We start from the raw sequence: 72,089 nt of genomic DNA, 5'->3' as shown, positions 1-72,089 counted from the left end.
AGAAACACACACAGCTTGGAGAAGACGAAGTAAGCTCAAGGCACACAATAGAGAGTGTGTTACTTAGTGTGTAATGGAAAGATAGATAGCCCTAGAGTGATGGGCGTATATACAATGCACGGGGGGAAAAACCTCCTAAAGAGGGGAAAAATGACCTGGCCGTCCTAGTGTGTTCACACACATCACTACCACATGTATATGGTAACAAATTCCCCCTGGAGTGATGCGGTGAACGAGAGCTGGCACATGAGTAAAGGGAAGTGCCATGCCCTAACGACATGATCAATCCACAAAGGGGAGTCAGCCCAAAGCTTTGCGGAAAGCTTCAAGCTTCTCACAAGACAATGCCTTTGTGAAAAGATCTACAAGGTTGTCCTGTGTTGGCACATAAGCCAAGCTGATCTCTCCTGCTGAGAGCCTCTCCCTGACATAGTGGTAATGCACCTCAATGTGCTTTTTCCGAGCATGAAAAACTGGGTTCCTCGCAACTGCCAATGCACTCTGACTTTCAGTGTAGATAGTGTTGGCAGTGTCCTGTCCAACACCCAAATCAGCCATAAGGCGTCTGAGCCATACACACTCAACCGTAGCTGTGAAGACTGCCCTGTACTCAGCCTCACAACTCGAAGTGGCCACAGTAGGTTGCTTCTTGCTCAACCATGATATACATGAACTGCCAAGCATGAAACAAAAACCACTTGTGGACACTCGCATGTCAAAACACCCAGCCCAATCTAAGTTTGAAATAGCATGTAAGTCTGGCGGCAATGATCCCCCCTTGGGATAAAACAAGCCAAGATGTAACGTGCCACTAAGGTAGCGGAAAATCCTCTTGACAGCCTGCCAATGCTTAGAGCCTGGGCTATGCATAAATCTGCTGACCTGCGAGACTGCAAACTGAATATCTGGCCTCGTGTTGCATACATAAATGAGGCAGCCAACAGTAGTTTGGTAAAGAGTGACATCAGAAGGATCGCCAGCATCATGTAGACTCAACTTCAAACCTGTTTCCATGGGAGTGGCAATAGGTTTGCAATCCTCAAGTCCAAACTTACATAGCAATGTTTCTATGTAACTTTTCTGACACAAGGAAATACCACCATCACACTACTTAAACTGTATACCCAAGTAATGATGCAACAGCCCCAAATCTTTCATCTTGAAAGTATCATTCAAATCAGCCTTAAATTCAGCAATATGTCTCTCATTTGGTCCAGTGATCAGCAAATCATCAGCATAAAGAACCACAATGAGAAGTACATCACCCTCACGCTTTACATACAATGTGCTTTCTGTTGGACTGTTATGAAAGCCTCGTTTAACCAAATGAGTGTCAGCTTTCTCATACCAACCACGAGGAGATTGCTTCAACCCATACAAAGCCTTCTTACATCTGCACACTTTGTCCTCTTGTCCTTTTATGACAAAACCGCGAGGCTGCGTTACATAAACTTCCTCAAATATGTCACCATTCAAGAAAGCTGTAACAATGTCTGATTGATGTACATCCCAACCAAAATGAGCTGCCAATGCACATAGAAAATGCACAGTAGTCATACGACAAGTGGGAGCAAAAGTCTCTTCATAATCTATGCCTTTTTGTTGTGCATAACCCTTTGCAACAAGTCGAGCCTTATGGCGATCGATCTCACCATCCAGTTTACGTTTCAACTTGTAAACCCACTTCGTACCAATGGACTTTTTGCGAGGAGGCAAATCACATAAAGTCCATGTGTCATTCTCTATAAGTGCATCATATTCTGATTGCATGGCAACCATCCAATTTTTTGAATTTTGTGCTTCATCAAAAGATAGAGGCTCCTCAACATCATGTAAGCTAGACACAGCCAAAGCATAACAATCTGATGCATAAGATGCATGGCAAGAGCCCGAACGACTACGACTAGACAAAGGTGCATCCAATTTACTGTCACGCAAAGTGTGCACCAGCCATTTTGGCATACCTCTAGCCTGCTCATTTTCAGCCCTTTCCTCATCAAGTGCATCATGTACATTTGCATCAGTAATAGGCTGATCTAAAACATTTTCAGAAACCCCCATAGGCTGTACATTTGCCTCATTGGAACTTACATTCGTATTTCCACCACTGAAAAGAGGCAACAAAGTGTCATAAATGTCATGTGAGCTTACATTATTGTCTCTAGTACATGACAGCAAGGGCTGAACAGAATCATCAACAAACACTACATCCCGAGAAACTAGAATACGTTTTGTTTGCGGATGATACAACCTGTAACCTTTGCTTTCAGCACTATAACCAACAAAAATAAATTTGACAGCCTTATCATCCAATTTTCTGCGCTGCACTTGTGGCACCAAAGCATATGCCAAACAGCCAAAAACACGCATGTGCTCAATAGAAGGCTTTCTATCATGCCATGATTCATATGGAGTAATAGACTGCAAAGCTTTCATAGGACACCTGTTAAGTACATAAGTGGCACACATAATGGCCTCAAGCCAAAAAGAATGCGGAAAAGCTTGACTTTTGACCATACATCGTGCCATTTCCGTCAATGACCTGTTTTTCCTCTCAGCAACACCATTTTGCTGAGGTGTATAAGGCACTGTACATTGGTGTTTTATCCCAGGACTAGCCAGAAATGCATTAAATTCATGAGACATATACTCCCCCCCTTGATCGGAACGGAGGGTGCCCATTGTACATTTCGAGACATTTTCAGCCCTAGCCAGAAATTGTTTGAAGCACATAAAAACTTCAGACTTCGCTTTAAGCGGAAATACCCATGCATGCCTGGAGTAAGCATCAATGAAAGTCACAAAGTACGGGTAATTGCCCAAGGACGGAGTTTGCATGGGCCCACAAACATCACTATGCACAAGCTGCAACCTGCATGTGGCCAGAACTGAACCGTCCTTTGGAAATTTAGAACGCTGCATCTTACCCAAAATACAGTCTTCACAAACATGTTTGACAGGTGCTTCAAGAGGTGGAAAGAAGCAACCATATTATATTCTTGCAAACGCAGCAAACTGGCAAAATTCAGATGACCAAAACGTGCATGCCAAAGTTTTGCATCTGAAATAGCCCTTGAATCTGCAACAGCATTTGCAAAATTTTATCCACACTTGTCATACAAAGTGAGCTTATACAGCCCATGACACAAAAGGCCAGATGCAACAATTTCATCACGAAAACTGAGATCATGAACTGTACATCTGTCATCCACAAATTTGACTACAAGTCCAAGTCTAGCAAGTGCGAATACAGACAAGAGATTCTTCTTGATCCTTGGTACATAAAGTGCATCAACAAAGTGTGAATGAACTGCCATTTGCAGCAGTAAGCACAATCTTTCCAACTCCCTGAACCGGATAAGAGACATTGTTGGCACAAGTGACTGAATTCCCATGAGGGACAGACTCGAGAGAGGTAAACAATTCACGATGTGAGATAATGTGCTTTGTAGCACCACTGTCGAAATACCACACATGTGAATCTGCAGCAACTAACAAGCATGCATCATGGACAGCAGGATTATAAGTGCACTCTGCGCTAAAAGCCCACTCTGCATCAACATCAGCAACACAGTCTCCTTTCACAGAAGACTCAACAATGGCTGCATCTGTAGTGGAACCAGCATTTGCAGGATTGTAAGTGCACTCTGCATTAAAAGCCCATTCTGCATCAACATCAGCAACACAGTCTCCTTTCACAGAAGACTCAACAATGGTTGCATTTGTAGTGGAGCCAGCATTTGCAGTAGAACCACCCTCTTTCTTCTTAGCCTCTTTGGCCTTCAACTAAGGACACGACTTGATCAAGTGATCATTGGCTTTACAATAATGGCAACGCATCTTCTTTTTTCCCTTATCACCAGAATTTCCAGACGAAGTGGTGCCAACAGAAGCATTAGGAACAGAATTTTTGCCACTCGCAGCAGAACCATAAGAAGTGGCTGCATTGTTGTTACCACCCTTTCTTTGAGAAGCAATAAAAGCATGTTCAATTGCACGCTGCCTAGTCCTGTTTTTTCTGGAAAGTGATTATTGCAACAGCAATGTACATAATACATCAAACTTGACAACTTCTGGATTTCCTTGAGTCATAAGTCTCCAAGTACTACCAAAGGTCTGGTACGAGTCTGGTAAGGCAGCAAGAACAGTCTGCACAAGGGAACTGTCTGAAATGACTTCACCTGCAGAAATAAGCTGCTCATTGATATCCTTGACACTAGCAAGGAAAGCGTCCATATCATCTTCCTCATGCATAATCTTCGACTCCAGCTCTTTACGCAGCAAAGCAATTTTAGCCTCATCGCGGCTTGCATAAAGACCTGCTAGAATATCCCAAGCCTGTTTTGCAGATTTTGTTGAACGGATGTGAGGAACAATGGTGCGCTTCACGGACAACGCAATCAATGCATGGGCCTGCGCATCCTTAACATCCCAACGAGCTTGTTGTGCCGTAGGCAAAACAACTCTAACAGCCGCAATCCTTGCAGTAAGATCTGCAGCATCCTCAACATCGCCTACATCCTCAGAACCAGGACGTACATCAATGCCCTGCACAATGTTCCAGACACCCTTTGACACAAGAACATGTTGCATCATATAAGCCCGCATAGGGTAGTTGTCCCCATCCAACCTGTCCTCAGCAGCAAACATCTTGAACACATCTGTGTTGTTGTTGTCAGCCATGGTAAATGTTGTACCTGATGTGAAAACTGCCCGAAAATAGGAGAAACGGAGCGGGAACAACCTGTGCTATATAGCACAAACCGTAGAAGACTATAAGGCACCTGTTATGCAGTAAACGGCACTGACATAAATTCTGCACAAAATGACGAAATAGCCTGTGCAGTACTGCATGTAGTGGAAACGGAGGCCGAAATGAGCCCAAATCAAAATTTTGAGCAGACCCTGCTTTTCGAGCTTTCCCAAAAATTTTGTCGACCTGCGAACGCTCGCCAAAGCTCACTGAAATCGGAGAAAGTGAGCAGGCGTGTGCTGGAGCAGTTGGTGACTAAACTCGGGAGGACGTGACCTGCTCTGATACCAATTGTTGGAATTAGGGTTGTAGAGAAACACACACAGCTTGGAGAAGACGAAGTAAGCTCAAGGCACACAATAGAGAGTGTGTTACTTAGTGTGCAATGGAAAGATAGATAGCCCTAGAGTGATGGGCGTATATACAATGCACGGGGGGAAAAACCTCCTAAAGAGGGAAAAAATGCCCCGGCTGTCCTAGTGTGTTCACACACATCACTACCATCATTTGGGTTAGTTAGATATTAGATTTTATGACAAAATCTTTGATAAAAATGGCAAGAGAAGGAGGCATCTCTAACTTCTCTTTGGGATTTCCACGAATAACAATGTTCTTGGAGCATCACTCCCCTTCCTTCAAATCCTCCACATCCACAGTCTCAACTTTTTTTGTTTGATCCATAGCTTGCATGTGGGAGGAAGTAGGAACCACATTGCTACCACGTCCATCACCCCAAGACTTGTGTGTGCATACACTTTTCATGTCGCATACAACCTGGCTCATGGTGTCGAATTTCTCCTCTTTCAATACATGGCGATGCTTTACTTTGCTCATGCGCTCCTTCAAATCATTCAAGTCAACAAGAGATCATTTACATTCCTTGACTTCCTTATCAAGTTGCATCAAACGTGTTGTTTGCATCTCAAGTGTCCTCTTGAGATTCTCATTCTCAACCACAAGAATCCTTATCATGAAATTCTCCATTGCAAGTGCCCATAAGTCTTCATCTTGTTTGTTTACGGTCTCTTGCAACGATACCAAGTATGCCATGATCATGGTTTTTGACATCGTTGATTGAGTGGTTGTGTTCCTATATCCACACTAAGGAGATTTTGGATCATTTTTTTACAGTGGTTGTGGACTTTGCTGAAGAAGAAGAACCCTTGCGAGTGCCGGAAGACATTGTATGTAAAATAAGAGATGAGAGTCAACTTTCTTGAACCTGTTCACTTCAAAAATGTTGCTACAAAAATGCCTTACATAGCTTTGAAATTTTTTGTCTTTACATCAATGTGTAGAGGGCATTGTGCTCTTCAATTGAGACTATAGATCACCAAAATCGGAGTTTGGATGAAGAAGTTATGATCAAAAGAGTGAATTGTTGTCTACTAGGTCAAAACGGTTACACTAGGGGGAGAAAGAGTTTTTAGAGAGAGAGAGAGAGTATAGTGCCCTAAGATAGCTCCTAATGCAACAAAAGCAGGTGCATTGAGATAGCTTTGATTATAGGTCGTGTGGCACTGCCCTCATGCTCTCTACTACCTCTAAGCTACACATTAAGCTGCCATATATACTGTAGCAAATTAGGCACCTGCCATGCTAGTAACAAGAGGTGGTCAAGGGAGCTACCATTGGAATGGGGTGACACTAGTTTCTATTGGAGCTACAGTAACAAATAGAGCATGCGAGACACAACAGCTGTGACGCTCTCTACTAACGAGCCACAGAGAGGTGGCGCTCGAACTAATCGACAACACACAATGGCTGAATTAGAGTCATCTGACCTTGGTAATTGCAGATTTTGATGTTCAAGCTGTAGAGATAGGCCATCAAAAACCTTTAGAGTCCGCACCATGTTCTAATGCCACGTGTCATTGACAAGTTCGGGGCAATATCTTTGCAGCCACTTGCATGCTGGAAGGATTTTGGGGGCAACGTGACAGTATTGGTTTCCTCTGACAACTTGGTATCAAAATGTCATGCTCCTCTTACAATTCATCTCTCTCTCTCTCTCTCTCTCTCTCTCTCTCAAAAGTGTGAACTCGAGAAGGTCGATGAAGCCCAAAAACAACACAAATGGGCAGTCTATCGAGGAGGGAAGGCCATCATTCAAGAGTTCCAAACTCCCAAAGGGGATCTCCCCTTACCCAACCCTACTTAGGCTTAGGTCTTGTTTCCTTTCTTTTCTTATCTTCTACCCTGTTGACAGACCCTCAGTCCTTAACTGATATGTATCCAATGCCCTCATTCAAAAGGCTGCGCTGTAATGTTTTTTGTCTCCGGTCCCATGGGTCATATATGACCTCTATGGACGATAATGCAATCTATCTATCTATCTATCTATCTCTCACTTGGGAATCTGCACTTTTTCTAGGTTATACCTTGTGGGCACATGCCCTAGTGCCTTCGTAAAAAAACAAGTAGTAATTTTTTGCATGATCTTAAATGGTACTATGGATTTTAAAGCCCTTCTCTTCTCTCGATCGGGAGTGTTAATCACTTACCTTCCTCCTGCAGTACCACATATCCACCCCTTCATGCATCGTCCCCTCGCATATGTGGGGTGCTCTTGGCATTTGATACATTGACTCCCTTTGCTCACTATGTGTCTCGTACCTTGCATCGATTATGGTGGCTCATCTAGAAGGATTCCTGCAAATCCTCCCTCCCGAACCTGGGTGGTCTGCATGCAATAGACAAGTGTCTTCTCTCTCTAAGATATTACAGAGCTTGTAATTACTATTATATTCCCCTACTTAGCTTACTCTGCATAGCTGGTAGCCTTGGATGCTAAACCAATTTATGGGAAGCTTAACTGGTGGGATCCTCTCCTCTCTGGATTAATGATGCCGCATCCCTCAAACTCTATAAGTACAGGTGAGGGATGCTTTTCCCCTCACTTAGCCTTGGCATACATATGTGTGTTCTAGAAAGAAAGATTGAGTGTGGTGGATACTTGTTGTTGATGGCTTAGGCACTATGGAATTGGTTGAACAAAATCCTCCGTCATAGGCTGGTGCCGCACTCATTGCATAAAATGATGTCTTCCATCTCTTCTTTTATGTTCTTCCGTTCACAAATGTATATATTATTTTGAGAAAAATGTGTGTGTGTGTGTTTTTTTTTTTTGGGGGGGGGGGAGGAGGATTGATTGAGAAAATGCAGCTCCATCCCCCTGGTTTGATGGCTAACAGCTCTTTTAAGTTAAATGAGGTTTAAAAGACTTGGACCAGCTGGTATGTTCTTATTCCCATGATCGATTTGTCTCGGCCTTGACATTACGGGCTTGTGATGGTATGGTTAAACTTTGGCCCAATGCTATTTGGGTTTTTGACATGGCATTACCCGCGCGTGACATTGGTTTGGTTTTAAAAACTCTCATAAGGTTAAAATGAACTCATGTTTTTTTTTAAAAGAAAGAAATCCGCTTAACTAGTATAATGCTTACTTTATTAATGGTTGTTATTAGACATGTAGTGTTGCATTTCTTAGAGCACTCGTACTACTTTCTTACTTTATTAATGGTTGTTATTAGACATGTAGTGTTGCATTTCTTAGAGCACTCATACTATTTTCTCAAATCTTATATGGGCAAAGACTCTCATCCTATATGTAAAGTATACCACCTCTCATCCCACTAAATGATTGGTATCAACACCTACATATTACTTGTAGATAAGGCATAGAGCACTTAAACATCTTACTTGGTGTTCTTGCATTAGATACCAAAAAATTTATTTGCTTTTTGCCTTTACTTACTTGCCTAAAGTACATCTTGTAGACTACCATATTTAAGGATGAGTCATTCAGGCTTATACCATACTTTAACTAAAATCCTAAGTGATTATCTTTGACAAAGAAAAACTTTGAGTGGTTCCTTTTAGGCCATACTCTCTAAAAATTAAGACAGATTGTTTAAAACATGTTCTTGCCTTGATGGATTCAAATTAAGGCAAAAAAAACCCTATGAGACTGTGAGTTTGGTAAAACATTTTGATGAGAAAGGGTAGTGGACTTCTTATCAAAATTTACTCTATTAAATAAATACTTTTTAAAAGAAATGGGGTCCTTTATTATCTTTACTTATAACCTATGGTTTCATTTCAAATAGAAACTGAAGAAGTGATAACCTTCAGCTCATAAAACAGAATGATACCCTCTCAGAAAAGTCATGGCATAGAAAAAACAAAATTGGATGGTAGGTTTAAGGTAAAAAGATTTTAAGTAGGACATGGATGACAACTGATAAGTTCTTTGATACCTGTAATATGTATTCAAGGCTAACAAATCTGTTAACTTGTTTATATGGATGTGGTGAGGACTCTATCTTTGCTTAGGGTCTTTTTGGCCTAAAGCTATTGTCTGCCATTGGTGCACCTTAGCCCTTTCTACTATAGACATCACTACTCGTAACTATCCACCAGTGTACAAGAACATTAGAGTGATACTTCATTTTCATTGTAAAGTGCAAAGATGAATCAAAGACTGAGTTGTTTTTGTGCTTCTCTTTGTCCCTTTTCTAGAGACGGCTATCTTTTGAATTGATATGTTCTATTGTGTATAAGTATTAGTTTAAAACAGCAACACACATGTCCTAAACAAAAGGTTCTCCTAGTTATTTGGAAGATTGGGATGCTGACTTTAGAAAACTATTGGACTATAGGGTTTGGATAGACCCACTGTCTGTAATTCCTGTTTAGGTTGACTAGTATTAGGTGGTCTCTCTTTGACCATAGTTCTAGATTCCTACTCACGTCTATTGTAATCCCTGAACTTTGCCAATTTTAGGGTTCTAGGTTATCCATAATTACTTATCCTGATTTTCTATATTTTAGGCACACAATAATGACAAGATGACTGCTTGTATGAGAGTCATCTATGAGCCACTGAAGCGTGCAAGGATAATGGAACAAATTACACAATACTTAAAGGATCATCCTCCTAAAAAGGCCTTGTCAACTAGAACCACAACTTTCCTTCCTAGAAAGGCTCATCCCAAATAAACCCTATCTAATCTGTCAACTCTATTTGACAAGCTTTATCCTATCCCAAGGACTTGAAATGCCCTTTGAACCCTTCCTGTGGCTAGTTCTCTTATCCTTTGTTGTATAAGTAATCTGGAAGCTTCACGACTTATATATGGATCAGCCCTAACCGCTGACAAAAAGTTGTCTATTTTACATATGCTCTCTTTCAATGACTGGGTCAAGATTTTGGCTTCCTTGGACAAAGATTCAAAGGGTGGAGTTTCTATGATTTCTCAATATATAGGCCGACTTCCTATTTTAGCTATACAATACAGTCAAGATCTTGCTCAATTCTTTTTCTTTGGTGCTGAACTTGCTAATTTTCTTAAAATTTTGTGTGGGCTTAACCCAACTTTTATTAGTACTTTGGCTACACCTATTGTCCCACAAACAGGTGGCATGTTCTACAAGGACAATGATACTCTGGAGGCTGCTAAAGAATTCCAAAGAAATCTTTGTACTCTCAGTGAATCTACCCTCTTAGAAATGGTTCCTAAAGTCTCTAAAGTTTTTCCTTTCTTGCCAGCTAGGTAGATTGAAGTTGGGTCTTTTGGGGTAGACCATCGGTAATTGTTATGGATTCTCCCCAACAAAGCCTTTTCAATATACTAAGTGAAACATGGGTTTATCTAGCCAATCTATCAGCATCTACTGTGGAAGAATGCAAACTCAAAGTACTAAAAGGTGGACAGTTTTTGGATTAAGGGAAACTCCTCAAAGCTCCTTTTAACCTTAACTTTATTGATCATACTAAATGTGACTCTAATGTCGGCATGTACATCCGCACTAAAGGGAATATGGAGTTTGTCAAAAGCAACCGTGACTTCTACATAGAGTCAATTTGGAATGTCTTTCGACCTTACATGAAGTGCGCCTGTAAATTCCTTGATCCTAAGGCTTCCCGTGAATCCAACATTGTGTGGTTTGATCATGCGATTTGGTACATTCTCAACCATTTGGAACAATAGTTTTCGAAAAAACCAATAGATTTCTATTCATCCTTAATTTGCTCTTGGCTTGGTGGGAAAGCCAAGTCCCTTATAGTGCTTTTAATGCCTTTAGAAACTTGATGCTAGACATTCTCAAGGAGCTAAAGTCTGATGAGCCTCGCACTTATCTCACCACATATGCTAACTATGAAGGAGTCAAGATTTCCACAGTTCTGCTCAAACCTCGCATCAAATAGGATGACTCTCCTGTTAGGAAATAGGACGTAGCTAAGTAGATATTAGAGTAGTTTACTTAATGATGAGAGATAATTTTCTCACACGAGAGATTATAGAGTAGAGAGAGAGAGCACACAATATACTTGGTTCACCCAATGTGGGATACACCCACGGGAAAGCAGCCACTCAATGGATTTAGTACTTCAAACTAAAAGTAGGTTACAAAGGGATTATACCCTTAATGGAGCTCCTGCCTTGCTTCATTCTCATCATCTCACATACACCTTGTTTCATCAATTTCACAATGCATTTTGTGTGTAGAAGAGGCCTCCTTTTATAGGCCAAAAGGGTTGCCCTCTCTCATGAGAGGTAGCGGTGTGTAGCTGTTACGTCTCATGAGCCGCCCTTGTGTAGACAAGTCCAAGTTGGACTCTCCCACGTGCTCATGTGTGGTCGCCCTTGAGAAGACAAGACCGCCTAGAAATCGGCCACTGGCCATTGAATTTGGCCACCAGCCATTGACTACCGGCCACTGACCAACCAATCGGCCATTTTTCAATCAATTTTTGGCCGCCATTCGGCCATAATATTTCGGCAAAAATAAATATTCCAACGAGATTGGGTGAGAATTTTGTGTTTTCTGATAAGTGACTTTTCTTGTCCACGATGGCTTCTCCTCATAATGGCGGCCTTACAAATGTGCAATTTTAAAACTAGACGTTACAAGGGGTAAATCAGGCTCCATACTTAACGTCTCCATCTCTCAAAAGTCCTAACTCTTTGACGACCACTAGTAACTCTTTTACATCATTTTTAACACCCAAAAATTCGACTAATAGGGGTAAATCTTGTGGTTTTACAAGAGCCAGAGGGAGAAACACCCTTGTTCGTCATCTCCTTGACTTGTAGCTTATTTTGATATGCAGGTGATTGCAGGCCCTTGCAGGAGAAAGACCATTGCCAACCATACTTCTGTGGGCCGATCGAGAGTTTAGTTTACGACAATGACTTTTTGCGAGATAGTTTTTGTGAAGAGTTTGATAACTTTTGTAAAGACTTTGGAGGTCTCGGTAAACATGTGTTAACATGTGATCTTCAAATTATTAATAATTTTGTAATTCAACAAATTATTAGTAAGGGTTTGCACCATAGTTCGATGTTTCCAAAAAAACCCATATCTTGTTGTTACAGCTTTACGTGGCTGCTTGATTGACCTGGTCAATACTCTCCAACTAGAGAAGGCAATCCTACTAGACTTAACCAATCTAGTTAAGCAATGTTTTTTTCACAAGATCTATCTCCTATTGCTAAACTGGCTATCTATTGATAATACTTGGATTACTCCAAATTTAGGTTTGAAATTTCAAAAACTTTCAAAACAATGGTTCATTGTTGGTCTTGTCAAAGCCACTAATTGTCCACCAGCCTTTATGTGCAAAAATCTTGCTTGGTTGTCTGTACAAGCAAGGCTTATTGGAAATGAGTTTTCACTACTTAACCTTTCTCCTAGGGAGGCCACAAGCCATATCATTAAAGATTGTTTAGATTTTGACTAGTCTATTGACTCTGTCAAACTACATGTGCTCTTTCCAACCTATAAGCATCACAAACATAAATTCAGATGGATTTTGGATGCCTCAAACTGCATCTTTACTAATATTACTAAGGATATCACATCCTACTTGGATCTTATATTATCTGAATTTGAACTAGTATGTGCAGTAAAGCAAAAGGTATGTTTGGATTTTCTTAAAACCCATTATAACCCATAATGGATTTTAAAAACCTTTACTGAGGTTAAACTCAACCTACCCAATAAAATTTTTCATCTATTCTCTGCAAATATCACCCAATGTTATGAGAACATTCAACTCTCTAGTGATCTTCAGCTAAAACATGTCTTGAAAAAGATGCTTAAGATTGCATTTGACAATGCTATCTTAAAAAATCTCTCATTCATTTCTTTGGTTAGTTAACCTAGATAGATTAGAAAGACCAACTCAATACATAATGCTCACTACAATGATCTTAAATTATGCAACCTTGTCTCATGGCTTCTTGACAACTACTCTATACAATATGGGGACAGTTGCTACAATCAAAGCCTACTATTCCTATGGGGTTTTCTTGCTCCCCCTCATGTGTAACTTATACCTAGCTTACTTTGAATATAAATGGTTCATAATAGATCCTTTCACAATAAAATTTCATCCATTTATCCAATTTGACTCAAGATTGAACCAACATAAGGAAAAGGTTTTGATACCCCTACTGGGTTCTTTTCTACTTCTATACAATTCTCAAACTTCTCAATTTTGCTACATAACCCCTACAACAATAACTATAATCTCCGATTCATTTGGAAAAGGGATAACCTTAAGATCCGGATTGTAGAATTTGTAAAAAATAAAAGCAATCGGCCACCTAAGGCTGCTCTAAACTCACGTATATGTCTGCTTTACATGATCTTCTACTCCTCTTCTGAATACTTCACCACCTGGGAGGAAATCAAATACCTTATTGATAAATACTGCCTTAATGGTTTCATTAGAAATGATTTAATCAATACCATTACTGAAACCATTTCTCGTTATAAATGCCCTAACATAAGAATCAACCATGATAATCTCATTACACTAATTATAGGTAGTAGGCCCATACTCAATGGGCCTACTGCTAACTCATTGAGTATGGTGCCTGGGTAAGGGTGGGCACACATACACACACGCATGCACACACTTGGTCACTTCATCTGACTCCAACTACACAACAAACACTTAAGCTAATGATGTAGCAAGTAAGTATCTTGTTTTGTGAGTGGGAACCTTGCAGTCTATACCTTGCTATACTTCATCTACCTAGAAGTGATACATCTAGATATACGCAAGCCTCCACTTACTAATGTAGCTAATGGTTATTGTGTCTTAGGGGTGATTACCTTGTAATTGCCCAGTACTTACTACTGCTTACAATTTAAAGGTGTCCTACTAGAAACTTGCACTTCACAATATCCCACTTTTCTAGTTGTTGCATGCAATTCTAAATGTCTCTAGTCCATACTGAAATTCACACCTCAAAATTTCCTACCTTAAAAAAGCTCTTCTCCATTTCTCAAAACAAACCTAAATAGGTCTTTCTTTTAAAAGCCCCACCAAACCCACCCCACCCCAAACCAAACCCCTCTCTCTCTCTCTCTCTCTCTCTCTCTCTCTCTCTCTCTCTCTCGGGAATCTGCACTTTTTCTAGGTTATTGAATACCTTATGGGCACATGCCCTAGTGCCTTTGTAAAAAACAGGTAGTAATTTTTTGCATGACCTTAAATGGTACTATGGATTTTAAAGCCCTTCTCTTCTCCCAATCGGGCGTGTTAAGCACTTACCTTCCTCCTGTGGTACCACATACCCGCCCCTTTACACCTCATCCCCTTACATTATGTGGGTGCTCTTGGCATTTGATACATTGACTCCCTTTGCTCACTCTGTTTCTTGGGCCTTGCACCAATCATGGTGGCTCGTTTGGAGGTATTCTTACAATCCTCCCACCTATATCTGGGTGATCTACATGCTATATCTATATATAGTTGCCTTCTATCTCTAAGGTATTCAAAGCTTGTATTCTATTCCCCTACTTAGCTTATTGTGTGTAGCTAGTAGCCTTGGATGCTGATCCAATTTTGGGAAGCTTAATTGGTGGGGTCCTCCCCTCTCTAGATTAATACCCGCATCCCTCAAACACTTTAAGTACAGGTGAGGGATGATTTTCCCCTCACTTAGACTTGGCATACTTGTGTGTGTGTGTGTGTTTTCTGGAAAGAAGGATTGAGTGTGGTGGATACTTGTTGTGCTGCACTTTCGCTTGATTGTTTAGGCACTATGGAATTGGTTGAACAAAATTCTCCGTCACAGGTTGGTGCCGCACTCTTTGCATAAAATTATGTTTTCTGATAACAAAAACAAATACTCTCGTATGTTGTTTTTTGTTTTGGTGTTCACAAATGTATATATTATTTTGAAAAAAATGTGTATATTTGGAGGGGGGGGGGGGGGATGATTGAGCAAATGGAACTCCATCCCCCTGATTTGATGTTGGCGAGTAGCTCTTTTAAAATAAATGAGGTTTGAAAAACTTGGAGCAGTTGGTGTTTTCTCATTCCCATGATGGGTTAGTCTCAACCTTGACATTACAAGCTTGCGATGATATGGTCAAATTTTGGCCGAATGTTATTTGGGTTTTTGAAATGGCATTACCCGCGCTTGATATTGGTTTGGTTTAAAAAACTCTCATAAGGTTATCTCAGTCAAATATACAAATTAATCCTTTTGTGGAGCAGTCAAAATGAACTCATGTTTTTTTTCTAAAGAGAGAAAGCTTAACCAACATAATGATTCCTTTATTAGTAGTTGTCATTAGACATGTAGTGTTGCATTTCTTAGAGCACTCATACTACTTTCTCAAATCTTATATGGGCAAAGACTCTCCTCCTATGTAAAGTATACCACCTCTCATCAAAACTAAATGATTGGTATCAACACATGCATATAACTTGCAGATAAGGCGTAGGGCACTTAAACATCTTACTTGGTGTTCTTGCATTAAGATACAAAAAAAAGTATCTATTTTTTTTGCCTTTACTTATTTGCCTAAATTACATCTTGTAGACTACCATATTTAGGGATGAGTCCTTCTAGCTTATACCATACTTTAACGAAAATCCTAAGTGATTATCTTTGATTAAAAAAACCCTAAGTGGTTCCTTTTAGGTCGTATTCTCTACAAATTAAGACAGCTTGTTTAAAACATGTTCTTGCTCTGACAGATTCAAAATAAGGCAAAAAAAACTTGTGAGACAATGACTTTGGTAAGACATTTCGATTAGAAAGGATAGTGGCCTTCTGATCAAAATTTACACTATTTAATAAATACAAAATTTTTTATTTTTTTTAATGGGGTCACTTAATATCTTTACTTATAACCTATTATCTAATTTCAAATAGAAACTGAAGAAGTGATGACCTTCAGTTCATAAAACAGAATGATACCCTCTCAGAAAAGTCATGGCAAAGAAAAAACAATATTGGATGGTAGGTTTAAGGTAAAAAGATTTTAAGTAGGACATGGATGACAACTAATAAATTTTTTGACACTTGTAATACTTATTCATGGCTAACAAAGCTGCTAACTTGTTTATATGGATGCAGATGAGGACTCTATCTTTACTTAGGGACTTTTTGGCTTAAAGTTGATGTCTGCCATTGGTGCACATTAGCCATTTCTACTATAGACATCACTATTCATAAATATCCAGTGTACAAGAACATTAGAGTGATACTTTATTCTCATTGTAAAGTGAAAAGATGAATCAAAGACTGAGTTATTTTTGTGTTTCTCTTTGTCCCTTTTTTAGAGCCGGCTATCTTTTAAATTGATATGTTCTGTTGTGTACAAGTATTAGTTTAAAACAGCAACGCTCGCATGCGCGCGCACACACACACACATAGAATCTTTGTAGAATCCCCTCACCACAAATTTCTCAAAAAACATGGAGACATGTAGAATGGATTGAACATCCCACCGCTTGGGTGCCATAAGAACAAGGTATGAAAGAGTTTCTGGTACATGAAAGAGGATTGTGATGTCCTTCTGCATGTAAAATTGTGAATTACATAAAGGGTGACAAAATGTAGGAGAAGCCCTTCAAGAGGGTCTTGTCGCTATGGGCTATATTCTAAGAAAGTGAAGCAAGGGCTTCTCACCGAACGCTATCGGCATCTTCAAGGCAAGAAGTTGACATGGGGAACAAATGCATGATGAGGGGGTTAGTCCATTTATCTTGGGAAAAAATGTGGTACATTGCAATGCCTTGGTTGACTTATATGCTAAACTTAAAGCCCTTTCAAAAGCATAAGAAGTCATTCATGCGATTCCTATCAAGAATGTTGCCTCTTGGACTACATATATTGGTGTTATAGGAGATGCTCAAAAGGGGCAAGGTTAGGATGTTAGGTGTGTTAGTGTACATAACTTTGATTCTGTCAAGAAAAAAAGAGCAAGGTTGACCTAATTTCCAAGTTATCAATTCTCATGTGAGGAGCTCTAAAGGAGACTTCAAGATAGTGAGAAAGTTTTTTCGAGCGATAAAAGAAATGAGCAAGTTCTCTTTGGTTGAGTGGTTTTGTTCTCGATTGTGCTTTAATGCAGGAATATAGTAACTAGCACACTTGTTTGATCACTAATGTGCAACCATTTTCTCCTTTGTGCATGCAAGAGGTGGCTACATTGTTCCATATTACATTGGGTGAGAGTCTATGAAGCATTTGAGCAGTTGCGAGTCAATGCACAAGTAGGAAAGTGTAACTATTGTGTTCCAAATGAGTAGGACACGAAGTATGAATGGTAGAGCTTGCAATGCATTTTATTTGCACATCTCCAAACCAACAATGGAATAGTAAGTGTAGATAGCATATGTGCCCTAGGTAGGGTTATCTTCCCAATTAGTGTAGGGTTAGTGTGATGCTATATTATCATGGATGCACATGCATGCTGTAAAAGAGATCCTCAACTACTATTCACTAGAAATAGCAAATAAATTGTTGTCCATGTCTTTGTTGGCCACTCACCATATAGGTCGATTTAGTCATCTTGTGAGTCAATGTTTTCTTTAATTGTGAGTAGAAGTAGATTGCGTAAAACTACTTTGCAATTCAAAAAGAGGTCAAAACATTTTGAGGATAATTTTCTTTTCCTTTCTCATATGATATCATTTAGAGGGAAGGTTGGCCTTCTTTCTTCTTAAATATGTCCTATGGAAGTAATAACTATATTTGATAGTTTCAAGTTAGCTCTACAACTAGAAGAAGGATCACTTCGTAGTCCTGGCACCTATAGGTAATACATTACAACAGGGGGATATTTTTTGGTGAGTGCTTTTTTGCAATCTGACGAGCAGATTCCAAAAAGATTCTTTCCTCTCTTCTCAACTTTATTCTCTCTCCTGATCCTATGTCTCTCTCCCTCTCTCTCTCATTTTTTTCTTTGGTAAACACACCTCAATCCCACATCATTGTCATCATCGTTTTTGCTTTTTTTTTTCCTCCCTTGACCCTCTCTCTCTATCTCCCTCCCTCTCTTTCTACCCCCTAACTAGTCTTTCTACCCCCTAACTAGTCTCTCTCTCTCTCTCTCTCTCTCTCTCTCTCTCTCTCTCTCTCTCTCTCTCTCTCTCTGCGGTCAGGCGGCCGGGGGAGAGGGCCGCAGGGGGCATCAAAGGGGGGCGGGGCGACAGGGGAAGGCGACGAGGCGACAGGGGTGGAAAATACAGTGGAAGGGGTGATGACGACAGTAGAGACGAGACGGGGCGGCAAGCGGGGTGTGCAAGGTAGAAAGCACAGGGGGGACGGGGTGGTGGTGACGGTGCATAGGGAAAACAACGGGTGATAGGGACAGCGATGGGGGGCGTTGTTGCTATCCATGTGGATTGCCACGTGGACAGCAACAACCCTTGCGCCACTGCCCCCCCCCCCCCCCCCCCCCCGCATTCCCACTGCCACCGACCCATACCCCCCTCACGTCCAGTTGTCCCTGCCCCCACGTCCCCCCTCCCCTCCCCCTCTCCCTCTCGTCCTGCATCCCCACCTACGCCGTCCCTGCCTCCACGCCCATTTGTCCTCGTCCCCTCCCGCCTTGTGTCCCCACCTACGTCGGCCTTGCGTCCGCCCCATTGGCCCCCTCCCCCCTTGCGAGCGCCTACCAAAATGCCCTCCCTCTCCCCCTTTTTTTTCTTGCGCACACACACACCTCCCCCACCCCCTCTCCTTTGATCAAAAAGTCTCCTTTTTTTTCTTTTAACCCCCCCTCCCCTATCCAAATGCCTATAAGAACTTACTTTTGGACTCTTTATTTTTCCTCATAGTTCTACTCGACATACTTTCATACTTTCGTAAGTGTAAGTGATATCTATCTTTTTAGAAAAGTAGTTTTTTTTTTCATTCCTTTATACCTTTTCAAACCTTATACTCCCACTCTCTTCTATTTCATTTCTCTTAAACCTTATTCCCACACCTTCAAACCTCTCATATTATCTCATATTACTTTCACCTTTCATTAGTTCTTTGAAAATCATAAGCACCCTAATTAACAAACAAAATGCCAATTTTAACAAGAAAACAGTCCAAAGACGTGGACTACGAAGAAGAGATGACGATTCAAATCACCCAAGAAAAAATCCTCTGCATACCACTCAAAAAAGCGATTTCGTGGAAAAAAGCGGTTCCGTGGTTGGAGGGTCCGTTTTGACGACGATGCAAGTGCCTCCTTTGACCAGTGCAGTCACGTCTATGACCATCCTTGCGGAAAACACGGGTAATGATCCTCTTACAGATTTCTTTGGATCCATGGCTGATAGCCACATCTCATGCGGTTGGATTGATATACATGTTGTGCCATACAATCACTTGTTTCCTCGCATCCTACTTTGTCGTCTTTTGGACAACCCAGCCATTATAACGAATGAAGATTGTGTGGCTGAACTGATGACCTCTATAGCCGAAAGAGGTTACCAGTCCACGATGGCTCACTTCATTGTGTCCGAAGCTTTTTCCAGACAAGATTCTATACCATTCGATAGGCGTGCCACTTACGGGAGAGAGTTAGTGATGTCGGCCACATTTGATGACCAAATTAGAGATATCCTCGAGCTCTCTCAAATGGAGAAGAAAATGTTCATTGTTTGGGATGGGACCCACCAGCTCCATGTGTAGAAAGATTGGGCATTACGGGAGCGGTTGGATGAATTCTCTACACCAAAGGTTGAGTGCATGATTGTGAAGTGCGACCTTGCGGAGATTGCGAAATTTCTTTGGTGCTCGACATGATCAACAAGTAAGTTTCTTCACACTTCTATTGGTGCACTTGATATTATCAATTGTTAATATAATGTTTCATTTAAAATTAAGGTGATGTGAGTCAATGTGCCTCACACCATTATGCAGACATATTATGATGCAAAAAGTAGTGCTTGTAGACCCACAGTCCTTATTAGACAAATTCAATGAAGAAGATAGGGCAAAAGCTTACAGGGCACTTCGTGGGACGGCAATGAACCGCTCAAAATGGCTTAGACTACCTATGTCTTTATTACCTTATACATGTGGTAGTGATGTGTGTGAACACACTTAGGACCGCCGAGGTATTTTTTCCCTCTTTAGGAGGTTCTTTCCCCCGTGCATTGCATATACGCCCATTCATTCTAGGGCTATCTATCTTTCCATTGCACACTAAGTTATACACACCCTATTGTGTGCCTTAAGCTTCCTTCGTCTTCTCCAAGCTGTGTGTTTTTCTACAACCCTAATTCCAACAATTGGTATCAAAGCCGGTTGCGTCCTCCCGGGCTTAGTCGCCAGCAGCTCCAACACACACATGCTCACTTTCTCCGATATCAGTGAGCTTTAGCGAGCGTTCGCAGGTTGACAAAAATATACGGCGAATTCATAGAGCTCAGTCAGCTCAGATTTTTTGTTCAGGCTCTCTTCGGCCTTCGTTTCCACTACAGGCTACTTTGCACAGGCTCTCTTCGGCCTTCCTTTCCACTATAGGCTACTATGCGGATGGCGAACTTGCTGAAGACGAAGCTGAAGCATACAATAGTAAGTAATGTTTTTCTTGGTCAAGTAATGTGTTTAATTTGCTATAGTGTCCTCACTTTCTTGTGGACTTGTAGCATTGCACAAGAAGGTTAAGGGTAAGGGAAAAAGCGGAAGTGTCACCATCAATCAACCTCCCACTCATTTCCCCTGGCATGACCAAGGGACGTCAAAGCCCAAGTCAGGACATACCTAAAAAAGGCAAGAAAAGAGGATGCGCAATCATCAATGATTTTTTAGAGTTCGCAAAGGAGTTTGAGAGGGAAAAGAGCGAGCACGAAGGTGGCGAGTCAAATTATGAGAAAGGTGATTATGAATGTCACTTGGAGTCACGGAGATCTAGTCCTTTCCAAGCCTCAAGATCTCGAGGTCCCGAGTGAACCGTATCCATTGGTACTGTTCAAAGCGAGGGGAGCCATCTAGTTTCTATTCAGCCACCCGCACCACTTGACTCCTTTCCACTAGGTAAGAAATTCCGCCACAAAAAATGCATGTTTTGACAACAACAAAATTGTGATACCTAACATTTCATTGAATTTTGCGTTTGACATAGTTTGGCTCACTGTGACGCACAAATGGCACAAATCTTAAGTGTTGGGGTAGACCTAATACATCTCGCAGTGCTTGCTGATGTATGCCATTTACGAAAGGCTATCATGGATCTAAAGATTTCTTCTGAGTGAGTTTAGGGTTCCTAATCTAGACTTTGGCTCCCACTTTGAATTTGGCAAGCCCTCTCTCAATCTTCTTTTGCATGGTATTTATGTATTGCAGGCGCCTTTGAGTGAACATTTGATTGGATCTCTCTCACACTCCAGCAAAATGGAGCCTAATCAGTGGCTTGGAGGGGTGCAACTTGTGTGGGTAGACCTTCCCACACATTGCAAACTTTATTCCAACATTGGTGGCATACCCCGATGGTATGCATTTTTTGTCGAACTCGTTTCCAGTGTGTTCACCTTGGCTGCATAGTTTTTACTATTGGATGGTGCAGTAATCATGGCGTGTTGAACACACCACTTGGCACTCGTCATCGAGGAGGCTTGCTTGCACGATTTTTGCCATCTTCGCACTATCTTTCTTCGTATGGTGTCACGCACATACTCTGTGATAGATGACTTCATGGATCCAATAAGTCCATTTCTCCGCAAATTTCATGGTTGCTAGATATTGGTGTGTTTTTTATTTGAAACAATACTCATATTGCAGGTTGCAACCTTATTACTAGTCATGTTCACATGTAAAATTGAAGGCCTTCCAATGATTCCATTGTACGATTGTCAAGCAGGAGATGTAGCTGACACTAATGGGTTTGAGTTTGATCGTGACATGATTCGAGAGTCACTACAGGAGTGGAGAAGAGCGAGTTCTTTGCTTGATAAGTCAAGGAGGGCACCTTTATGCTCAGTTCTTGCCATTGAACTACTCTGCTAATGTGCCATTGAAATGTCTGCTAATGTTTGTGCTTTTGTAAATAGGTGGTTGTCGGGTACCTTCACAAAGGTTGGGGATGCAGTTTTAGATAGTTTAGCAGGTTATGGTGGCTAGGCAATGGAGTGTGAGCCTCTACAACGACATTGTATCAGCATTGATCGGGACAAGAAATTATTATTGGCACGTATTCAACCACAACAGCGACTTCGACAAAGCGTGTTTTGTTTACATGGGTTACTCGCATGCTTCGAGAGGAGAAGCATGGATTTTAGCCACATGAGAGGAATTTGTCATTCTTCCATGAAAGGTTGATACTCCCAGATGATTTCACTCTATTGTATCCTATGAGTCCACAATGCTCCACCTTCCATGAAAAAGGGCTCTTGGAGCTCTCTTCTCTAACAAGAACAAGAGAGCTATGGCACAAGATTTTGGTAGAATCTGTACCTGCTTACTATCACACCATGATAAGAGCAAAGGGGATCGGTATAACCAAGAAGAAACACACCAAGATATGAATTTTGGATGAGGAGAAAAGGTAATTTCAACAACTCTGGGTGATGACAGTGAGTGAATGTGAAAGTATCCTTATTACACCCTACCAAAAGATACTTTACTAGGGCAAGGCTTTTAAACTTGGCGATCATGTGAGCCAGGAGGATGAAGAGAGAGATTGGAATTCCCTCTCACATTGCCAAATCCTCATGATCTTGAGGAGCTAGCACTAGTGTCCCTCTACTTTGCCTTCAAAAAATTATCGGGGCCCAAGGGACCGTGGGAATCTGTTCATAGGTGGCCCTACCATCGGGCACCGCCCACTTCATCGTCGCGCACAGCGCCATGCAAACTCCACCATAGCCACAGGAGAGGAGAGATTCTCCCTATCTCTTCCTTGATGCAATGAAGGGGGCTCACCCTCTAGCTCTTAAACCATGCCAACCCGACCCTTGCCTTTGCAAATGGATCCATCCACCGGCCACGTGGAATCCATAGGGCGTCCTAGCCCCTCTGCTCCACAAAAACTCCCATAAAGTAGATAACAAAGGTTTTTTTCATCCCACCTTCCCCATGCTCCTATATCCTGCTCAATAGTCGGAATCCCAAGCCACCAAACCATGCCAAAAAAGTCCTTATTCTCGACTTTGATCCACCCCGTCCATGTTGCATCTTGATCTTGCCGTGCTCGCCAATCGAGGTCACAAAAAACTTAAAAAATCATCTAAGACCGCTTTGCCGACAACTGACACCGATCTCCACCTAGCATTTCTTGTTGTCCATGACTTTGATTGATGAGTCGTTGATTCCTACTGACTTCATGTGATGCCCACTACCTTCAAAAACTTGGTCGGCCTCAAAAGCTTCCAGACGGCATGTCTACCAATGCGATCAAAGTGCCCCATAATTGCCCCCCTTGAAACCTTCAACCACCATACCTTTCCCGTTTGGTCTTCGATTTGCAATTTGAGAAGATCGGCATGCTCCCAGCTTGAGCACTTCAATCCTATCCGCTCACTCTAGATTTGGCCACCTGTCCCCACTTGCCATGTCAGTCGGGGATCTGCAAAGCCTTCCATATTTAAAGAGCTTGTCTTTCACACCAAGGCTCTGTTTAAGGAGCTGTCTAGACCGACTCGTAGAGCATCTTGAATACCACATTCCAAGGCATAATCTCCACACTCCGGACACTCGGGCCTGCCACCCCAATTGGCCCTTTATGGAGCCTTTATAGCCTAAAAAACCGCATCAACCATACATTTCAACCACCCCTTGCTTGCCGAGAACCTTTGCACATGCCTTAGCACTTTGCCATGCACTTGTCTGCATCCTTAGCATTGCTTGGCACCACTTCTAGGCTTGACCAACTTTTGGTTGCACCATTGTTGCCCAACCCCCTTGTCAAACGTTCATGTTCGACCAAATGCACACTTGTTGAACTTGAAAACTGCCACAACAAACTGATAACCAAAAGCACTCACAAACCACAACATATGTACAAGATATAAACAAAGATTCATCTCCTCCGCACATGCCTCTTTCAAGTGTGTTTTCCACCCCCTAGCTACAATTTGATGCACATAGAGCACCAAACCTTTGTGAAAGTATAGCTTGAGCCACAATCATTCACCATGTGCCTAAGCAACTTACCATTAGCTATCATTAGTTGATAGGTCCCATTCGAAAAGGCCTTTTGCACCTTATATGGACCCGTCCACTTCTTGTTGAACTTCTTCTGAAAGGAAAAGTCCAAGTAGCTTTCATGCTTCATCACGCAAGTCTCCCTTCTGTATCTTCTTGTCTGACAAACTCTTATTGAACTCGGCCACTCGCTTCTCTTGATGCTTCACATAGTAGTCCGTTGTCGCTTCTCTGTCCATCTGCAATGCTTCAAGGCTGACAATCCAATCCTATGGCCTCCCAAACCCAACTTCTCAAAAGCACTTCGAGCGAAAATGGCCCCTTGCGACTCGGCTACCAGTCGTCTTTCACCCATGTTTGGCACTAGGGGGACAAGTTTTGCACCAATAGCGCACATCCCTCAATATGGAAGTCCACCAAAATCTTGTTCTTAACACTTGAAACAACACTTGGTCCTTACCCCGATGTCAGCTCTCTTCATGGCATTACTCCAACACCAAGCTAATCTCTTCTTTGTAGAGCACCCTCTTTAGAACTCCGTCCCAACCATAGGTCATCAAATCTTCACCTACTAATGTAAACTTACGAGCCTTTTGCACTATCCTTCTTCTTTGCAACTTGGATAGACCCTCTAGGAACTGACCTATACTCAGGAGATCTTTTATCTCCTCTAAAGATTCCCTACTTGTGTAAGTGGCCGGGGCCACATATATGCCTGCAACATGCACCTATACCCTCCTAATTGCTAACTGGTCCGCCTCCTGGTTTTGCTTTATCTTGACATGCTTAAATTGGACCTCTTCAAAGAACTTCAACAGCTTATTAATGGAAAAAAACCAATGTCTTAAGGAATCCCCTTTGCCTGCCATTGGCCTAACAATTGCTTAATGACTAGCAACTCATCTCCTTCCACCACCAACCTGGAAATGCCGAACTCCACGTATTACTTCAAACCTAAATGGAGGGTGAGGTACTTCGCATCATTGTTGGTGTGGACATCCTCCAAATTATAGGCCTTGGAGACGATTACCTTGCCCTGCGGGTCCTGTATCACCACACCACCTCCTGCTTTCTACATCACCCTCATATATGCACCATCAAACCAAATGGTAAATGCTTCCTCAAGGTATGGCTCCTCCTTAATTTCATCTCGCACCACCCTTGGATAAACCGGCAAATCAATGACCGCACTTACCAAAATGACTATCAGGTGAGATCGACTAGTGTGGTTGATCTTAAACTCAAACTCAAACTCCTATAGCTCTAGCAACCACTTCATGATCCGCTACATTGTCTTTAAATGCAACACCACTTCAAGCAAAAGATTGTTAGCATCAACACACATAATCTTTACGCACAATTAGATACACTTGGAACTTCTTGCAAGCATAAACTAATGCCATCACCCACTACTCTGCTTTGGTGTAGGTTGCCTCTCCAAGACTTATCACTCTGGTTTTGAAGTAAATAGGCTTATAGCTCCTCCCTGCCTTCTACAATAGTATTGTTCCAATTGTCACCGTACCTACCATCATGGAAATATAGTAATTGTCCTCATGGTTTGGAGGACACACCGTTGGCAGTTGACATAATACTTCTTTCTCTATCAAACGGCTCTTGCGCTTCCTCATTCCACTTGAAACCATGCACCTGTTGAGCCCTCTTTTGAAGAGGATACACATATTGCAACAACATTTAAAAAAACAACAACAAATATTTTAACTTATGCACAAACGAGGCCAAACCTTAAGCCTCTACCCCTTTTGCTCCTCACAAATCCTTGTACTCCGTCGCAAACAAATCAAAAAAAGAGGCACACAATTGGACACAACCTTCTTTCTCTTGTTTGGTCAAATCTTCACTCAACATATTGGCCACCCCTTCTGTTCCTATGCCATTAACTTGCGGTTGCATCTCCTCTTTTGCATGAGAGCCCTCTATAATGACACCGAAAAAATTGACATCTATCTTTAGCATATTATCCTTACTTTCCTCCTCCTCGGTATCAATGTAGCCTTCATCATAAGCTTTCTCAGTCTTGTACTCAAAGCTCGTCGTGTCATCTCTGTCATCTTGCACCGCCATAGGATGGAAACGGCTCTCTTGGTCTTCGAATCGAGTTTTACCTATCTCCCTTTCTCTTTGTCAGGCAAGGTGAACACCCTGCTCTCCCAATCCTGTTTGGCTCCTATTGCTCTAAGCCACGGCTTACCCAAGATGATAGGGTAAGCATTATCACCTGCTTTCATCACAAAAAAATTTTGATTAGGTACTCAATGCCCATCAACTTCACTCTCACATCTTGAGCCATGCATAGACACCTAGCTTTGGCACGTTGGCCATCCTCATGCGCACGTTCAACTTGGCTACTACTTTAACACCTGTCTCTCTCATAACAGCTTTTGTCAAAGCACAAACTTGTGCTCCATCGTCTATATAGCCTTGACCGTATCCACAAGAGGAAGGACATCGATTGGGACTCCCCACACTCAAGGCCATGTTTTGCACCGCATGCACATTGCCCTTAACTCTTGGCAGCCTCGTGCTTACACTTGTAGACCACTGCCTCCTTAGCTTAAGATTTAAAGCCAACAACTGACCAAAGGTAATGTTAGCTTTTTGGATTTGCACATCACTTACTAGGTCATACTCAGAGTAGCCATGTCCCAATTGGAAATCTGCTTGCTCGATCTTGCAACGTCTCCTTCTCTTGTTAGTTTTTGGCTACCCCTTGCCTTCGTGTACCTCTTTGCCCTTGCAAGCTCTAGTCTCTTGCTCGCTCTCTGTTTACCTTTCGGATCTTGCCTTCTTATTGGCCAAAGCCTCAACATCCTGGTTATCTACTCCAATGATATTCACTATACGGACTTCACCCCACCATCTGGTGGAGCTGGCTATCGTTGATGCTCGATTGCTTGCTCGCTTTGACCATTAAACTATACTTGACCTCTTCCTCTACCAAACAGAGGGTACATACCACCTCTTTCTCTTGGTGGATGAGAGAAATCCGAAGCGTAATGTCCCTCTTCTCCACAATTGTAGCACCTGCTTGACAATGGCCTCCCCGTGCCTCTTGCTCCTCTTGGATGCCCTCTATCCACCACTCTTAGCTGTAATTCTTGCATCTGCTCGGACAAATCCTGTACAGTTTGCACCTAATTCTGCGGCACAAATGCTCGATTCCCACAGTTCTCCTCATGAACAGCCTCTCTTAGACCCTGAGGTTGGGTAGGAACCACTGCTTCGTAGCCCAATCCGCCCTGCTACCATTGTGATTCTCTGGGGGTTTCAAAGTCCCCCTTTTCCCTCAATTTAGGATGCAGGCACACCATGAATTTATCTAGGTTAAAGTAGTCGTCATTAGCCAACTGCATGGCTGCCACTAATTCTGTCCAACATGCTTCAAAATGATCCAAAAACAAACTGACTTCTTCACTTACATCCTATTTGAACACCTTCAATTTCGCATCCATCTCGATTGGGGACGCCTCCTTGCAGAAATCATGTAGAAATCGCGTTCGTAGAGTCTGCCAAGCATGCCTTCCAATGCTTCGTACCACACGTTAGCCTTTTCGTGCATCACCAACGAGAATGTGTGCATCTTGCTATCCTCGTTCGGCATACGCAGTGACAACATATACAGCTTAAAGTCTGCAATCCACTCGTTTGGATTCTCTTCACCTGTGAAAATTGGTCCATAGCTTTGTGACTCCATGTCCACCAATGCAAAGACCTGCGCTTTCTAGTCGAACTGGGAGCAATCAATGCGCTCCTCTATGGAGGCACCAGAAGATGGAGAGGGGGAATTGGGAACACATAAAAAACAAATAGATTCCTCTCTATGGCTTAGGGCATTCACAACACCCATGTCTTCTCAGAAACACTTTCAAAAGATACAACACACAATAATAGACCACGGCTTGCACACCTCTCAATGCACACGCGATTAGCAAGATCACCATTCAACACAAACACATTGCCAATGCTTCTTTCATCACACCAGACACACACCACAACTCAATTTCACTCTCTTTGCACCACAAAGCGGTCCGCGGGCACACACCTTCATTGGCACCAACACACACACAAAGAGCAAGAGAAAAGAGGGGGGGGGGGGGGGGGAACGACTCCAGAAAACGGCTTGATATTGCTTAACAAAGTGCATATACAACCACAACCATCACAACACCAAAACGGTGAGCTCCAACAAAAACGAGCCCTTAAGACTCCTGGCTTGGCTTTTTTACCTCTCATAGTTCCAAAATTGAGAAAAAAAGCCCCTTAAAGGTTAAAAAATTTGGTTTAAATAGGGGGCCCACTCTTTTTTGGAAACTTTGATCTTTGGCCTCCTCGAACTTCAAATTTGGTAATTTGTACAAGCTTTGAGGCCCTTAAACCGCCTTTCCAATTCCCTCTCACATTGCCACACCCTCATGAGCTTGAGGAGGGGGGCACTGGCACCTCCTCTACTTTGCCTTCAAAAAATTATTGGGGCTCAAGGGACCGTGGGAAGCAGACGGCCCTACCATGTCACCACTAAGAATCGCCGTCTGCCTACTGTCAACCGTCTCATTGTTGTGCCAAAACCGCCACTTAGTGCCACCTGCTCTGCCAGGCACAGTGCTAGGAGAACTCTGCCATAGCCATGAGAGAGGAGAGCTTCTCCCTATGTGTGTGTGTGTGTGTGTGTGTGCGCGCGCGCGCAATGAAGGGGCCTCATGCCCTAGCTCTTAAACCCCACCAACTTGACCTTGCCTTTGCATATGGCTCCATAAGCCGGCCATGTGGCATTCGTAGGGCCTCCCAGCCCCTTTGCTCCACAAAAAAACTCCCATAAAGCATATAAAAAAGGTTTTTTTTCATCCCACCTTTCCCATGCTCCCATATCCTGCTCAATGGTCAGAATCCCAAGCTGCCAAACCATGCCAAAAGTCCTCGTTCCTGATTTTGATCCACCTGGCCCGTGTTGCAACTCGATCCCACCGTGCCCGCCATCAAGTAAAAAAAAACACAAAAAAAATTATATGAGACCGCTCTGCTGGCAACTGACACCGATCTCCACCTATCACATCTTGCTGTTCGTGACTCCGATTGATGAGCCGTTGATTTCTACTGACTTCACGTGATGCCCACTACCTTCTGAAACTTGGTCGAGCTCAAAAGCTTCCAGATGGCATGACTACCAAAGCGATCAAAGTGCCCCATAACTACCACCAACCATGCCTTTCCGGTTCGAGCTCCGATTGGCAATCCGAGAAGACCGGCATGCTCCACAACTTGAGCACTTCAACCCTATCTTCTCACTCTAGCTCTGGCCATCTGTACCCACTTGTCCTGTCCATTGGGGATCCGCAAAGCCTTCCATGTTTAAACAACTCTATCTTTCACACCAAGGCTCCGTTTGAGGAGCCGTCAAGACTCGGCTCGTAGAGCATCTCAAATACCACATTCCAAGGCATAATTTCCACACTTTGGACACTTGGACCTGCCACCCCAATTGGCCCTTCATGGAGCCTTTCTGGCCTTAAAAATCGCATCAACCTTACATTTCAACCCCCCTTGCTTGCCCAGGGCCTTAGCACTTTGCTATCACCTATCTGCACCCTTAGCATTGCTTGGCACCACTTCTAGGCTCAACCAACTTTGGTAGCACCATAGTGTCTACAAGTAGCTGAAAAGTGAAAGAGGCAATCCTCAAAGGAGCACGTGAAAAAAGCTTGGACTAATCATCCATAATTATCATGAAAAAAAACCACAATATCTTGATTAAAGGACTAGACAAGCTGAGATTAAAAGCTATGCTTCTCAACGGTATATCAATCAAAATAGATTTTTGCTGGTTCAAGTCTAAGCCAGCAGCCAAAGAGAACACTTTCAAAAATTGAATACATTTCAATAAATTGACATTCTGAGCTTCGAGTCTCATTGCGTATAGGAGTCAACACATGGATCCACTACAGTTGGTAACATGGCAATTATCTCCTTTCTTTCAAAAGATCCATCTTCTTCCTTATTCAAGGTTTGATCATAGTGTTTTGCACAATCCTATATAAGGGACTGCTTGACAATTGTACATAGCCATCATCCAAGGCCACTTTATTCATGGACTCCCCGCGTCTCTAGAACATCCCCCAACTCTACTTAACATCGTGAAATTTCGAGTTTGCTGCATTTGAAACCCCTCTCTCTCATCGACACGATTTGAACCAACGGACCTCCTGTCCAGACTCTATTACGTGTCTCATGTGAAAAAGATGCTTCCCGCCATTGCGAGCTGGCAGAGATGCTAGAAGATCCCTGCAGCGATGACGAAGCTACGCTCCCCAGCCATGGGGATGCTTCTCAGGTAACATTTTTTTCCCAATTTCTGCATTTCTGTGTCATTTCATTTTAAAGCAGATTTCTACGGCGATTGCTGACTGCCTCATTTGCTATAGGCGTGCTTCCTTTTACATACATTTTCGAGGACCTCAAGCTCTGCTGAGCTCTCTCCCAGAAATGTAACCTTTTCCGCTAAACGGAAGCGCAATACCAAGGAAGCTATCCCTCCCTTGCCTCCTTGCTTCCCAGATGAACCGCAGGAGTATGGAGTGTGGCGTATGCAGGCCTTTAAACAGACGTGGATGGACATAGAGACCAATGTTAAGGTTACCTTGTATATCTCTACTACAGCTATTGATGCTTGGAAGAGTATGTGATCTTGTACCATGCATGCGAAGGTGTCTGTGCATGTTCCTGCTGAAATCAGAATACTCGAAGGAAAGATAGATAACGATGAAAGAATGCGAATATTATTTGTAATTTCAATTTTATTGTGTGTCTATGCAGGAGGTATTCGAGGTCCTTAACACCAAGATATTCAAAGAAATTCAGAAGTTTGTGCACAACATAGTGTTCTATGATGCCCAACTTGAGCTGTATTTGTACCCAAAGACGAGTAGCTCTGGTGGATACACCAGCGGCAATGCAAGGGCAAGCAAACAGATACATGCGGCTTTTTTACGATTACGTCCGTGCCGTAAATATGTACTCGGTTTTAGGAATTGCCATTTCCATGTGTTCATACCAACTGCTGAATTGGATCCTCTCTTGCAGGGAATGTTGATTCTTCAGATCATACGAAGACCTTTGTTCAGCTGAAAATGCATTTAAAGAAAGGCAATTGCCATGTGGCCAATCTCCTTCCTTACAACTTTTCAAGTAAAGGAGGAGCTGGTGCGCCCTTGCATACCATGATGAAGCAGATAGTTGGGATAAGTCCGGATGTAAGTCATTATGTTTCCGACATCGATGCTCATCTGTCTATACACGCATTAGCAAAGACGAGAAAGGCATCAAAGCATGTTTGTTCTTTAAGCTCTCCTTATTTCTCTGTGATCATTAACTTCTTTTATGTCAAATATCACAGACAGCAGATATGGATATTTTAGCATCTTGGCATAGAGCAGAGTCTAACGCTAAATGTCCCATTGTCATCATTATCGAAGATGCCGAGCTTTGCAACTCTATTGTGCTGGCAGAGTTTATTGTTATTCTCAGGTATGATAGGTCGTACTTTATCGCTTAAGGGGTAAGCTGAGAGTCATGCCCTGTAACAAGAAAATTGCTCTGCATGACAGTGAGTGGATAGCCGAGATACCTCTCGTACTCATAATGGGGATGACAACATCAGGAGAGGCTATTCGCAAGCTACTTCCAGGGTCTGCTGCTCGGCATCTACGCGTGCACAGTTTCATGTTTCCCTCACCCGATGAATATTTGGAAGGTGTTATTGGAGTGCTATTGAAGGGGATGCCTGTGTTTACTCTAGGTTGTGATGCTCTAAGTTTTCTCTTGATCCAATATCAAAAGTATGACAGCACAGTGATTTCTTTCCTTAGAGCTCTGAAGGTGGGCTTCATTGGCTTTTTAGTTTTTTGTGTTTAATGCATTGAGTTCATGCCAATGAAACATTTAAACGAAGCTTAATGGTTTCAGATGGCTTGCACGGAACATTTCGTATCACAACCTCTTAGTTTTTTATGCAGGAGCAATCCTGTTCAGGTTTGGCCCCTCCCCTCCCATCTCGAATAGTTGTAAAGCTTCACGTATTGGTTTATTTAAATTATCTCAAAGTTTGGTGATCATATCCAGACTCTTGTGGAGCCACATCTACAGTATGCTAGCATGCTTCCATCACTTCAGAGGTGAGATTTGAATGTGACTATGCATGTGTTCCATTCCTACCCATACATTAACTACTTGAGTCATATGCAGAATATACAAATAAAAGATTTTAGTCTCTAAATGCATTTGTCAAGTATCACAGGGCCAATTATTGTTTTTGTCTTTTTGGGTGAAGCAAGCAGTCCGTAACTGATAGTGACATCCGCAATGAGATGGATGTGGCTTTAAAGGAGTTAATAGAGCAGAAGGAAAGATGGAACTCAACCGTTTCTGTAAGGACGCTTATGCTAATCATTGCTCTAAAATTTGTGCCTGGCTGACGGTTTGTTCCATTTATGTGGAATGCCTGATCTCTTTTTCTGTATGGATCTGTTAGTACCTTTCTAGAGCAGTGAACTCTTTGTACATATAAGCCTCACAGTTTCCTGACATTTATTTCAATGCCAAAAATGAAAAATACTTGTGGGGATATTGTCCTGCCGCTTGGAAGAAGCCCACTATGTGTTTATGGTTTGCAAAAGCTCAAAAGAGTCTCTATTTATTCTAGAAATCCTTTCCATCGTGGCAGAGTAACTCATCAATTACTATATGGAATCTTGAACTGGCACAAAACCAGAAATCATTGTGCAGCTCTTCAAAGTTTTCTATGCATATCATTCCCTGTACACCAATTTACAATTGAGTGTGCATTACAGTGTACAGGTGATCTCACAAACTTGAATTGGTGCAAAATCAAGTAAAAAAGTGAAATTGGCTGTTTGAATCAATGGATTATAAGATCCCATGCCACACCATCATAAAACCATCATCAAATATGAGGGAGTGTGTTTCCAGGCAAAAATTGAGCTGGTGATAACTGATTGTAAGCTTTAAACTATTGCGTTCATGACATGCATCCTAATCGAGGTCAAGAAGCACACACATGTTCTATTTATATGAGCTAGAATTCTTGTGGCAAACAGATCTTCTAAAACCGTTGGAACTAAACTTTCTCCTCTGGCTTCTTGTTTTTATTTCAAGTTCTTGTGTTTGTGTTTTTTTGTTCAAAGCTAAACCAGAGCGTTTTGACTTTTTCAGTGTCTCCTCGCTCTGAGTAGCCTGGTTGGCATGGATTATGTGAAGATTTTCTTGGAAATTTTAGAACTATCTCGCAGAGCATGGGTAAATGATGGAAATACTGCAATGGATGACAATAGATTTCATCATGAACATCACAATCAAGCAAATTTATTATCGTCTTTGATAAAGAAGTTGCGGTAAGGTTGTGCATATATGATACTTTTAATGTATACTTTGTTCTCATTTATAGATCTGTGTGCCATTTCTTATCTCAGTGATGCTTCAGAGTCTACTTTACATAAAGTCCTTACAAAATGGATAGAGCATACAGAAAGCATTCAAGAGGTGCGTCTATTCTTAAGGGTTTTGCTTGATACATTGTTTTGGGTGTTTGTGTCTTTTTGTCCTTTGAATGTTGACCATCGAAAATAAGGAGGATTATATTTTTGCTTTTGTGCTTGTGCATATTCCTCAAAATTACTGGCTAAATCTGCTGGATTCGGAAGACTACAGCTAGTAGTCATAATTAGGGTTAGGGTTTGTGTATATTGCATTGAGGAGCACCCACAGTAGTGAGCACGCCATAGTTTTCCTGCAACACTAGTAGTGCTAGTGATGGGCTCTTAGGTGCCTCCTGGGCAACATACTTGGCGTGTCACATGCTCCTAGAAAGAGTAGATCCGTCAAATCGTCTCTGATGGCACATCAAATGTCTGTAGGCATTGGAAGAGTCTGTTGCGTGGAATTGCGCTCAAAGGCTGCAAAAATCCACAAAACATCACTGTTTTCGCCTCTTCCACACCTTTGCTTGATCAATCACGCAGTGGGAAGCTGTGATTGATGGTAGAAAAATCTCGTCCAAAAGTGGCATGTTCAGTGGCTTGTACGCCCTCGCTTGTTGCGTATGATATCAACTCTACCTCAAGCATCGTTACATAGAGTTTGGGCATGTGTGGCAACGATGAGTCATTATAGTTTGGTAGTTGCCCCGATCACCTGGACTTGGGAATAGGCACAATGGTGTGCCTACTGCCTAGTCCACTGCTAGTAATTCCTCTACTAATGCTCTGTTGAAGAGCAAGGCAATGAATGGGGGCAAGGGTGCTTGTGGCACATATGAGATGCTCATGTTGCACACATGTGCGATTTGAGGAACGGCCATGCCGCATGTGGGGCATAGCCCTCTCCATCATTGTGGAAGAGAGAGAGAGAGAGAGATGATGATGATGATGATGATGATGTATTTACGTCCTCGGGGGGCCAAAATGACCCATGGGACCCAAAATCTCATATATGAGACTCCCCCCTTCCCATGTGAAGGAGGGGACGTGTCATGATTCTGTGGTGATTTTGTTTGTGAGTGTGGTGTGATGTTCTAGCACTTTGGCAAGATAGATGCCTAGTGCTACTTGAGAGGGATGTGTTCTTGAGAGAAGCTCCTCAAATGTAGTACATCCTTGAATAAGTTGGGGAAAGTCGAGCCGAATGTGTGCATATGCTGGACATTCGAGGGTTACATGTGCCTCATTTTCCAATGAGTTCAAGTTGCATTGAGTGCATCTCCTCATGTTTGCATCAATATTCAGCCATCCTCCCGTTTCACTTTTGAGCATGTGTGATCTTGTCCGCATCAAGGTGATGGCCCGTCTCGCACGGTAAGACATGGGTGTCGTGATATGTATTTGGGTTTCCCCGGTCTTGTACTCTTCCCCGCATCTCGTGTTTATGTGCTTGCAATAGTATTCAAACTTGGACCTGTGCATTGCATTCTTCCATTTGCTGTGGAGAGCCTCAAGTAATTGTAGTTCAAAATTCAGCTCGTGCTCATGCTCGGTACCTGCCTCTACATGCATGTCCACATGTGCTCCCACATTCCATTTAGAGAACCATTTCCTGATGTCCTCAACAAGGCTAGAGGTGAGAAACTTGCTTTTGTGGTTCTTTTGCGGCTTACATCCTACCTCCCATGCTATGTGAGGCAAACAGTTATGAGGCATCAGCTTCACCTTCAAGAGATATCTATGCATTCTTTGCAAGGCAAGCATTTCCAATGGTCTTTGTCTAGTCTCCAATAGCATCACTGAGTATGGTGTTGTGGTTTTTATCCCCATATGTCTATATAAGAACTTTTTCTGAATTTTCTCAATGTCATTCCATGTGCCGGCCGGAATACTTGGTCCCCATACCTCTACCCCATACAATAGCGTTTGGACCACACACGCATTGAAAGCCATGGACTTTATTTCCCACCTTCTAGTGACGCTTTGTTTGCACTTGTTTTCAAACTCGTAATACCTTGCTTGTCCTGCTTCAATTCTTGTTTTTGCACATTGTCCCCATCTATGATTCGAGGGTATAATGATGCCCAAGTATTTGAAGCTGTCCATTGCTTGAATCTCTTGCTCATCATACATAAGGGCGGGCCGATCCTTTGATTTGTGTGTACAAATCACCATACATTTTGTTTTCGTGACATTCATTGAAAGTCCAGTGGCTTTGCAGAAAGTATGTACCACATCCAAAAGTTTTTGCAAGAGAGACATGCTATGGGCTAAAAGAACCACATCATCAGCATAAATGAGGAGTACCAAAGTAATGAGACCTATGTTTGGTGCATCTCCATTATCTTGCGTCGTTTGGCAGATAAAGTCCTCAAGCTCATCTATGCATATCCCAAATAATGTTAGGGACAGAGGGCATCCTTGTTTGACCCCTATTGTGCTAAAGAACTCTTTTGGAGAAGCCTGTTTGCATTTTCAGTTTACATCGAACCTCATGGTATAGGCGTGCCACCGCAACCCTCAAGTGTATGGGAACCCCAATGGTCTCCATACGGGACCATAACCCATGACGAGGTACCGTATCAAACGCTTTCTTAAAGTCCACAAAACAGCAGTACATAGTTTCCCCTTTGAGTCGCGCCTCTTCCATCATAATCCGGATTGTAATCAAGTGATTTATGGTACTATGTTTTGCTCTAAAACCTGCTTGACCGAGAGCCCTCTTTCCACTATTTTCAGCCCATGTGCTAATATCCTTTTCTATCAGGCTCCCAAAAAGTTTTGCCATGCAAGAGCCCACCATGATGGTGCGGTAATTCGTGAGTAGGTTACGGTCTCCGCCTTTAAACAAAGCTTTGACCCAATTCTCTTGCCAATCTTCAGGCATGCCTTGGTGGATAGCTTGATTCATCATGTAGTGTATCCATTTCTTGGCTTCATTGCCCGACCATTTCAGCATTTCGGAGTTGAAGTGCAAAATGTCAGAGGCTTTCCCAGTGGCTAGTTTTTTCAAACCTCTCAAAGCCGCTGCAAAAGTTATAGGTTCCTTAGTGTCAACCTGAATTTCAGCATTCATCATTATTTGAGCATCGGTGGGAGCATAGAGTGTTTGTGCATATACATACATTTCGTCCATGCTGAAATTTCCCATTATATCCTCCTTTTTTCCTTTCATGTTGCGCCATGCTTTCTTGGGCTCTTTCTTAAATTTGATCACCTCTTGCTCCTCCTTCAAAAGTTCATGCATCCTTCTCGTTTTCCTTTTCAGCATCCTGTATTCCTTGGCTGTACTTTCCCACTCCTTCGTGGACTTATTAAAGCACTTTAACTTGCGTTTGGCTGCTTTACATTCTGCATCAAACCATGGGTTATGAGGGAGACCTTTCACTTGTTGGTGATTTCTTTTAGATCGCCCCATAGTGACCTCTGCAGCCTCTTCTATTGCTTGACGAAAGGTAGCCCAATTTTCTGAAATGTTTTGGGACATGCATTGGCTACTCAATAGGTTGTCCAGAAAAGTGGCATAATCGAATTTCTTTGTGGCTTGCATTCGATATGCCCAACTTGTCGCCTTTTGGATGCGTTGTGTAGGCATGTGTGGGAGGTCTAGATATACATGAATTGGAGTATGGTCTGAGTTCGGTGACCGAGCCCCAATTTTAAAGTGTCCAATTAAATCCAATGCATTGTGGCTAACTAACGCATGGTCATTAGTGCTTCTTCCATGGTTTGATGTATAGCATGTGTATGTTCCGGAGCTTGCAAATTTCTTGGTGCCATTCATGACTACAAGTTGCATAGAATTCATCATGGATATCAAAGCCGAACCTTGTTCATTCATGAGGTGATCGCATGAGCATCTATCCCATATTGCATCTAATACAAGATCGCCATCTTTGTCGGCGGGATGGGTTGAGTAGTCAACCAATTGAACCTGTATGTTGGCTATGCGAGCATTAAGATCCCCGAGTATCATCACTGCCCCTTGTGGTGTGTAGGTTGCAATATCTGTATATAGGTCGGCAAAAGGGTCATTCTTGGAGAGATTATGCAAATCATAGAACGGGGATTCCCGATGTGGGATGTAGCATCCCGCAATGAACATCGATCTCCCAGATGTACAAATCTCAGCCCATATGTATGGTTTGTGTTCATCTATCTTGCATATCTTAACCTGATTTTGCATTTCCTCCTTGTACATTATAGCAACACCCCCTTGCCCGCGCATCTTAGTACCACGCCACCAAACCGAGTGTGTAATATATCCTGGAATACTTGGCAGTCTACATGTGTCCTGTTCCCACGTTTCAAGTAGAAAAAGTATGTCTGCTTGTGGTAAAACCTCTGTCAATCCTTCCCCTTTGTGCCAAGGGAAACCTCGGCAATTCCAACTTGTGACGTGTATGTTTGTGGTCCCATGGGTTTCCCCCTGTCATGCTTCTGGTGGTGTTGCCCCTGTGGGGGTGGTGTTCTTTTTCATTCGTTCTTCATATGCCTGTCTTCTTTCCTTTTGTTTCGCGGGTGTCCTGTCTTCACTGATGTAAATTGGGCTGTCCTTTAGATAAATGCGAGCATTTTCGAGTATGATGGCTCTTTTACGTGCATCCAACATTGTGCATACAATTGCGCGATTGTTCTCAGGTCTCTGCTTACCCACACGGTGTGCCCCATACACCACTACATCATGCATGCCAAATGTGTTTGCAAGGAGGTCCGTGACCTCCGCATTCAACATGAGTACTTTCTCATTGTTAGATTCGGGTATGCCTTGGATCACAATATTCATATTGCGTTTCTCTCGCTCATTATACTCTGTGTCATCTACATTTGCATATGTCTCATGTGTCTGCGGAATGGCATTTGGAGTACTTCTTACTACATGTGCCCAGGAGGTCGTATTTCCTGTTGCATTATCGCTGATGTGTGCAAGCTTCTCGTCGTGTGTAGCTAGAGCGTCTTGCACATTGGAGACCTGTTTGTTTAATGCATCTTGCAGGGCCTGAATTTTCTCATCTTGATGTTGCATTTTCAGATTCTGTATATGGATTGTGTGCTCCAATTCCTGGTTCTTTAGTGCAAGATTTTTGATGTCTTCACCCTGCTTCATCACCATTTCCTGTAAGGATGAGATAAAACCCCAAATGTCTTGCATCGAGCATAGCACCGATTTCTCAGTTCCTGCACCTGTCTTTACCTGTCCCTGTATTTGTACCTGTACCTATATCCATCTTGGATGGGGGTGTTTGTTTATCCTTTGTATTTGGCATGTTTCTTGTCGGTGACGATCGCACGGAGAAACCACTTCTTGAAACCCGCAGGTTGATTGGTTCACTTCTTCATATGGGGTTCACCCTTGCTGTAGTGTTGCGCACAGGTGTCCATGACAGTTCTGCGTAGTGTAACAGGGCTGGCGGGGGCAATGGTGGCAGGTGTGCTCCACAGCAATGCTGCGCAGGGGTGTTGGGCTGTTGAGGACTGTGGTGAGAGCAGTGGCGAGCAGCAGGCAGCTCATGGAGTCCCGCGTGAGCAGCAGACTGTCATGGCGAGAGAGAGAGAGAGAGAGAGAGAGAGAGAGAGAGAGAGAGAGAGAGAGAGAGAGAGAGAGAGATGAAATGTAATATTAACGTCTTCAAAAGGCCAAACTGACGTATGAGACCAAAAGGTTACATGTGGTGAATCTAGTACGAGGTCAAAGTACAAAAAGTACAAAGAACTGAAAAGAAAATAGTGGGTAGGGGTGGGGGTGAAAGTTGATACAAAGGGAATACAAAGGGTGAGCCGATACAATGGAGCTCTCTGACAGTCTAGGCATCATGTACATATACATCAGTATCTGGGAGGGCTCCTACGTCGCGCCAATATGGTATGGATCCTTTGTCGCAATCTGCGCTGATATCGAGAGGGCCCTCTAATCCGTGGGCGACGGGACGGGAGAGAGAGAGAGAGAAATGAAATGAAATGAAATGTCATAATAACGTCTTCAAAATGCCAAAGTGACCTATGAGACCAGAAAGTTACAATGTGGTGAATCTGATACAAAATCAGAGTAACAAGATGACAAAATGACAAAATAAAATACCATGGAATCCTAAACTGCCAGGTGTGAACTAAGCAGCTAGCTGTAGATCACAAGAGATCCAGCATCGCTCGCTGGTGGATCTCATCAATCTCCTCCATGGTCAGTAGTCTGACTGGGCGTCGTGCATGTCGGGCCAAAGTGATCCGAATCCTCTGATGCAGCCTCCGTCGATGCTGTGTAGTCCTCCGCAGTCTTGGGCGTCTGGATCTCCCCAACTCGGTCGCTCGGTTGATCAGTGTGCCTCTGGTGTGAGGTGACGAGCTCTGCTGTGGTAGTAGCTCCTCCGGGTGTCTAGTTGCAGCTCTAAAGAAGTATGTGATCAGTCTCTGAGATTGGCTAGCCTCTCCTCTCATCAAGCTCTCTCCGTGTCTGCGCAGCTTGAGCAAAAACAAACAAGGCATCTCTGATCCTCGTACCGCATGACTCTGGAGAGTGGTCCAAAGCCCTCTCTGAACAAGCAATGGAAGCGGCCTCGTATCTCGTAGTAGATGGGGCAGTGGCATGTGTAGTGCAACTCTGTCTCAGGCTCGATGTCACACAGGGGGCATGTCTTGGCCTCTGGTGGTACTCCGCTGTATCTCCTAGTCTCGATCCACAGTTGGTGTGAAGATGTGCGTATCTGGCCAATAGCACATCGTATCCCATGAAACAAGTGGGCGTCCATGTATTTGGGCCTTGTCACAAAACCATCCTCCGTAAGCTGGAGAAGATGCTCTCTGTAGAAAGCCATCTTCGTGCCCAGCTCCTGTGCTGGCTGTATCCATGTCCTCCTTGTGTCTAGCTGAGTCAGGTCCTGGCGGATGAGCTTGGTGATCTCGGACTGTGTAAGAGTCAGAGAGGGTGCATCCAGTGAGTACTGGAAGGGAGGTAATCTGTCTATGCTGAACCCATGCGCCTGAAACCATGATGTCATCTCCCCATACCAGCATGCTGTATTTCCCTGCATGGCTAACTGTCGAGAGGACTCAAGTGCAAGGCGGGCATATCTGTCCCTGGGAAGTTCCCACATGCGGTGTATAAAGGAGACAGATTTGGTGAGCGCCTCAACCACTAGTGGGGAGGCAGCTAGCTCTGCTCGAACAATAGCACGTGGTATTGAAGCCTTAGCTCTAATGAGCCGCGAGATCATAGAGACCAGAGGCTTCTCCATGTCCCCCCATCCATCAATGCGGCCTGTCCTCCCGTGATGATCCAATGAAGGTCCCCAAATCTCAGCTCCATAAAGCAATGTAGAAGCCACCAAAGTGTCAAAGAGCTAGAGCTTAGTCCGAGGCTCCTGAAATAGAACCTATGAAGACATCCTTTCCAATCTACCCAATGTTGGATGGGCTCTGGTCAATCTAGTCTCTGCTGCCCTCCTCAATGAAATTGCTGGCCCACTAAAAACCACTCCAAGGTAAGTGTAAGCATCTGTATACTCCACTGTCTTCTGGCCGTATGTGAATGCGGGCGCTGACCTCCTGATCCACTGTGCGGTGGAAATACCATGACCTTGGTTTTACCAAGGTTGACGGACAAACCACTTTCCTGGGCAAACCTATGCAAAGCATCCAAGTGATGTTGCATCCCCTCCAGAGAGTCGGAGATCAACACAATATCATCAGCATATAACAATAGTGGAATCCATGTCCTTGCCAGTTGTGCACCTCTATCACCATCTCTCTCAATGTAGTCAAAAACCTCATCCACATACATACCAAAATAGAGTAGGAGAGAGCGGGCAACCCTGCTTCACCCTAGTAGTTGAGTAAACCGGTGTGGATAGACCCTCGAGGTGCGTACATACCCCACTACTGACCTGTATAATGCCATGACCCCCCAAATGAGCTTTGTGGGTACTCCCATCTGTTGTAATCTGCACATCAATCTAGCTCTGGGTATTGTGTCAAATGCTTTGCGGAAATCCACAAAGCTACAATAGATCCGTCTCCCATTTGATTTGCCCTCCTCAATGATGGCTTTGAGTGTCAAGATATGGTCAAGAGTAGAAAACCCCTCCTGAACCTTGCCTGCCCGGCTGCGCGTATTCCCTCCCTCTCTGCCCATCTACTCAGTTGCTGCTCAAGAATAGATGCTTACAACCGTGCCAATGTGTGTCCAATCGGATGAGTGCTCTCCTATCAGACCATCATGATCATGTGTTCTCCATGTATTCAGCTTGTCAATGGCTTTCCTTACCCTCTCAGCTGTAAATAAAGTACATGTCTGTGGTGGGTCCGGCAAAGGTAGTTGCCTTGATGCCGTGTAGAGAGATGTGGCGTATTCGCCCCATGTCTCTATGGAGGTGATGGCTGGTGGTGGTGAATGCTCTTGGAATAGCCTCCATGCCTCGCCTGAGTCCTGACTCATAAATAGCTGATACAGATCCCACTCTAACTGAGATATATAAGCCCTCTTCTTTCGTCGCACTAGGAGGCAAAAGATAATCCGTGACTGTCTATGTGTGGTAATACGGATGAGCACCTCTCTTTGAAGTCTGATCGTCGTCGATTCAGGCAAGGAGTATGGCCCGCGTTTGCCTACTCAGGCGGAGCGTCGAGAGATGGAGCGTCGTCAATTGATCGGCGATGCAACAAAGATGATGCTCAATTTTGTGAAGGACCCAAAATTTGCAAAATATATGAGCAAGACCTCTTTGGAGGAGGTGCATACGCAGTGGCAAAAAAACACAACACCACCCCCAAAACCCGCTCTCAAGAAACCTCCTGTTCCCAAGAAGTATACAGAGAAGGAATTAGAAGAGGTGGTGGATGCACGAATTGCTCAGCTTTTTTACGTGCAAAACAAAGCTGAAAAGCATGACAAAAAGCAGAAGAAAGGCACTGACATTTGAAAAGCATGACAAAAAGCAGAAGAAAAGCTATTTGGGTCGTCAGTCGACATTTGAAAAGGCAAAGAAACAGAAGAAGCGTGTTCGATTTGAAGAAGTACCCAGTTCTTCTTCTTCTTCTTCTTCTGATAGTTCTTCTAGCTCATTTGACTTGAGCGAAAAAGACCGAAAAGGCAAAAAGCGAAGCAAAAAGCAACGCTTCGAAAAGGGCAAGAAAAAAGACAATGAAGTCTAAATCTCACCCCGTGAGTGACAGTTCTACTGAGGACTCGTCTACAGACAGTTCAGACTCTGATGACAACAACTTTTATGCAAAGAAGAAGAATTTTTACAAAAGCCAACCAATATGACTTTCTGGAAGACAAAAGCAAGAAAGTTCGAGAGTTTAAAGAAGGTGGACAGTCAATTAAATTTGACATATTTTTGGGATATAGAGATGCTTCGAAGGCTTTGTCTTTTATACAGCAATTTGACATCGCTTTCGCGGGAGGGCGTTACTCAGAGCACTCTAAGATTCGGAGAGCTGCCTCTTACTTTAAGGGGAATGCTCGAACTTGGTGGTCCACGCTTTTATTAAGCAAGACTGCACCAGTTAAATGGTTGAAATTCAAGAGGCTTTTTATTTCTTCTTGGTTGACTCGAGAGTATGAACGTGATATACGAACCGCTTGGAACCATCTTCGGATGACCAAGAAAGATACAGTGGACGCTTATTGCGAGAGATTCTGGAGCTCTTTTCTACCCACCTCTTCATTTAAGAAGATCTCGTTCAAGGAATAGATTGAGCGGTTTACCTTGGGTCTACCTACAGAGATCCGAGATCACTGCTTGGAATAGAAGTGAGCTTCTATTCAGAAGTTGATGAGTCATGTGAAACGGGGTTTTGCCATCCACTCTGGCAGTCTGACTTACCCCACCGATGAGATCATGACACAAAGAGCTGAACAAACTTCGACAAATGAAAGTAGAAAGAGAAAGAGCAACCCAGAAAAGAAGGATGCACGACCCAAGCTTACTCCTCAGGAGCGGGCTCGCTACATAAAGGACGGGAAGTGCTTTGAATGCGGGGAAACTGGGCATATCTCCGCGAAATGCCCTAGCAAGGCATCGAATGAACAAGATGAAGAAAGGCCAGAAAGTTCTAACGTAGCTGAGAGACGTGGCAGAAAAGGCAGATAAAAAGCAAAACTGGTACCACATCGTGTGGGGCTTGAACCGAATCAAATGAATGAAACTACAAACTTTGCTACTTTTGGGGCAAAGTGAAAGATCAGGAAGCTCTTTTGAAGGAGCCAAGGCCAACTTCTTGAATTGGCGGCTCGATTTGGAATTACGCCCGATAGGTTGAGGCCACAGGCGGAGGTAGTTCGAGAGGGCACCCGGATGGGATGTTGCCATTACGCCGAGCATTGGCAAACTTCGTTTGCAATGACAGGGGTGTTTAGAGCACGCGGAGTTTTACGTAATTACCTTGGAAGGTTGTGACGTTCTACTCGACATCCCTTGGTACCACAAGAACAACGTCGTGGTTGACTGTTGGGCCGAGAATGCGACTTTGACAAATGAAGGGCTTAGAGATTGTACTTGATGAACTTCAGTTTCTTTACTCACTTTTTTTTGGGAGAGAACTGAACGATGGATGAAGGTCGAATATGTTTGACCTGAACAAAAGAACGCCAAGATTTTCTCCACACTCATGCCGATTGCTTTTCAGAGGGCCTACCAGGCGAGTTACCACCCGCTCGTCCTGAGGATTATATTGATGCCAAGAAGCACACCGCCGAACCGGCCACCTTACCATGTGAGCCGAGCCCAGAACGAAGAGATTATGAACCAAGTGAAAGACCTCTTGGAAAAGGGTCTTGTCCAGCCTAGTACTTCACCGTTTTGCTCTCCGGTGTTGTTGGTTTTGAAGAAAGACGGATCTTGGAGAATGTGCATCGATTATAGAGCTCTCAACAAAATCACCATCAAGAACAAATTTTCGATTCCTAGGATCGATGATATACTCGACAGATTACAGGGATCCTCGTGTTTTAGCAGGATTGATTTGAAGAGTAGATATCATCAGATCCGAATTGCACCGAAAGACGTCTACAAGACAGCCTTTCGGACGACTTTTGGGTTATCTGAGTTTTTGGTGATGCCTTTTGGCTTAACCAATGCTCCTGCGACATTTAACCGGATGATGGACATGATTTTTTGAGAGTATAGGCTATTTGTTGGCACTTTCTTTGACGATCTCATTGTTTTCTCCAAGAACGAGGCAGAACATAGAGACCATCTGCTTCAGGTCTTTCGGGCATTACGAGATCACAAGTTAGTGATTAATGCAAAGAAAAGTGAAATTTTCCTACCAGAGATACACTTTTTTGGACACATTGGCTCAACAACAGGAGTGCAGATGGATCCGGCCAAGATAGAGACTATCCGTGATTGGCCCGATTTGAAGAATGTCCAGGAAGTTAGAAGCTTCTTGGGACTGTGTTCTTACAATAGGCGGTTCATTCGAAAGTTTGCAGAGGTTGCTTCCCCTTTGCATATCTTGACACAGAAAGGAGTCCCTTTCTCCTGGGGACCCACAGAGGTGACTGCCTTTTAGACATTGAAAGAGAAATTGACTACGGGACCAGTTTTGACTTTGCCAGATTTGCAGAAGTCGTTTGTAGTATATTGTGATACTTGTGGTTGTAGTCTGGATGCGGTCTTAATGCAAGAAGGCCAATGTCATTGCCTACGAGAGTAGATTGTTCTCAATGCCAGAACTGACAACACAGATTTGTGAGAAAGAGCTTTTGGCGGCTATGCATGCTCTTATTCAGTGACAACATTACCTACTCGGAGTCGATTTTACGATTTTCACAGATGATGCGAGTTTACGCTACTTCTTGTCACGGAAGCAGCTATTGGAAAAAGTGAATGCGGTGGGCAAACATCTTGTCACGATTTACTTCCTGATTGTCCATGTGCAGTGACAGAAGAAATTGGTGGCAAATACTTTGTTCCTCGATACATCATAGGAACTTCGAGGATATGGTCGGTCAATACACCACATAACAGATTTTGCAGATGTATTTAGTTGAATACAGAAAGGGGAGATAGTAGCGGATTTTTCCATTCGGGATTGCTACTTGATGAAGAAAACCATGTTGTGCGTTACGCAGCCGTTGAAGGGAGAATGCAACTGTCCGCCTTTTACGGGTCGCCGATGCATTGCTACCACCTTGAAAGAGGTAGAGAGACTTTTTTTTGGCTGAGACTCAAGAAGGATGTGGACGAGTTTGTGCGCAGTTGCTTGGTATGCTCGAAGGTCAAGTTTCACAGGCATAAAGCACAGGGATTGTTACAGCCTTTTACCCATACCCACCCGCCCTGGGAAAGTATTGCAATGGATTTCATCTCCCGAGAACACAGCGTAGGTACGATTGTTTATTCCCCAGGTCTTCAGATTACATGGCATGCTTGAGACGATTGTCTCCGATAGGACCCCAGGTTCACGAGTTTGTTTTGGACGGCTATTTGGGAGAACATAGGCACGCGGTTGCTGTTCTTGTTCCACCCGCAGATTGACGGGCAATCAGAGATTGCTAATTCAGTGGTACTGGCTTTGTTGAAGTCTTCTTGGTTGGATCAGAAGACTACTTGGGAAAGGTTTTTATCTTTGGGGGAATATGCCTACAAGAACATGTTTGACTCTTTGATGGGGAAGATGCCATTCGAGATTTTTGAATTTGCTACGAAGATTCTACCCTTAGTTAGCGCGAAAGATAAGATTTTTCTTTGGAATCGACTGGTTCACGAGGGTCTTGGTCCGGAAGGCTTTGTAGAAATTTCAAGAAAGACAGAAAAAGGAAGCAAATCGTCATTGTCGTGATTTGAAATTGAAGGAGAAGGATTGGGTGCTCTTACATTATGGGAAGGCATGACCGAGAAAGAAAACAAAGGGGAAAGGAGCGGCTTCTTTGTAAGCTTAGCATGTGTCACAAACGGGAGCGCATAACAATATAAAATATGCTCGAATAAATAGAATTTATCGCTTAATACTGAAGCCAAAGGATATAGAGAGAAATAAATAGAGAGAGAGAGAGAGAGAGAGAGAGAGAGAGAGAGAGAGAGAGAGAGAGAGAGAGAGAGAGAGAGAGAGAGAGAGAGAGAGAGAAGATCGACACAGTACTGGGGACCAGAAGATGGGCTGGTCCCTCCCCCTTAAAGAGAATCCTTTATTAGGGAGAATCTTTTTACAAGCATAAGAACCGGAGAAAACCCCTCCGTTCTAATTCTCTGACTCGATGGTCGTTCCTTCCCGTAAGGGAAATCCGAGAGACGAGCTCTCAATCCTTTTTCCGTCTGTACTCGGAGTCGAGACTCCATAGACAATTTCCGAATTTTGTTCTCGGAATTTCCAAGTGTAGGCCGAAGCCTTCTCGCTTCTCCTTCGCGATGAAGTACCTGCAAACACACGCAAACACGCGACAACAATTCGTATGGAGAATCCACAATAGATACCTGTCGCTCTTGCGCGGGAAAAGCGACTTCCGTGCTTCGTAGTCTCACGATCTCTTGCGTTATCTGGCGGCAGAGTCTTCTCTTGTTGACGTTGGTAACCCCTCTTCAGTGAGGGCATGTGATGCTTTTATAGTTCCTTGACCACGGCACGGATAGCTGTTCGCGTAGAGATCGTGGCCGGTTTTTTTTTTTTGTTCTACCTGAAATAGGGAGAGAGAATTCACTGGCTGGTTTTGTTGCTTTATTTTCTAAGTGGCTGCCCACTTATTAAGTGGACGGTCGGCATATTTTAAAATTGGTCTGAACCTGCCCAAAAACTCAATAAAGCCTTATAAGTTTAAAACAATGCTTTTCACAACACTTCCCAGGCGTCCCTGGATGCAATCACTTGCACAAATGCAATGCAAACATAGATTCCTCGCGGGAAAGAGTTTGCTCTTCCCGGAAAACTCGTTAAAATATTCCGCTTTTTAAGAAAAGCTTCTCAGAACCCATCTTTATTCTTGTGCTTGCGTCTTTACGTGTATTCCTCTTTTCCAGTTCGGATTTTCTCTCAATTATGGATATCCCCTTTCCGATGCACCCGTCACCCACCTTGTGACGCATCAGGAATACCCATCACCTAGTCCTTTCCTACCGAACTTACGGTACAATCCCCTTCACGATGCTCTGTGTCACCCATCCTATGACGCATCAGAGATGTCCGTTCCCGGATGGTCGGATACTTCTTACTGATGCTCCCTGTCACCCATCCGATGTGACGCATCAGAAGTACTTGTTCTTGGTGGCCTTACAGATATTCCCGTTCACAGTGCTCCCGTCATTACTTTGAATGACGCACTAGGAATACTCTGTACTCGGATGTCTCCAGTGAGAAAAACCCTCTCACTTAAAATTCCAATAATTCATTTAGAATTAGTTTCTTGGTGTTCCAAGCGAGAAAACCCTCTCACTTATAAATCCAATAATTCATTTAGAATTATTTTTCTGTTAGATAAAGCCAATTTAGCAACATCCCTCTCACTTATAAACAATTGTCCTCAACTGTAGAGATCCAACTGACCTGCCGGGGAGAAACCGGAAAATTTCAAATCTTGCTCAATGGTGAGTTGAGCCAGTCCTTTCTCAAAAGAGAACTTAGAAATTAAATTAAACAAAAATTCAATAATTCAATACTTACCTTACCAGTTCATGTCCTTCCTCTAGTACCTCGAGGATATCCTTCACCATTCATTAAACTTACGAGCCATGTAAGAACTCGTCATTCGCGTCTTTCCGAGAATCTGTTAACTCAATTCCACCTTTTCAATTCCGAGAAGAATAATCCTCCTAGAAATCAATCTAGGTCTATGTCCTTGCACATAATCCTACGTTGTTAGTCCAGAGGATATTAAACCTCTTGTGTCCTCCCACATAGGGAATGCCCAAATCATAAGAGTATTAATCTCGATGTCTTCCTTCACAAACAAAGTGTGTGATCACCTTAAAGAAGGTTCTTGTTTCGGGCCGTCGCTCTAATTCTGTCCTAACCCTAACCCTGATTTGTTGACGTGGCGGGCTGACACGTGGCCTGTTGTACGGACACCAACGCGATTTATGGAAAGCTGGGCAAATTTTTGGCATTGCTTTTGCTTTTGCGTGGGCTGTTTTTTATTTCAGCTTTTGGCATTGCTTTTCTACGCTTTGGGAAAAGAGAGAAAGCCTCTTTGCTTTATTTCATTTAAGAGAGAGAGAGAGAGAGAGAGAGAGAGAGAGAGAGAGAGAGAGAGAGAGAGAGAGAGAGAGAGAGAAGAAAATCCTCTTTGCTTTATTAAAAGAAAGAGAGAAAGAACTTTTGCTTTATTTTTCAAAGCTTTTACTTAAGCTTTTGATTTTCAGCTTTTGGGGCTCTGCTTTTGGCAACCCTTGTACTCTTTAAATAAGTGGGTAGGCCACTCATAACTCAGAGCATCTAGACGTAGAGTCTGAGTGTGAGCGCTTGCCCGCACTCTTGTACTTTGAACTCATATTAATACAAAAAGAAATATCGAAAGGGGCGTCAGTCTTTGGGGCCAATATCTCTAGGCACGTAACTCCGCTGGGCTAGTGTCGAATAAATTGTGAACTGTGAACTGTTTTGAAGTGGTTATTTGGTGTTGTCGTGGTAGATTCTTGACTTGGAGTGTCCAAGTCTGTTACAATGTCTATCAAGTGCCGTCCATACTTAGTATGCTCCACATCTTGTGATATTCTAGATAGGCCCATCTTTGCAACATCCAGTTCCTTAGCATCTCCTCTGAAGTATCATAAAATATTGTCTGGTGATGGGTAGTCCTAGCATTGAAGTCCCCTAGGATGATAATGTCACCATCCCTAGAGAACTCCCATATGTCATCATCCAAAATAGAAAAGGGGGAGTGCCCTCTAGGTGGTGCATATGCCATATACTGACGTACTTGGAGGAAAGTAGCAAATAGCAATGTAGAGGTATTTGCCTGTCTCTGCCCTCAGTCTTACCCATATGTACCTAGGTTGCTCATCCCTGTGGGCTATATGTATCAATGGCTGCAACTCCTCCCCGAATAAGACTGCCACTCCCCCTGAACCCCGTCCTTTGTGCTCTGATCGAGTTTCGTGTCTGCAAGCTGTCTCCCATTTATATCCGTTGACATGTGGCATAGATTGCCGAGGAGCCTAATGCGTCTCAGAATAGAAGATGATGTCCCTCCCAGTGAGCATCAAGGCGTAGAGATTCATTACAATTCCAAGCAGCAACTTTGAGTGTGGTCCCATAGGTCTTGCGCCATCATACGGAGCGCCTCTCCATAATAACCACTCGTCCGTCTCTATAGAAGGCCAATTTCCCTTTCTCTCGGGTTGTCCTTATCTCAGGCATAACTCTTGCATATGAGCAAGTTGTGAGAGAGTGAGGTTGTCTCCAAGGAATATCCCTGTCTACTTTAGTGTAGGACGCTTCTTCAAGAAATCCTTCTTTGCTTCCATGGAGGGAAAGCAAAAGATCAATGCTCTTTCCTTGATTTCCTTCTCTCTTCTTCCCCACTCTCCATGCCTTTGTGTGAGTGGCCTCACTATCCATCATAATTAGAAGTTCTTTGACTTCACCCTCCACATCATCACAGTCTCTTAGATCGGTCACTCGTACATGTAAAGCTCTAGCCTTCCTCCTTTGCTCTTCTCCTAGGGTCATGTTGATGATTGTCGGAATGGGGATGGTTGTTGGTTCTTTCCCTTTCGCTTTCTTGGCGACTTCTATCCATTTCTCGGCCTCATCTACCTTCTTTTGTGTTTTCGTGATTACATCTACCCACGATGACGTCTTCGCCTCATGTTGCTTCTCTTCTTCTTTGATCTTCCGCACTTGTTCTTTGATGAATTTGAGTTCCTCTATCATCGAGGGCTGGATTTCTCCTCCTTCCAGTCCACTTCCTGCTCTAGTTTCCGCAAGCTCTTGCTTGAGGGTTGAGACTTCTTCCTGGAGCGCTTGGACCTCTGCCTGAAAGTCCTCTCTCCTTTTTCCATTGCTTGCCCTCGTTGAAGACCATTTGGATGAGGTTGGCCTTTTTTTTCCACCATCTCTGTTTTCCACTCTTTCATCTCTTTTTCCACCTGTGTTATTCTCTTGTTCGTGACCATGAATGTTGCCTTCGTTACCATCGAGGGAGAGTTGCACACGGGTGAGTTGCTTTTGGTCTCCATTTCTAGAGAGAGAGAGAGAGAGAGAGAGAGAGAGAGAGAGAGAGAGAGAGAGAGAGAGATTCTGCAAAACTAATTTTGATTGTAGTGGAGAGCTGCAGCACAAAACATACTGCAAAACTTGTCTTCAGAATGTGCACCGATAAGCAGAGTGGAAGGTCTTTCCAATGGAACCATCCCCTCTTCGAGAATGAAACAACTTCTCTCAAGTGTTCAGGATATGCCCGAGGAAGGACGAGAAAACATGGCTTTAAATGGAGATAATTCTGATGTGAGTGTGTCACGGCAAAGAGATGAACTGATAGCAGCAAATTCTGAAGCAGAGCCTTCGAGTATTACCAGCAGGTAAGGTGAATGTGTTGGCAATGTAGCTATCAAGTCCCAACCATTTGTGCTTGACTATGACAGTAATGCTTTTCCCTTTATAAATATCTGATTGATATCTGTCTCCAGAGTAGATGAAACCCATGGAATGCAGAAGAAACTGGGCCTAAAAGTATATGGTAAACAGGCTGCAAGTTTATTGGAACAAATGATAAGGTTTGTGCCATTTTCTCAAGCTTCAGTAAAGGCATTGCTAGTGATACCCTTTCTCACGTTCACTGTATTATGCCTCTATTGAACCAAATAGGTCTGGCAATAGACTTGTGTTAATATACAAAACAGCAGGTCCTTCTTTCTTGTCATGTGCATGTAATTTTTTTAAAATCCTTGTTGACATATAGTTCCTGTCAGAAATATGCCAATCGATCTGTGCACAAGTACCATACTGATTGTGGCATTCCACTTATTTCAAATAAGGAACACGTTTCAAAAATCCAGCCAAATTAGAAAGCTGTCATCATTTAAGGTTGCATCTAAGCCTCACTATGGCTGCTGTCTGTCCATCATGAACATCTCTTTCTGGATTGGCATGGTTTCTCGTTAATTTTCATAACTTTAATTGCAATCACTCTACGTATTTTAATCACTGATTTGTGGTTTATGATCTGTCTTGGCTGCAGGAAGCATCTTGTTCCTGTGGAGAGTTTACCCTTTCATGAAATTATTTGCTTTAGAAGTGTGGTAGCTGTCAAAGAGGTGCAGTATTACGTGTTTTAGCTCTTGTTGCTTTTGATTCTTTAACATCTAAGGAAATTAAGAAACTTGTCTAGAAATACATGCATGTGCAAGTCAAGGATGGTTATCCTAGGCTCATCTGTTAGGCAGGGCTATTGCTTTAGCGACGACGAGCGTTTTAAGAAAGTTTACTGATTTTGGACTCATTCTTTACATACTCGCTCTATTAAAAGAAATTCTAGTACTCAATGGGCTCCAATAGATATTCCTCCCACCGTCTCCCGCGTAACCCTTTATCTAGTTCGGATTTCCTCTGTCACAAATTGCTGACGTGTCAAAGCCCTGAAGAGTGGAGCCAACTTGCAGATCCTGGTCGAGGGGCCTAAACCCTAAGAAGAACAAGTAATAGAAGAAGTCCTACCAACTTATGGGGAACCCGTCCTATGGGGCCCCAGTGACATAAAGGAATTAAAAATAAAGCAGGACCCACACAAAGGCTTGCGCAACCAGCTGATGACGTGGCAGTATTGTATGGATCTCCGCAATTTGCGTTGACAGTGTTGACGTGGCGGATTTTCGCAAAACGTGTTGACAGTGCTGACGTGGCAGATTTCAGAATTCCATGATTTACGCTAACAGCTTTTTGGCATTGCTTTTGGACCAGATGCTTTTGAGTTTGAAGGCTTTTTATGTAAAACTGCTTTTGGGGCTTGGGGCCTTTAAATATGAGGCCATGGGCTCAATTCTTTGGCATGCTTCTTGGAGAAGGTGCAGAGTTTGGAGTACCGGTTTGTACTATGTTGATGCAATATAAAGAAATACCTAAAAGGGCGCCAAGGTTTGGGGCCAATACTCTCTGGGATGGAATTCTGCCACTTCGTGTCGTCTGCGCAGATTACAGGAAATGGGAGTAACCACAGAGCTCATTTGGGGGATCATGGCATTGTACAGATCAGTAGTAGGGCATGTACGCACCCCTGAGGGACTTTCTACACCGGTTCACTCCACTATTGGGGTGCAGCAGGGCTGCCTGCTCTCTCCTACTCTTTTCTGTATGTATGTGGATGAGGTTTCTGACTACATTGAGAGTGATGGTGATAGAGGTGCACAGTTGGCAGGGACATGGATTCCACTTTTGTTATATGCTGATGATATAGTGTTGATCTCCGAATCTCCACAGGGAATGCAACGTCAATTGGATGCTTTGCATAGGTTTGCCCACGAAAGTGGTTTGTCTGTCAACCTTGGTAAAACCAAGGTTATGGTGTTTAATACCACCCCACAGTGGATCAGGAGGTGAGCACCTACATTCACATACAGCCAGGAGACTGTGGAGTACACAGATGCTTACACTTACCTTGGAGTGGTTTTTAGCGGACCTGCATTCTCATTAAAAAGAGCAGCAGAGACCAGATTGACTAGAGCCCACGCAGCATTGGGTAGATTGGAGAAGATGTGTTCGTAGGTTCAGTTTCAAGAGCCCCGGACGAAGCTCTGGCTCTTTGACACTTTGGTTGCTTCAGCATTGCTCTATGGAGCTGAGATATGGGGACCTTCATTGGATCACCACCGGAGGCCGGGTCGCACAGATGGATGGGGGAACATGGAGAAACCTCTCGTCTCTATGATCTCGCGGCTCATTAGAGCCAAGGCATCAGTACCATGGGCCATTATCCGAGTAGAGCTAGCGGCCCCACCACTAGTGGTTGAGGCGCTCACACGATCAGTCTCCTTCATAAACCGCACATGGAAACTTCCTAGAGACAGATATGCTCGCATTGCACTTGAGTCCTCTCGACAGTTAGCCATGCAAGGAGCTACAACATGCTGGTATGGGGAGATGGCATCATGGTTTCAGGCGTATGGGTTCAACATAGACATGCTACCACCATTCTTGTACTCATTGGATGCGCCATCTCTCACTCTTACACAGTCTGAGATCACCAAGCTTATCCGCCAAGACCTGACCTAGCTAGACACCAGGAGGACATGGATACAACCAGCACAGGAATTGGGCACGAAGATGGCTTTCTACAGAGACCATCTTCTCCAGCTTACGGAGGATGGTTTTGTGACGAGACCTAGATACATGGACACCCACTTGTCTCATGGGATACGATGTGCTATTGGCCAGTTACGCACATCTTCTCACCAGCTGCGGATTGAGGCTAGGAGATACAGCGGAGTACCAACAGAGGACAGGACATGCCCCTTGTGTGACATGGAGCCTGAGACAGTTGCATTATACATGCCGTTGCCTCGTCTACTACGAGATACGAGGCCGCTTTCATTGCTTGTTCAGAGAGGGTTTTGGACCACTCTCAAGAGTCATGGGATACGAGGATCAAAGATGCCTGGGTTTGTTCTTGCTCGAGCTACACAGACACAGAGATAGCGTGATGAGTGGCGAGGCTAGCCAGTCTCAAAGATGGATCACAGACTTCTTCAGAGGAGACACGAGACAACCGCAAGAGCCACTCCCACAGCAGAGCTCCCCCTCGTCTCACACCAGAGGCACACTGATCGATTGAGCGATTGAACTGGGGAAATCCAGGTGCCCACAACTGCGGAGGACTACACAGCATCGACGGAGGCTACGTCAGAAGATTCGGATGGGCACTGCGGAGGACTACACAGCATCGACGGAGGCTACGTCAGAAGATTCGGAGCACTCTGGCCAGGCATGCACGACGCCCGGTCAGACTACTAACCATGGAGGAGATTGATGAGATCCGCCAACGACCGATGCTAGATCTCTTGTGATTCAGCTATCCCAGCAAGCCGCCCATTTTTGCTTAGTTCACATCGACCAGTCTAGGATCCCATAGTATATATCTTTGTTTTGTACTGTTGTTATTTTGTTACTCTAACTTTGTATCAGATCCACCCCCTTGTAACTTTCTGGTCTCATAGGTCACTTTGGCCTTTTGAAGGCGTTAATATAACATTTCATTTCATTTCTCTCTCTCAGTTCAGTTGTTATTGAAGTGCTAAAAGTCTGTTCTGTCTGTTCTTTTATATTGGCACGTGGTGCCCAGTCTTGTGACAGTGGTATCAAGGCATCAGGCGTGTGCTTTTTTGAAAGCATACTGGTCCTACCAAAGAGCAGACAGAGCAAACCGGCGCTTCCAAAAGTCTACTGGAATTTTATTTGAAGTATCTTCGGGTCCTGACCTGGACTTATTAGCCACTCCCACCCTTCATACATTGCGCATCGGGCGTGCTCCCGTCTTCACTGCTCATGTCTTACAGGGCATAAGCCAAAAAGATCACTTGCAAGAGAAGGATCCAAGATTTGTTTCGAGTCAGTGTTTTTCTCAAAAGCAGTGCCATGCAGATGTTGATTTCTATAGCTACCAAGCCGCTCACGCCTAGGACTTGACAAGCTTTCAAGAAATTTTTTGCCCGAGGTATATTGTTTTTGACAACTTCCTTCGGAATGCAACTTTTGGTAGAGTTGGGTATCCTGAAATGCTTGCCATGGAAACCCTAGCAGATTATAACTTGAAATTTCTTGACTTCTCTCAATAGGTGTCTCTTGTTGATAACCTCGGAGGTCCGGTGTAACTGCTATGTCTTGGGACTACCATCACCGCCACAGGAACACTGTCTGTCCAAGAGATGATGGACCATGTTGCGGTTGGCTACGACCTTGTGGAAGGAACTTGACTCTAATTTTTGGTGCAGGTTTCAGGATGTAAGTCAGTCGACTTTTCGAGCTTGTCCGATGTCGAGATTGCTTTTTAAGTTTGAGTTCTGTTTAAACTTGTTTGGTGATTTTGTTTGGAATTTGTTTGAAATGGATGGTATCTGTTTTGAACTTGTTTTGGTGCCGATTTGAAATGTTTGACTCTGGTTTTAATACTGGTTTATTAATTGGTGATCTATACTCCCGGGTGGAGTAGTAAGAAATGTTGTTTTGGATTGTTTGAACCTCGGAACGACGCAAGTCGATGCTTGGGGAGCGTTTTGTTGTTTGTTTGAAAACCTCGGAACGACGCAGACTGATGCTTGGCGAGCGTACCGTTTTATGCTAGAAAACCTCCGAACGACGCAGGCGGATGCTTGGGGAACGTTTGGTTGTATGCTTGAACCTCCAAGCGACGCAGACCGCGGTCTTGGGAGTGTTTGGTTGTACAGTCCTCGGAGCTCATGGCTCGGACCTTTGTAGGTTATTTGCGGGTGGAGTGACGAGGTAGTCGTTGAGTAGCTTCATACCGCAGACCGTTTGTCTCGGGGGAGTGCTCAACGGCGCTGTTTGTTGTGTCTTGTAACATGCATATGTAAGCATTTGTGTTGCATTGTGACGTGCAAACTACTGATTATTCCTCATTGGATGAGATTGACTGGGTATGTAATTTTAGTGCATCAAGACACCCGTGGAAGATCAGTGCAGTCTGGGTGATGGCTAATTTTACTACACCAGTATATCAAGAGTTCCGAACTGGACGAGAGGAGAAGCCAACTCCTTGATCAAAAGAGCCGAGAGGAGAAGCCAACTCCTTGATCAAAAGAGCCAAAAGGAGAAGCCACTCCTTAACAAAAAAAAAGAGAGCGAATTGATTGTCCCTCGATTTGTCCCTCGGAAATTTTTTGAGCTAACTTAAGTTGTTTTGCAGATATGCTGTAATCGTGGACGATTACTTTCTTTCAAGAAGGGGAGATGTCACAAACTACTGATGTGTCAAAGCCCTGAAGAAAGGAGCCAACTTGCAGATCCTGGTCGAGGTGCCTAAACCCTAAGAAGAACAAGTAACAGAAGAAGCCCTACCAACTTATGGGGACCCCGTCCGATGGGGGCCCAGTGACATAAAGGAATTAAAAATAAAGCATGACCCACACACACACACAAAGGCTTGCGCAGCCAGCTGATGACGTGGCAAATTGTACGGATCTCTGCAATTTGCGTTGACATGGCAGATTTCCGCAAAACGCGTTGACAATGCTTACGTGGCAGATGTACGGAATTCCATGATTTACGTTGGCAGCTTTTCGGCATTGCTTTTGGACCAGATGCTTTTGAGTTTGAAGGCTTTTCATGTAAAACTGCTTTTGGGGCCTAGGGTCTTTAAATATGAGGCCATGGGCTCATTCTCTGGCATGCTTCTCGGAGAAGGTGCAGAGTCTGGAGTACCGGTTTGTACTGTGTTGATGCAATATAAAGAAATACCGAAAGGGGGGCCAAGGTTTGCGGCCAATACTCTTTGGGGTGGAATTCCGCCACTCCATGTCGCGTGTCGTCTCTCTCTCTCTCTCTCTCTCTCTCTCTCTCTCAGATCAGTTGTTATTGAAGTGCTAAAAGTCTGTTTTGTCTGTTCTTTTCTATTGGCACGTGGTGCCCAGTCTTGCGACATCTTCCCATACCAATGGAATATTCTTTGTTCGATGCTCTCGTCACCCATCATGTGATGCATAGAGAATACCCATTTCCCGATCTCTTCCACCGAACTAAAGGTGCAACTCCTTCAGGATGCTTAATGTCACCCATCATATGACACATTTGATGGCTTTTATCAATTCCAGTAGATCTACAGCTCCTAACTTTAATAGTTCAAGTGTACACACCTAAATGTCCTGATTTCAGTAAATAGAGATTACTTACAAAAATAAGAAAATAGTCCATTTAGCAACAGATTGTGAAACCTCGTGACTTGCAAAACGTGCAACCTCCTTGAGCATTAAAAACCTCGCATGATAGGGAGTCTTACTGTCATGTGTATGTCATTCATGCATGCACGCGCGCGCACGCGAGCACACATACACGTGAGTGTGTTTAATGTGTATATATATATATATATATATATATATATATATATATATATATATATATATATATATCTATAACAGACCAACCTCCAGAATTTTTGCAGAACAGATAAATTTGTAGATTTAAGGGTAGGCCAAAAAGGATTTGTAAAAGCATTTTACTGGGCATTGAATTAAGGGCCAATAAATAGCCCACTAACTTGCAAAAGTCTGCCAAGTGAGGCTAATAAAACAAGATATTAGGATTTACTAAGCTTTAACCAAGAATGGAGGTCTTTCACCAGCTTAAACTGGATTTTGTTTGAAATGTGCAAATACCCCAAGCAAGAAATGTAGTTCTTTCACTAGCCTTAACTGGATCTTGATTGAATGTATCTATAAAGGCGTCCTTGATTTGCAAACAAGGACTACAAGGAGACATTTACGTCGAATAATGTAAGATTTGCTAATATGCCTGGAAGCAGGTTCTAGTTGGGGAACCTCGAAACGTCATTCAACAAAATGTTGAGCATCCGCTCAAAGTACTCAAGTGTGAATGCTGCCATGCTAACAAGGGCGCTATCTCAAGCTCCATGAATGACAATTCCATATTGTGAGTTATCACAGTTATAATGATCTTCTCAATTACACTATCCTGATGGAAAGGAGTTGCGATTTCATGTTCCACCTACCAATAAACCGTTGCTGATTTGTTCTGCAGATTTCACCTGGCACAAAAGCAAGGTGATCAAGCAAACTTGTTTGATCTATACCAATCCTTTAGTGCCCTTGTCAGCAGTCTTGCTAATGAGAAGAAGCCAAACAGTAAGAAAGGGCATCACAAAAGCCCCAATGAAGCGGCTTGGCATGAAGTGGACAAGGCCTTGGTGCAGTATCCTTCTCATCTTTACGTTTTAGTTTTGGTTTTGTGTTAAATTTGCAAATGATCTTCTGAGGGAAATTGTGAGAATTGAAAGTACACAAGAAATCCTAGAAAAAGGCTTCAAATGACAGAAATGACCTTCCCAGATAAAACAGAAAATAAAAGTCATGATGTGCCTATGCAGACAAGGGTGGACTAGATCCCTTAGCTCCATAACAAGTATAGAAAAAAATGGACATCATCCTGCTTTTCATTTTAACTGCTGATTTTGAGGGTCATTCCAGTAAAATGCATGCGTTTGGAAATTTTCCTGTAGCTTTGTGTGTGTGGATATAAGGTATACTTCAGGACTGTAAAGTATTGCCTTCATGTGTGTGGGGAGCCTTACTGACAGCTAGCTCCACATGCACTATTAAGCTTTGGACGATGCTAGTGATGATGTAAAATCTGTTCAATTAGGATGATGGGCCGATGGTTGATAGTCAATGGTAATGATCATTTTGTTTCTCTATGTATATATATGTAGGCTGATGTGACCTTGACCTTGGGTACAGAGCCAGGTTTTGTAAAGCAGCTGCGGAACTGCAGCTGGTGGGCTTGTTTCGGATGTCAGGCAAAAAGCGGTCCGACTCTGTTCAGCTTGTGGTCTGACAGCAGGTATGTGCTCTGTGTATACGGCCATCAGAATCCCAATCTTTCCATGACCGTGGTAGCAAACTGCTTCACTTGTGGGCAATATCATTATCAAATTGATGCGAACATTAGTAGCCACCACTCCCTAAAGCCTGATCAGTTTGTATTCTCTTTTCGAAGTACTAAAGAAAAGACCTTCCACACGTCAATGGAGTCTTGTTTAATTAGGGGAGACAGCGGCTCTTATGTGGAGATGGAATTGCAGTTTGGATTCACAGATTGCAATTGAGATATGGAATGCTTACCATCTTGCCTTGTATCTTTCGCCTCTCCCCAAAATTTGTAATTGATAAATTTTGACTCTGGTTAATCACGATTAATAAGCTTGGAAGCTTGATATACATGCAAGCTGTGATTTTCACCCCTCTAAGATGCACCCGTTCTGTTTTTCTGTATTGTACAGAGTGCAAGGATAAATTTGCTGCATACGTCATTTCTACCAATTTGACCAGTGGCCTTTTTTGCTAATTTGAATACCCATGCTTTTAATTGGCACCTTGTCTTTGTTTTATGTTATAGAAAAAAAAGCCTCCATAGATGAGGTTGTGTGTTCAATGTCCTGATTTTTTTAAATGCCATTGGTGCAAAGTTTCATATCCAAGATTTGAGATGTAGATGTGGACATCGAGCAATGTTAGAACGGTTATGTATGCCGGATGTGGTCCTTCCAAAAAACATTCAACTACTTGATGAGCCTTTTATGGGGTGGTGATTCTTGGGTATGCCTCTTCTTGCGATTGGAAAAAGCAGCTAATGTTGATCCTCTTGTGGATACATATGCCACATGTGTGGGACTTGCTTTGTCGGTGACGATTGCCCACCAGATTGTGTCCTCTTGCAATTGGCATCATTTACGTATCTGTTCACAAGGTGATGCTGGTGAGACTATACATACATTGATGTGCATGTAAGTCACATATGTAGTCTAGTGTTTCATAGTGGCTAGATTAGGTCTGAGGAGGATTTTACTTCGAAAGTTCTGAGCTTACTGCGATCTTACTTCTAAGTGGAAGAATTTCTCCTTGTCGAGATTTTGTTGAAACTAGTGGTGAGTGCGCTTTGGGGCTAGGAAACCAATGTTTCACTGCTGTTTGGATTAGTGTGAACCTGGCTACGGTTTGCAAAGATCCATCTTTGTAAGATTGTAACGTTAGGGAATGGGGACCATTCCCTGTGATGCTATGACCCCCTTGGTGACCGGTGGAGGCCGGGCCAGGGGGGAGCAGGCATTGCAGGGGATGGTCACCAAGGGACCATTTGTGGGGGCCATGCATGGATGCACCTGCAGCATACACGTCAGCTGTGGGAAATACCGCAGGCTGAGGTGGCAAAAGAATACGCAAATAGGGATTCTGAGCATTGAGCTGGTTGACTCCCATTGAAACATGGCGTAGGTAATTCCGGCTGCTGATGTGGCCCACATTAGCTCACCTGCAGGTATCCTTCCGGTGTAGAAGGTATGGTCAATGGAAGATGCAGATGCAGATGCACTGCGCGTGCCGTGAAATAGTTTGCATGGTCATCAAATTATCTGGAGACCTAGCACTTAATGGCATATAGCAGTCATGTTTGCAGGGCATTTAGTTTGTTGTGTTTGGCCTAGCACTGCTTGGACATAAGGTGATTTGCTCGCTGCTTGCAAATTGGTTTCTAGCACAACATGGTGAATTTATGTAGAGGATTAGCTTCTGCCTCTTACGGGCATTGCATAGACATATTGTTGCATTACTTTGCTTGTGTTGAGCTAATGGATCAGTTTGCCGACCTCACAACTGGGCTTGTGCAATAGGAAACACAATCCCAATTTTCAAACCTACAACTAAAGCTATGTCAAATCTGCCCTGTAAATCAAAAGCCCACCTAAATAGCACATTTAATTACAAAAGGCAAAATAGTGGCAGTTATGTTAGCTAGCCACTTATCTTTATCATGAATCTTCCAACCTAACATGTTCTATTCCCAATCAAGCTTTGTCAGCTATTGCTAACGGCACTTAAATCCGCTAGGAGTAGGGAAAGGGCACTCAATGTCCTTTACTCGGAAAACTTGCGATCCCATGGTGAGCGGCGGGGAGGCCGTTGTCCGGGTCTCTATGTTCGAAACGTAAGCCGAGAGCGTGGGGCCTTTGGCTATGAGAGGTGTGTGAGAGAGAGAACCAGAACAATAGATGCAAATGGCTCCGGCAATCATCGTAACCTTCAATAAATTGAGTTAAAATCTTAAATACAACTTAATCCTTAGCCAAGGCGGATTGTTAGCAGCACCGTCACTTGGATCATTTGATAATTAGGAGTTTAAGCTCTCGTTTTATAGGATTATTCGGACTGTTAACGACACTGAGACTTAACATGATGTTTAATCAATCTCTAGCTGATGACGGAGATGGTAATTCTCTTTTGTCGCTTTATTTGCTTCAACTGCCCTTGGATTTTGCACTTTAATTTTGCTCACTGCCTCTATCTTCATGCTTCAAATATTTTGCATTTTCTTGCTCACAAGCTTTGACTTTCTCCTCTAATCGACTTGCTCCGATTGCCTTCAAGCTATGTATACCCTTGATGCTAGAGAGGAAGCCCTCCTGCTTACCTTCCTTTGTTTTTTTTTGTTCAAGCAACCACTCTCGTAGAGTCCACCTCCTCAATGCCTAATGCCGATTCCTTCTTCTTTGCAACCCTCTTCACGTTCATGCCCTCCTTTATTGTTGCTTCAAGGTCCCGAGAGAGAGAGAGAGAGAGAGAGAGAGAGAGAGAGCTCTTTTCTTTTTCCTTCCCCTCCCGCTTCAAGTCCTTGCCCTTCACGTTTATGCTTCATCCCTAGAAAGAGAGACAGCAGCGAGCTGTGAGAGAGAGAGAGAGAGAGAGAGAGAGAGAGAGAGAGAGAAACTCCATGCTTGCTTCCGAGAGCTTCTCCTTCCCTTCGTTGTTCTCTACCTTTCGCACGAGAGTGAGAGTTATCCTCGCCCTTGCTCTTGCAACTCTCATTGAATCCCTCCTTACTGTGGCTTGAGAGAGAAGCAAGAAAACCCTTCTTCTCCTCTCGTTGCTCCTCTTTTTCTCCCTTCCAAACCCTTCGTAACACACCCTTTACTCTTTATATGCCTCGCTATGCCCTCCACGTTTTTGCTGTGCTTCATGCAATGCTCTCTCTTAAAAATAGCCTTATTTTAGGTGTGGCGTCGTCGTCAATGTGTAGGAATGCATACGGTGACGTGGCAGTCGATGGGAGTCAGGTGCGCGAAAATCGCCAGCAGCGTCTCCGAATGCGAGCGCCCTGGCGTGCTGAGCATTTTTCCCTCCTTGCTCGGCGTCATCTGACGCTTCTTGTGGCCGGCGCAAGCTCCTCTATCACTTCAACGCTGCCTGTCCGTTGCCTTCTTCCGCATGCTTCCTTTCTTTTCCCACTTCCATGCTTTATTTTCGTTCCACATTAACACCCGTGACCAGATCTCCAATTGCTGATATGAAAAGACCGACGCGCTCCACAAAGTGAGCACTTCAGGCCCATACATTCACTTCATTTCTGTCTCCTCAGATGTAGTTGCCCAATCCGGTACGGATCTGCATCAACTTAAACTTCAAACTGTTATAACGTCTTCATCGTAGCTCCAATCGACGAGCCGTAAAGACATGTTGCTAGAGCACTTCAAGCACTGCAATTCTAGATCATAAACTCCTATATGTGCTTACTTCAACCATACCCTTTTTTAGCATCATTAAGGTATCTGTTGACCCTTTTAAGACGCATCTAGCATACATTACTCATAAAGGTAGCTTGTTACCAAGCCCTGAACACTTATCATTAATCAAGTAAGCTTCAAATAAGCTCGACGTGCATCCTTCTAGTATCTTTCTTAGCATGGGAGCGGAGCTACACGACACAGTGAGCCATGGCGGGAGCGAGTTTTTGAAAGAAAGGACACTAAGTCTCAGTGTCCTTTCCTGGCTGTCATAGTCGTTGGGAGAGGGGTCAAAAGAGCTCTTGGCCAAGTCGCTGTGTAATATTGGCCAAGGTATGTGTAATATTGTATACCTGCAGATGTTTCTTAGTGTTGAGTTGGCGCTCAATGATTGCACGCAGGCATACAATATTACACATACTGATGAGACACTCCCTCGTTAAATTGTGAGTGTTGATGTGCCGCTCACAGATTCATCCAAGAAAGCATCAAATTCCATTTGCTAAGGTGGCGTGCATCCCATGGATGCAGAGGTGCATTCTGCAGAGGAAATGGTAGATGGACGGTCAAGATTGTCGGCCCCACGACCAGCGACCATGATGGGTACTCAGATAGTTGCCTCACAAGCTGTCTGAGCCATAAACGTCACCATGCAAAGTCCAAAAGCATGGAAATGCCATAAAAATTCTATAAATGTCTAGTAACTAAAACGCCACTAGAAGGAATGAAAGCCCAAGTTTGAGCCTACTAATGAGCTGGAAATATAAAGTCAACATAATGCACTAACCCTCCTACAAGTCTGTCCTAGGAGTAACCCTTCCAATCATACAAAGAACAACACACTAAGAAGTAATACAATGGCCTAAGTATTTCAAGGGTTAGCGTCACGAGAAGCCAATCATAGCCTTTTGGGATTGAAATAGCGTTATTGTGACGAAGCCACCAATGTAGCTACATAGGCAACACTTCTGTTTCTCCGATTGCAAGAGATATATAACTCTTGAATTGTAGCATGCCAGTGAACACTCAATGCAACATCTTTGATAAAAGGCACTCCCTTTGGATCTCGCACATGCACTAACTAATGTTGGATATGAAGAGTAGGGAAAAGGAATGTCAAGCAACAGTCCTAACTTTGATGAGATTGACTACATAGGCCTACCCCTCAATGAACCCATCGTACCACCGTAAGAGGCCATGAAGGAGGGCATGAACTATAGTCAACAACTTGTCAATCTAGGCACTCCCAAGATTCAAAAGAGTGGAGTTCTAGCATTGAGAAGCTGGCTGGTTTTAGAAACTATGGGAACTAGTCGTCAATGGGAGAAGCAGCTCTGATCACGGGATTCACCGGTAATAATAATGGGATGTCACTTGCATATGCATCAAATGCCTCTTTTTTGCCCCTATATACGAGATCATTCTTTGTAAAGTGCACCTTTCCTCTGTTTTATAACCCCTCTACGTTACGCTGATGTGTTACCATCTGGTAACACATCTGGTAACCCTCAATGATGAGTCTCCTGGGGGAGGAGCAACTCTAGGATACTTTCCTAGGGAATCTCAAAGAACAAATTCAGTAGGCCAAGGCTTGTAATTTCCTCACCGAGTAAATGGAAAAAATTGAGAAGGAGGTGATCCAAGTAGGTCTCTTGGAAATAAAGAAAAGAGGCTCTAAAGAAGAATCTACCAACCCATGGTAGCAAGGGCAACAAATCAAAGAAAGACTAAGAAGGAGGATCATCGAAGCTCAGGAGAAATCAATGCACGAGCAAGTAGATAAAGCTAGAAAAGTGTTTGTTTCTTAGAAAAAGGAGGATCACAAAAAAAGCGTACAAGAGATTGGTAGTGATTTCACGACTCCTAGCTATATTAAGCATGAAGGTGTTGTTCATCTGTAGGAATTATCAATGAGCTTTGGACCGTGGAATGGACAATAGTTGCAAAGAGAGTATGAAGAAGTGGTCGAGAGGCTTATCCAACCAGATTAGAAAACATTGTGGGAGATGTCTCGAAGTTCTATATTAAAGTAAAGTCTCTCACAAAAGGAACAAAAAGATGAGGCTCTCAAGAAGAAATTACCAACCCATGGAGACAAGGGAAGCAAATCAAAGAAACACTACGAAGGAGGATCATTGAAGGGCCAGAAAAAACCAATGCAAGAACAAGAAAATGAAGCTAGAGAAGGATCTACTTCTCAAGAAAGAAACACTAGGAAGGAGGATCATTGAAGGGCCATAAAAAACCAATGCAAGAACAAGCAAATGAAGCTAGAGAAGGATCTACCTCCTTAGGGCTTAAGAGGCTTGCAAAAAGAGGCAATTGTAGACATTGTAGATGCTTCTTTAATTGCAGATTTAGCAAATGTTGTGCAGGATGCAAAATGAGCTTTTAGTGCATAGTGTCTCTATGAACCTCATGTCCATGGCACATGTGTTGCAATGTTGACAATCGTGCAACTAAGCACATTGTATCTCATCATCAATGTTCACTTCTCTTAAGATTGTCCTTAATGGGAATGTTGTCATGTGTGCTAACAATGGCTCTTATCCAGTTACGAAAATGGGAAAGATTGTGCTTACTAGGGCAAGTGGTAGTTCTTTCACACTTGTTGCTGATGCTTTGTACTTGGATCGAGAAGATCGTTTTGTCTATATCTACAATTGCAAATCTTGGTCTTGTCATCAAGGTGAATGATAGATGTATTGTGCATGATCTCAGTTTTGGTGATTCTATTGTGGTATCTGACACTTTGTTTCATGGGTGTATAAGCTCAATGCTTAAAATAAATGTTTGTAAGATTTTGGATGTGAAATTTAAAATTTCAAGGCTATCTCAAATGCAAAAATTTGGCATGCACATTTATGCCATTTTTCTACATATACATAAATTTGATATGGTTGCTTTGTTGACCCCCCTTGTGGCACCAATTGATACATGTATGTGAAGACTATAGTTTGGTAATAATGCCACGTCCTAAGTTTTTTAAGAATGGTTCTATACGGGCTACTTGCAAATTGCAACTTCTACTTAGTGACGTTCATGGTTCAATGTGCATGCTATCTTTAGGAATCATTTTAAATTTATAATTTTTATTGATAATTACTCAAGCATGCATGTGTATTTTCCCTTAAGGCAAAGTCCAAAGTGTTTATGCGATTCAAGAAATTTTTGCTTATGGTTAAAAATGTATCACCCTTTGTTCCGATTCAGAGGGGAAATTATATAAAGCGTTAAATGCATTTCTCGCGAGTTGTGGGATGAAATACCAATGTGTAGTGTTGTATACCCATGCTTAAAATGGTGCTGAGAGGAAATATAGGCGACTTATGGAGATGGCAAGATATATGGTCAAAAGCAAAGCTTCTCTACATGCATTTTTTATGGAGGCTACATGTGTTGTATATGTACCAAATATGCGTTACACACTAAAGTAATGTACTCTATCACTCTATATGAGGCTTAGCAAGTCAAGAAGCCATCAATTGGGCACGTGTGTGTGTTTGGTTGCTTGGGTTATGCTTTGATGCCTAAGGAATATCACAAAGGTTTGGATCATAAGGAAGTGAAATGTATTTTTGTTGGCTATAGCTTAGAAATCAAAGGTTATAGATTGTGTCATGCACAAAAAAACTTACTTTAATTAAGCAAGATGTTGTTTTTGTGAAAGATGAAATTCAATCTTTGTTAGCGTGTACCAAGGAGGCAAATTTGAGCTCCTAGAATGTCTATGATATGTTGTTGTCTCTATCTAATGGTGGGAATATCAATACAAATCCTAACGGGACACATGTTAACCTATGTGGGGTTTAGATGATGCTACAAATCAAACAGCTTTTGATACACATGTACAAGATGTAATTGGTGAGGGTAGTGTTGAACATGAGTAGGCTAAAGACATTTAAAAATGGCTAGTACAGACCTTGCATGATAAAAATTGGGTGCACCTTTGTCTAATCCTACTTGTTCAAGTCCTTAGCATGCTTCTTATGCATTAGATTGTCATGTTTTGGTTGTAACTAGAATGTATGATGAGAAAAAACTTTTTTCATTTGATGAAGCACAAATATCCAAAAATTGGTTGGTGGTAGTGCAATCTGAGTACGATACTATTATGAAGGATGGCACATGGTCCTTGTGTTACTTGTCTCTTGGAAAAAGGGCCATTAGTTGAAACGTAAGGCTGGTGTTAGTGCTGATCTCTATAAGGCTAAACTTGTAGAGATCAACATTAACATTAGCCTTACGTTTCACGCAATGGGATTTTTTCCAAGAAATGGAGGCACACACCAACATGTGATTAAAAAAATAGAGAACCCAACCATTAACATAGCCCCTCCAACAAGACATACTCATATATAGACCTCTTATTGTCTACATTCCTTGCATAATTAGCATCCACGTGTCCAACAAAGAATGCATCACTGTTACCAAAGCATAAGCACTTGCTTGCTATACCTTTCAAGTATCTGAGGATATACTTTAGTGCTACTACATCAGGGAGCGCATAGGGCTTGCCAAAATACCAAAAATAACATGCTACAAGCCATAAGATAATTGAATTCTTATACCTAGCAAATAACACGTGCACCATAATCAAGCTATACATGGCCTGAGGTAGATAGAGAGTGGGAGAGAGCAAGGGAGCAGGTGCAGATGCATCTCCTAGAGTGGAATACTACACCAACATGGTGACAGAGGAGAAGAGAAGAAGGGGAACACAGACACTAAGTGCAATCTCTCCCTGTGCAAGAGTGAACATTTTCCTCTTGCACGTATTTATTTAAACATTTTTTGAATGCTCAAAATGATTACAGACTGTCCGCCCGGACGTACAGTGACCATAGGGTTGTGCCATGAGTGTGATGCCTTGGGTAGAGTGCAAACCAAGATTCATTCTCATCACATCAGAGTTGCACTATGCATGTGCAATTTAAGTTAGCCTTAATTATATGTAGGATCACCTTTGGATACTCAACTCTAACAAATTGTGCAGCCATATGCGCAAGTTTTTTTTATAAAAAGGAATGTATGAGCCTATGGTCACATATCAGAGCACAAAGAACCATCCATGACACAGTGGAGTTCAAAGTTGGGGAATCTCGTTCACCTCAACAGAGATACTCCAAACCAGGCTCTTCTTCTTTTCATGAGAACAATAATAGTTTTGGGATATACTTTGCATGTGGAGAGTAAATGTACCCATGCACTTAGGCACAAGGCTCCAAATTTTCTTATGTGTCTGTTAACTGAGCCGATGTCAGTTAACCAAAATTGCTAAAGGCCCAAGCCTAGTGACTGCATATCAAGGATGAATACAAAGAAGCAATGAAGATTGGAGCTACATATTTCTCCCGTTTTTTCAAAAAGGCCATGTATTGTAATTTCTCGATTTATTTCAAGCCATTGTAATACTTGTAATGTGTAATGGTGTTGAAGTATGCGATTCTCCAGGGTCGATAGGGATAGTATCGGGCTTCTACTTGTGAGATAGTTGAGAGAGATAGAGGCAACAAGACAGAAATAGTGAGATATTTGCAACACAGATTCAATCCAAACCTGATTTCATTCAATATCCCACTTTATGTACAAAATGTGATTGAGAAAACCCCTCGATAATCATTAAAACTTGTAACAAAAACCCTGGATAATGGTAGAGCATGAGCACTGTGTAGCAGGCTACAGTGTCACTTTCACAGGAGACTTAGTTAGTACAGTTGGTTCAGTCTGGTTTACACTCGACGGACTCTTTGGGCTGGGCAGTGACACGTGGCAAGATACGGACGGTGGTCTAGTGGACATCGTGGCCAGGTCACCACCACCACTCACTTTGGAGATTGGCTTAGGTGGCTAACATTTATGGGTCGTTGGTGGATCATCTTCTGGATATATGGTCCAGCGTCGTCGTCTGGAGTAGACAGTCTAGACACACAATACTTCTTCACTCTCCCTGCACATCTGAGCCTCGACACCCCCATTGTACCTGAGAGTCTTGGGCTGGAGCTGAGTGTGCTGCCACCCCAGAGTCTGTATCAGTGCTTTGAGATAGTCGAGTCATTTGTGTGGTCTACTGTTGCTGTTGTGTCTGTGAGCATTGTTGTCTATTGTTTCCTGTTTCCAGTCTGTTTTGAGTGAGATTGTCACGCACATTGCACTGAGGAGCACCCACTGTAGAGAGCACGACACACTATTTGCGCTACAGGTGCTCTCATTTTGGCGATCACGGTGGGACCTCAACTGAAATCTCACTCTGTGAGGTGCAAATCTTGAAGCTAGTTGGGTCTATCCAGCTTCGCCTACTTTGCCTAGCTTCACCGACCTTGCCTTGCAGTGTTCCCCTCTTGCCTGGTCCAACTGGTCTAGTCCTCTCTGTCCCTAGTCATCTCTTGCCCTGGTCCAACCTGCCCTCGTCTTTGGTCTAGACCTCCTCAACCCTGGTCTAGTCCTCCTCGTCCCTGGTCCCCAGCCTGGTCTAGTCACTTGCCTGGTCTAGACCCTGGTCTAGTCCTCCTCGTCCCTGGTCCAGCCCGGTCTAGTCACCTGCCTGGTCTAGTAGAGTCTACACCAGTCTTCAGCCAGTTCAAGTTTTTCTTGCCCAAAGCTTGGTTGGTTTGGTGGTCGCTGCATGACCCATACAAGGCGGTCAGTCGAGCGTCAAGGCGCACTCCTGAGTCCTCTGAAGTACTACAACAGAAGATGACCCTTGGAACCTGTTAGAAGTCCATCAACCTCATCACCCATACCTCCACATACGGCATCACCCATTCCTCCCTCCGGTTCCACATCTTCCAGATCACCTTCTCCAGTGAAGCTCTCTCCTATTTTGCTACAGCAGGCTACCGAGCAACAGGCTCAGCAAGGGGCCATTGGCTAAGGTAAACATCAAGTTCCCTACATTCAAAGGTCTCTCTTCAGAAGATGTTGATGACCATGCAAGGAGGTTTGTATCTCTTTGTAGGGGTCGTGGTCTTAACAGGGAAGATGCTTATTTGGTACTCTTTCCATCCACCTTGGATGGCTTAGTAGACAAATGGTACAGCCAGTTTGCAGAGAACCATTTTGCAACCTGGGTAGTCTTAAGGCAACAATTCTGTGCAGCTTTCAGGCCTGGTGACTACCAGGAGAAGGTGTTGGATGAGTTAGCCAACATGGTGCTCCAGCTAGAGGAGACTTTTACAGAACTTATGACGAAAACCAAGTCTCTGGTTGCCAAGATTCCCCAGCAACTAGGTGAATTTATGGTTAAGAAGTGGGTAGAGAAGGCGCTTCCAAAAAGTTCTCAGCAAAAACTACGAGAGAGTCTCCAACCCGACGCCACTCTAGAGGAGTTCAGCGCAACTGCTATGAGGATAGAGGGGGCTAGGAAGCTGTTCACCAACCCCCCTCACATAGAGACCCCCTCTGTGTTTTTGGAAAGTCCTTTTGATCCTTTAACTTCTTTACGCAGGGAAATGGAAGCCCTAAAGTTACAACGAGCTCTTCAAGAGGAGAGGTCCTTCTCTCTTAGTCAAGAGAAGCCTCCACATCATGAGGCATTGGAACAAATTAAACGCGAGCTAGAAGAGCTCAAGTGTCAGCAAGAGACTAAGGCTACGGTTTGGTGTGGCTCATGCCGCTCTCCAGGGCACCCTCCACAAGAATGCCCCCTTCGGGTTTACTGCCACTTCTGTGAAAAATCTGGACATGAGGACAAGGATTGTTACTACCTCAAAGGATTGCGGCAAATACAACAAATTCTTGGTCCTTCTCTTCAGCAAGGGCCAACACCTGCATCCAACATGGTTTCTCCGTGTGGCCATCCACACCATATGCCACCTTTGCTGACAGCCCCTCCTATGCAAGGTATGCATAGCACTTTTCCCTCTCAGAGCTTTTATCATACCCATGCTCCCTCACCACCTCACAGCTTCTATGCCTCCACCTCCAACTCTATGGAGCAAGGGCCACCTCGTCCTTCGACTCGTCTAGTGAATCAGCCCATTTTGTGCTACAGATGCGGGGAATATGGTCATTACCAAAGCAAATGCCCTCTGCCCGAAGGGTCTCCTCCCTGCCGTCATTGCCCTGATATGAAGGATCACTACAGTCAGGATTGCCCTAAAATTTGTGCATCTACGGCTTCGAACCCAAGTCAAAGCCATACTGAGTTTGCCTTTCCCAAGCTCAATTTGATAGCATTTAGCACTGTTTCTCAGCCGCCCTCTTCTACCCACGTGGTTACCCCTCAAAATAAGCTGCCGCAGTTGGCAGAGGAGCCATCGGGCGTCCTCACCTGGGCCCAGAGAGCCTCTCTCAGTCTTAGCATTCCATCAAGTTCAACTCCCCCACACATTCTCACACCAATGAATACCCTGCCTGCAGCAGCTGTTAACAAGCAATCCCCCAGTGCCATGAAAGAATCCAAATCTTTGCTCTCCGATATTGATGAAGCTTTCTTGGAAGCAGTTTCCGATCTGAAGAAGATCAAGATACCAAAGGAACAACAGGTAGAAAAAGAGACAGTCTTGAAGAACACTTTCCAACAAGTGTCCCTTTATGACATGTTGCGGCTAGATGCAAATTTTAGAAGTGACACCCTTGCTGTTGTTCAGTCACTTTATCCTGGAGCACGTCCTAGTGGCGGGCACCTCCTAGTGCGACCATCAAAGTCCTGTATGATATCTAATCCCGCTGCTCCACTCACTGTTTATAGAAGCCCTCGCCTTACAGTGTCCGTTTTAGGTCGGCAATTCTCAGGAGTGATAGTGGATGGTGGATCTGGCATCAACTTGATGCCCGAGTTCACTATGTTAGCTCTAGGTCTACAGCCTACTCGCCCTGCTCCCTTCACAGTTACGTTGGCCGACCAGCGGATAGTCTACCCAGTGGGTGTAATGAACTAGGCAACTAGGCTTTGATAGATCCTCCTCCCAACCTCCCTTTATAGGGTGGGCTCCTAGCCCCTTGCCCTAGACGGATCCCCTGTCCACACTGCCTAGACCGGCCCGTGGCCGTAGTCCTTGTGCCTAGCCTAGTTCTTAGGGTACAGGACCTGTGTCCTGACATTACTTCCCCCTTAAGGAAGAGTTTTCGTCCTAAAAAACACAAGTAGTAACATCTTTTTAAGAATACTGGTGTTCTCTTTATTGACGTCCCATAAGTGAGCCAATTGTCTGTATGACCGATAATTGGTGCAGTGAGGAGGTTCAATGAAACCAAGATGAATATCTTGATTTTCAACATTGTTGTCCGTTTGCAACCACTTGGGTCTAAATGTAACTC

At 43.4% G+C, this 72,089-nt stretch overlaps 2 protein-coding genes across 2 annotated transcripts; one reads left to right on the top strand and one right to left on the bottom strand.

Moving 5' to 3' along the window:
- The first annotated feature begins 30,268 nt into the window (after nucleotides 1-30,268).
- ORC3 (origin recognition complex subunit 3) lies at nucleotides 30,269-59,574 on the top strand. Its single transcript, XM_086500805.1, has 18 exons — nucleotides 30,269-30,504; nucleotides 30,596-30,805; nucleotides 30,987-31,167; nucleotides 31,254-31,423; nucleotides 31,567-31,697; nucleotides 31,778-32,048; nucleotides 32,136-32,201; nucleotides 32,292-32,344; nucleotides 32,500-32,596; nucleotides 33,402-33,580; nucleotides 33,659-33,728; nucleotides 50,861-51,117; nucleotides 51,226-51,312; nucleotides 51,777-51,852; nucleotides 58,062-58,189; nucleotides 58,298-58,320; nucleotides 58,403-58,468; nucleotides 59,014-59,574. Exons 1-18 carry the CDS (start codon nucleotides 30,442-30,444, stop codon nucleotides 59,379-59,381), a joined length of 2,496 nt encoding a protein of 831 aa, XP_086356931.1. The 5' UTR covers nucleotides 30,269-30,441; the 3' UTR covers nucleotides 59,382-59,574.
- On the bottom strand, nucleotides 38,085-38,823 carry LOC147425617 (uncharacterized). Its single transcript, XM_086500804.1, has one exon. The coding sequence runs from the start codon at nucleotides 38,814-38,816 to the stop codon at nucleotides 38,097-38,099; it is 720 nt and encodes a 239-aa protein (XP_086356930.1). The 5' UTR covers nucleotides 38,817-38,823; the 3' UTR covers nucleotides 38,085-38,096.
- Nucleotides 59,575-72,089: the final 12,515 nt, after the last annotated feature.

Source organism: Adiantum capillus-veneris, chromosome 25, assembly GCF_014529385.1.
Source record: "Adiantum capillus-veneris isolate H3 chromosome 25, ASM1452938v2, whole genome shotgun sequence".
Taxonomy (NCBI): domain Eukaryota; kingdom Viridiplantae; phylum Streptophyta; class Polypodiopsida; order Polypodiales; family Pteridaceae; genus Adiantum; species Adiantum capillus-veneris.
This window is presented reverse-complemented; position numbering and strand designations above follow the sequence as displayed.

What these genes read in the sequence shown, in the direction of transcription:
- ORC3 (XM_086500805.1), top strand. Translation starts at nt 30,442, where the DNA reads ATGCTAGAAGATCCCTGCAGCGATGACGAAGCTACGCTCCCCAGCCAT. An exon ending in GATGGAACTCAACCGTTTCT is followed by an intron (nt 32,597 to 33,401) that starts GTAAGGACGCTT and finishes TGACTTTTTCAG; the next exon opens with TGTCTCCTCGCTCTGAGTAG. An exon ending in CCTTCGAGTATTACCAGCAG is followed by an intron (nt 51,118 to 51,225) that starts GTAAGGTGAATG and finishes ATCTGTCTCCAG; the next exon opens with AGTAGATGAAACCCATGGAA.
- LOC147425617 (XM_086500804.1), bottom strand. Translation starts at nt 38,816, where the DNA reads ATGCAAGACATTTGGGGTTTTATCTCATCCTTACAGGAAATGGTGATG.